Consider the following 72,089-nt stretch of genomic DNA (forward strand, 5'->3'; position numbering starts at 1 on the left):
ACCGCACCCCTCCAGAAGGCCAACCAAGTGGTCAGCCCTCCGATGGAGGTGCGTATAAAGTCCTCTGAGAAGAAAATCTTTATCCGAGTCCTCTGCTCCTTAAGGAGTATGAGGATGTAGACACCTTCATCAGTGAAGATTTCCGAGGTATCAGCGACGCGGAGGCGCCGTCGATACTTTTTCAGTGTTGCCACCCCTTTGGGAGTGATAACAAGTCCTCCCCCGAGGGAGGACCGAAGTTCTTGGATTTTCATCCAGGTCGACAGCATCTTTTCCAAGACACCCTCCTCCAGAGCAGCCTTCCTAGCTGCAATGATGGACCGCATGTGCTCCTCGGCTAGACCAGGCTCGTTTGAACTGCTTCTCTTATCCATCCTTTCTTGTTTTATCTGCTTTGTGTTTCAAGTGATTTTGTGACTAACACTTCTGTTTGTATTTGTAGATAAGAATCATACAAAGAGTCACCATCATAATCACTGACAGGAGGATATGAAGAGTTTTCTGTCAAATTACCGCCGATTCATATCCGAGTATAAGAGAACTTAATGAATTCACTTAGGGGGGTATCGATTCAGTCAATAAATTAATGGGAGTTCAACCGCATAGACTGACCAATGCTTAACCCATGGTTATTGCGTGACTCAACCGCTTCCTCTCTAATCATATTATACAAACAGGTTCATTTCTCTAAAGGGCATGAATTCTCCACGTCATTTCGTAAAAATTACTCAACTCAGAATCCGCCCTCTTTGACGTGACGATTATCTTCTTAAAATTTGAAATCAATCATTTTACCACCGTTTAAAATTTTTTCAAAATTTAAAATCTCTCCACTAACAGTCCTCCACATGGACTGATGTGTAATTCTTCGAACCGGACATACATAATCGTTCTCTGCATTATTATTATCTTTACCTTGCTACAAACATACGAAATTCTTCTAAGAAATTGTGTTTGAGATTTTCTTACAAGTGTTTATTTCAATCTTTCTTCTTCAAACACACAAATGGCCGCATCAATTGATCAAAACACAATTGTCATCAATTTCGCATCAGTACTTGCCATGACTAACAAACCAATGCAAGCCATGTTTCGTCTGCTTGAATCTTCGGGGCTTCGTTCATTTCTGGGGTGCAGTGAGAAATACTATGAGAATCTATTGAAGGAATTTTTTGACTCAGCATACATGAAAAACGGTGAAATCATATGTGCTGTTCAAGGGAGAAATCTTCATTTCACCCAGAAGATGTTTGCTGATTTGTTTAAACTACCGGCATCATGAATCACTGACTTTTGTACACTTTCAGAGGACAATATTTAGATTTGGAGAAGCAATTTTTCCATCATTGAATCTCAGATTTCTTCTCCAACCTGTCAAAAATGCGATCTGAAGATCGAATTCAGACTGCTGGCTAATATTGTGGCAAAGGGGGTTCTCGCTAAAGCTGGTGCGTATGACTAGATAACCTTGGAAAAATTTCTTGTCATGGCCACCATTTCATCAAATCTGCAGGTCAACTGGTCTGATATTCTGTTCAAAACACTATTGGCAATGATAAAGAAAGAAAACCAGTCTCAAAGCTTTGCGGTTCAAATCTGCCATATGTTAATTGATGCAGAAGTTGAACAGGTAGGAATGGCTGAAGTTGGAAAGACCAAGCTATTCAACTGGCCAACGGTTGAAAATTTTATCAAGAAGAATCGACCAACTGATGAGTAAATAGTCTCTAACAAAACAGAAACTGAGGTTGAATTTGTGAAGCAAAAGAAGACTGATTCAACTCCCAAAGGAACAAAGAAAAATATGGTCCTAAAATCCAGCTCTGATGATGAATCAAGGGACGATGTACCTGTCTCTCAAGTTTTCACGAAGAAAAGGTCCGAAAAGCCCAAAACAACGAAGATCAAGTTGATTAAGCATCTTTCTGTGCCATTGATTCCTCCCAGATGCAACAAAACTCAAAGGAATTCAGATTGCTGAACAGGAAATTGAGTCTTCTTTCTCAGGAGTTCCTATTATTCACTCGACAGACAAGGGAAAGAAAATCCTGATCGAAGAACCACCAAAACCCAACTCAATTCAAACTGCCATTATTCTAACCAGTGAACGAGTCAATGAGATCGTTCAGAAAAAAATGGAGATGTTTGATCAATAAGTTCAATTTCGAATTGTCATAACATTTGACTCATTGATTCAAACCAGTAAGATCAAGGCTGCTGCCAAGCTTTAACGGTCCATCTTTGAATGGACAAAAACATATGATATTCCAACTGCTCTGCGTCGTCGAGACTTCTTGGAAATACAGATGAAAGAGAGTGCTCTCCGAGCACTGATTCAATTGTGACTAAAAATTTTTGTTCCTACTTGCCCCACTGCAAAAGATGACTCAGCTGTTATCTCAAAACATGAAATGGATTTTCTCTCGCTTTCTATGTTTATTGCTCAGATCAGGCAGGATCTTAACCTTCTAACGGTTAAAGAACAGAGTAAGCTTGACTCAAAACTGAAATTACATGAAGAACTGAGCTCTGAGACGTTCAAATCCATATCCACAGCTTAGAATCAACCATCTTCATCATCTGTTGAGCTTACTAAATATACATCGAATGAAACTGCCTTAATAAGTCACGAGGACAACACCCTCCCACAAACTGAAATACTCATGCCAGAGGATGCTCCCATTATTGAACAACTCTGCCACCAGGATGTTCCAGACCTTCTACCTGCTTCTCACACGATCTCTAAATTGATACACCTGCTCAACCGACTCATATCGGCCTTTCCGAAGTTCAACCTCTTTCGGTTGATGAGGTCGTGCAATTTTTATCTGACTTTTATAAAACTACAACCTATAAAGAGAAATATTCTTCTCCAAAATCTCTTTCTGTTGCTGATCCTTATGAAGGCGCTCTCCAAGATCCGTTGACATCATCTCCCAAGATCTACAGACAGACGAGGTAACATTGCACATTCTCTAACATCTGATGCTCCGGACGCAAAGGAACAATGTACCCTCTGCCTCCACTACTGATATTGACAAAATTATTGAGGATATAATTGCTAAACTACATAAGACTCAGTCATCAAAATCTGCTGGTAAAGCATCGTCTTCTCAAATGGTATCTTTCAAGGCCATATTACTTTCTGATCAAGTTGTATCTGAAGAAGAAGAAGAAAAACTCGTGGAAGAAAATTGCTAGGAAGAGATTCTGAATAGACTTGTCACCATGGATCACTCGATTCTTGCTCTTAACCGCAATCATTTTGATCTAAAAGAGGCTTTTTAATCAATGAAGTCCGATCTCTGCAAGGACTTTTCTGCCGTGAATACAAGTATCTACCTCCGGCAAGACAAGCATAATTCTTCACATCTCAACATGTGCTTTGAGATTTCAGGACAAATCACTCATCTTCAAGCGCATGTTGACCAACAGATGGATGCCTAAAGAGCCCAGCTTGCAAAAATTATATAATTTCTTGTTCATGGTGATGTCAAAAAAGGGGAAAGAGAGCGACAAAGTGTAATCAACAAGTAGAAATATCAGTTATGAAAGAGATGGATAAATGTCCAAAGCTGAATAGGTCCCAAGTCAAAAGAAACGTTAACATAATAAAAGGTGTTTAGTTGTTTGTTTTACCATAAAGATTGTAATTTCATTTACTCAATCAAATACACTATTTTCTTACCACTTATCTTAAACATGTTGTAATTATATGTAAATTACTGTATAACCTTGCAGCTGTGTTTTGTCATCACCAAAAAGGGAAAATTGCTAAGAAATTATTATTACCCAAGAGTTTTGGTGATCGACAAAATCAAGACAGCATTTCACTGTTTCAGGAAATAGCTGCATATTTTCTGTGTAACAGGTATCAACTCAACCGCACAGTTTAGCAACCGTACTGCTTCTCAACCAGCTAAAGCAAAAAAAGTTTAACTGCTTAAACAAAGGATCAACCGGGTAATACTAAAGAAGCATGACCGCTTGAATTACAGACCGCTGATAATTCAACCGTTCGAAGTAAAAGAAGCTCGAAATTTGATGAACTTCCCAAACCGGCTGATTCGAAGATGTCATTTAAAAGGGCTATTTATTGCTTACTTAATGAAAGACATTCTCTATCCGATTCAAAACATTCAATGGTTTGCACTGCTTCAAAGTTTACTAGTTCCTACATCAGTCCCGAGAATGATCTGCATTTATATCACTATCCCAGAAAGAAAAGATCATTTATATCTTACAAGGGTCTGAGGATAAAAGCAGTTACCACAAATGGTAACTCTGAAGCAACTCTTCAAAGAACGGGACTCAAGGCCATGACAGCAAAGAAAACATTGAATGCATATATGAATGACATTTAATGTGGTTGCAGCTGATGTTGACACATCATCCCTCTGTTACAAGTTAAAGTTACTCATTCTTTCCGACCGTTGGAATGATCGCCTATATTAACAGATAAGGTAGTATGCAAGCAAGAAAAAAAACGCGATACATTATTAAATTCACAGCAGTGAAATCATCACAAGCGTGCATACCCTAAAGATTCAGAGCGCACTAAAAAGATTACATTCTTCATCGCTCATCAGCACGCACTGAACAGTAATATACCTGATAATCTAAGGATCATCCTCGTGCTACCAAAGTCAAATTGTTCATTTACATTAGTAACCTTTCGGATATTTTATTGAGTTGTGGTGTCTCGTGAATTGAGTGTTATTAAAATCCAGAATTATAAAATGATCACTAAGAATTCCAAAAACAGGCAGTGTGATAAGTCCTGATTGGAGAGGGCTGTTGCAAAGAATTTTTGTAAAGCCAAAGTCTTTTAGTAGAATCCTTCCTGAAGAGAAAGAAGGGGTGACGTAGGAATTTTCATCTCCGAACATCCATAAAAAACATGTGTCTTTACTTCTTGCAAACACTTACTTTTCTCATTACATTATATTGACAAGTTCGCCAACGGTATTAAGCTATCATTAGAAATCTTGAACTATTTTCCGCACTTTACAGTGGTTCACATTTCTAACAAGTTTGAGAAGAATTTTCAATCACCTCAAAACGGTAGAAAACCAATTTTAAAACAAAAATTTGAAAGAGTTCATGTGAATCTCCTAAAAGTCTATTAATCTTTGCAATTGTGTTGACACGTAGACATTAGTAGACATTTCTAATATTTCTATCACTAATTATCATTTTGTCCTTAAATTTAAATTAATTATTTACAAAGTTGCCATAAAAAGAAATAGGATATTTTTCAATTTATTTACACATTTGCCATCAAAAGTTTAATTGACTATTTTAAAATTTATTGGACTATTTTTTTTTTCTCGGGGTCTCACAGATATACCCTTTCTGTAATGGTTAACAAATTTAATATTACTTCAGACCTATATATGTCAATAATAATAAATAAAATTTAAAAATAAATTAAAGATGTATTAAATAATCAAAATATATTATATATACATGTAGTATATATAAAGGCCCAACTATATTAGACTTTTCTATATGGGTTTCATTGCATAACTTGTGATATCGAAAAGCTAAAATTGCACTACCTCAAATGTAGGAGTTTACTCTATTTATATCCTGGAGTAGTTTAAAAACAAAAGTTCGATTGACACTTTTTTATAATCTGGAAACATTACTCATCTGATTGTCATCAACGCCACACATCGACTATATTTAATAACATTAATATGAGCTTTCATGACCAATAATGATGGATTCACAAATATGTAATAGACAAGTGAGCGTCTTTAAAATGCGATAGTAGAGGTTCATATTTAATCAACTCGAAACATATATGTTGTCATTAGGTCACTTTATGCGAATAATCTACTCCAGTATCTGGCTCCTTATCAATTTTTTAACCTTAAATAATAAAAAAATCTTGTAAAGTGATTGTATCCCACCACATTTAAAGTGAAATATATGCGTCTCACGTCGTCAGTAATAAGATAACTATCATATACACAGAAGCCACATTGTAGAACACCATATAATCCCATATGATTTAAATATGTCAACACATGATTGTGTATATTATTTCTGAGAAATAACACCTAGATAAGATTTTCCGAACGCTTAACTCGTACATTATTTTCAACATTTTCAAGAGAAACTACATATTAAATATGCATCGATTGCAAATATAGAACATTGTGATCTTCTGGATCTTGATTAGCAGTCATCCTGTTAAAAATCATAAATCAATATTAAAAATATATAAATAATTAAGTAATGTTATATCTTTATTTTAAGCCAAGAAATTATGTATTTTAAAGGATTTATAAATTTTAGCATTTAATGGTCAAATTTAATTTATCGAGTGAAATAAAAGAATGTTAAGCATTTTAATTAGAAAATTTTGAAGAGTAGGGATTTAAATCCTTTCAGTCGAGATATAATATATTTAATAATTATTTTACATCTTAATTAATTTGTAAGGTCTTATAATTAATTATCTGATAATTTGGCATAATTAGAATAATTATTGAGTTGTAAATTAAAATTATTATTTATGCCAAATAAATTCAAGAAGTGTGTTAAAAATATGTATTTTAGAATATCGAAGAATTTTTTAACGATATAAAATACATATAGAGTTTAAATAACACACGAGAGCAAAATAAATACAGATCTGGATAAATGGGCTTGGGTTACTATTTTCGTGATCAATTATTAATATTAAATGCATACAATACACACATACTTCATTCAAACGAGAAAATATATGAGAGAAGAAGGAAGAGAAAAGAAAGAAGGAAACCCCAATTCCCGTCACTTGAGGAGCAGCTGCGGTAAAGTCGCGATATCTCTTCCATCCCTACTCGAAACTCAGAAATTCTTGAAGGGTTGTCTTGCTAAAATCTCAAGCTTTGATTCAAGCCATAAATCGTGAATTTTGAGCAAGGATACGAATAGATCGAAGCTGCTGTTCCGGTGCTCTGTTTCTGAGCGAATTCTTCCTGTTTTTGGGTGAGAGTTTTTGTGTTGCTGCGATTTTTGTAGTTTGAATTTGTAGAAATGACCTAAACAAACTTTGTAGTGCTTTATGTTTTCTGTTTATATCCACTAGAGTAATGGGTTTCTGATTAGAAACGGATTTGTTATGATTTTTTTACCAAAATGTGCCAAAATCAAATTCTGAAATTGTGCTGTGTAAAACACCTACGGTATTTCAGTATTATGACATATATTCATTCGGATTCCGAACTTATGATTCAAATGAAATTTTAGAGCTATGTTTTTTCTTCGAAATGATATAAAAATCGTTAAATTCCAGTAAGAAATGTAAAAGCTATGATGGTTTTTTTCAGAAACTGCTCAGTAGGATATTTCTGTCCGAAAATTTGTTTAGTGGCAGGGTGTTCTTGATAATTCTGGGATTAATATACTGAGATTTGAAGATGGTGTCTTCTAGAAAAAGTTAGATATTCAAGTTATCTTTTATTTTCAATTAGCGGATATTGATTTGAGTTAATATTGAACGACATACGAATTTTATGCTCTTTTGTGCCAAATCGGACATTGGTATGAAATGTATGTTACATGATCGACTTATTGTTGTTTTGTTTAGGCCGAGAGTCTTGAAGTGAAGTTGTTATTGGATTGTCAAGTTGGTATAGGTATGTTACAGCTCGATTACATAAGACGGTAAAACATGAATTATGTTTAATTGCATTATGTGTTGCACTGATCGTATCTATGACTGCTGTAATTTGTTAAATGCCTTCTTTGTGATATATGTTTATTATTGACATATTATTGGCATTTAGCATAGGGCATACTGTTATGACATTCATGTTGAGCCCTATCGTTCTTGTTAGCCTGTTGTTGATATCCATTGTTATTTGGTACTGTTGTTTATCTCGAGATCGTAGTGTGGCTGATAGGCCTATACACATGAGACCGTAGATGTGATTGAACAATCCCGTGGTTAGTGTAGCCTTTTGAGGTGAGCGCTAGGATTGTGTCATCTAGTTCGTTCTGTTGTGACATCCTGTTATACCGTATCAGTTGTATGGAGGCCGAGTCAGGGGTGTTATTTAGCACATCTTGGCATACCTCGCATTCTTGGCAGGGCGGTTTAGCTGCATAACGATGTATCTCCCCTGTGTTGTTGCTCGAGCATTATTCCAGTTGTTATCGTACCGTTTGTTGGCTCCTGTTAACCTATTATTGTTGAGCCTTTCATGCCTTGCATATTACATTTTATTATATGACTATGCATGATTTATGATTATTGTTGTTATTGTTGAACAATTTCATACCAGAATCCTAACCTCAGTTGTTTTCTGAGGGGGCTGCTGTGGTTGCTATTGGGCACCATGGTAGATCTCCCGAGTCGTTTTGCAGCATCAGGCCGAGGTTCCGCCAGTGGAGCTCGGGATTGAGATTGGATTGCTTGATTCTGTTCAGTAGAGTCTCCCAGTTAGTTTATATATATGTCTTGAGTTTGTTTTAGTCTTGTATTGTAGTTTATTTGCCGGGGAGATGCCCCGTGTATCTGTAGTGGTATTTGGTTGTTTTTTTGTGATGTTCTAAGTCGACTCTGAGATTCTTTTGATCTGGTGAGTATTTAATAATTTTTAATTTATGTTTAGTCCTGGCCAGTGCGGCTATAGGTTGTTGACTTCGGTTTTTGTTTTTATGACTCTAGTTGAAGTATATTTTGATATAAACTACTGCTTGAGTTTTCGGGATCTCCTACTTACGGGGAGGTCATGCCGAAATTTTTCTAGGCCCTGAGGCCCGTTTTAAAGTATTTTAAACCTTTTTCAGTTGTAGTTTTAAATCAAACCATTATTGTTTGACCATTAATTGTCATTAGAGTAAATGGGCCTCACATCTTGGTATCAGAGCGTAAACTGAGATATGCTCGAACTAGAGTCTAGGACACTTGAGTCTTGGCACTAAATGGTTGTTGCGCCTGTGTATGCTACTTGACAACATGCTCATGTGATTATATGATTTGTTTACTTTCATTCTAATTGTTTTGTTGTTTTATCGTATAGAATGGATGGAGGTTGAGAAATTCCTGTTGATGAAATTCCTTTAGCTCGAGGTCGAGGTCGTGGACGTGGTAGACCTTGTTTTCATGTTGTTGATGATACTTTTTTTGAGCAAGCTGCTAATCATCTAGACCAGCTTAGGATGGATGAGTTAGTTGCGCGTTTCCATTCTATGCATCCACCTCGATTCAGTGGTCTGAGGGAGCTGAGAAAGCAGAACTGTGGATTTTTGAGATTGAGGAATTGTTTGATTTGATTGAGTATTCTTCAGAGCGTCGATTGAGATTAGCTGTTCATCAGTTGAATGATCGTGCCAAAATGTGGTGGTCTACTACCTTGATGACCTTATATGCTCAAAGGATTGTTCCATTGTGGGATATATTCAAGCTGAAGTTTAAGGAGAGTTACTGTCCTCCATCATTTTACAGTTCTAAGGCTTCGGAGTTTCATAACTTGAAGCAGGGTGATATGTCAGTTGCGGCGGATACTTTTTATGCTATGTTGAGATATGCTCCTCATGTGGCTGCAATCCAGGTTGCTGTTGTCAAAAGTTTCATTGAAGGATTGAACGATCATCTGCATCCTTTTGTTTCTACGGTAAGCCACTGAATTATCTTGAAGCGGTGGAAATAGAAAAAATTTCTGAAGCTAGTCTTAAGAGGAGTGGCAATCGAGTGCCTACCCAACATCATCATTCGGGAAGGCAATAGTTCAATCAATCTGGTTCTGCATCTCTTGGTCCACGTGGGAAGCAGTTTAAGAAGTTTGGTTCTAGTTCTTCGAGTTCATGGAGTTCAGGGAACCGTGGTGGATATCGTTATAGTGGACCTTACTATGATCATAGTGGAGGCAATCATTCCAGTAGTCAGTGTGTTGGAGTTCAAGGGGTTTGTAATAATTGTGGTTGGCCGGGTCATTTTGCTAGAGTTTGTTCTTAGTAAGACGTGGAAAACAGCCCAGGCAGGTAGTGGAGTTCAAAGTAATAGATTCCCAGCAGCATCTTAGTATTCCCACCAGCCTAGTCGCCCTTCACATCAGTCCAGAGGGCAAGGTGGTTAGCAGAATCAATCACCTATTCGTGTATTTGCCTTGACTTAGGATGAGGCTCAGACAGCTCCAGGTACTGTCATTACCGGTAACTGTACTTTATGTGGTTTTATAGCATGAGTGTTATTTGATACCGGAGCATCTCATTCCTTTGTTTCTCATGCATTCGTCGTTTCGCATGATCTTCGCACCACTAGTATGAATTCCAATCTATCCGTTGCTACTCCGATGGGCAAAATGATTATCACTGATAATATGCTGTTCAATGCGGTTTTGTTTCAAGATGAAAATGTTCTATATCTGAATCTCATAGTCCTACCTATGCATGACTTTGATTGTATCGTTGGTATGGATGTTTTGACTGGAAATCGTGCCACTGTTGACTGTTATCGAGGAATAGTTCGTTTCAGGCCTAGCTTTGCTCCTAAATGGAATTTCTATTGCTGTGGTTCTCAAGCCAAGATTCCTCTAGTTTCTTCCATTGAGATGTATCGATTGTTAGATTCTGGTCATGAAGGTTTTCTGGTTTATGCTGTTGATCTATCGCAAGATGAGCAACGGATTTCTGATATTTCTGTAGTCCGTGAGTTTCCTGATGTATTTCTAGAAGAGATTCTTGGTTTTCCACCAGAACGAAAAGTTGAGTTCAGTATCGAATTAATGCCAGGAACTGAACCTATATCTCGAGCACCATATCGTTTAGCTCATGTTGAGCTAAAAGAGCTGAAAGAACAATTACACGATTTGTTGAGTAAAGGTTAGATTCGTCCGAGTTCTTCACCGTGGGGTGTACCGATTCTATTTGTCAAGAAGAAAGATGATACGATGCGGATGTGTATTGATTATCGGCAACTGAATAAGTCTACTCTCAAGAATAAATATCCTCTCCTAGGATTTATGACTTATTTGATCAGTTGCAAGGTACTTCGGTGTATTCTAAGATTGATCTCCGTTCTGGGTACCATCAAGTGCGAGTTAGAAGAGAAGATGTGCCGAAAACAGCTTTTCGCACGAGATACGGACACTTCGAATTTTTGGTTATGCCTTTTGGTTTGACCAATGCTCCTGCTGTGTTTATGGACTTGATGAATTGAGTATTTTGTAAATATCTCGATCGTTTTGTGATTGTATTCATCGATGATATTCTTGTTTATTCCAAGTCTGAAGAAGAGCATGTTAAACACTTAAGATTAGTTCTTCGAATTCTTCAAAAGAAGCAGTTGTACACCAAGCTATCCAAGTGTGAGTTTTGGTTAGATAAAGTGGTGTTTCTGGGTCATGTCATATCTCAACATGGTATTTCTGTCAATCCAAATAAAGTGGAAGTAGTTCTGAACTGGGCACGACTGACCAATGTGCCAGAGATTCGTAGTTTCATGGGTTTAGCTCGTTATTACCAGAGATTTATCGAAAGTTTCTCAAAGATTGCTAGACCTATCACTCAACTGACTCAGAAAAATCAGAGATTCATTTGGTCTGATGAGTGTGAGTCAAGTTTTGTCGAGTTGAAGAAGAGATTGATTTCTGCACCAGTTCTTACCATCCCAAGTGGTTCTGGAGGATTCGTTGTTTGTACCGACGCATCAAATCGAGGATTAGGTTGTGTACTGATGCAGTATGGCTGAGTTGTGGCTTATGGTTCTCGTCAGTTGAAACCGCATGAGTCTAAGTATCATGTTCATGACTTGAAATTGGCTGCTATCGTTTTTGCTCTCAAGATTTGGAGACGTTATTTGTTTGGTGAGCAATTTGTAATCTATTCAGATCTCAAAAGCTTGAAGTATCTGTTCTCTCAGTCATATTTGAATATGAGGCAGAGACGTTAGATGGATCTTTTGAAAGATTATGATTGTGAGATCCAGTATCATCCGGGAAAAGTGAATGTCATTGCCGATGCTTTGAGTCGTAAGGTTGTTGATGTTAACTTATCCTCGATTCATGCTTCTAAGTTACGAGAGGATATTTTCACTTCTGGGTTGGATTTTCAAATCCAATGTAATGTTGTTTGTGTATCTCAGATTTCTGTTGAGCCAGAGTTGATTCGGATTTTAAAGTCAGCTCAGAAAACTGATGATCGAGTTCTGAAATCGTATGAGTTAGTATCTCAAGGACACTAATCTGGTTTCTCAATCCACTCAAATGATTCTCTTCGATTGAATGGTAGATTGGTTGTCCTAGATATTCCTTAATTGCATACAACCATCCTTAAAGAAACTCATTGTACTCGATATAGTATCCACCCAGGAGGCAGGAAAATGTATCATATTCTACGACCTCAGTTTTGGTGGAAGAATATGAAAAAAGATGTGGCTTAGTTTGTGTCTCGTTTTATGATCTGTCAGCAAGTCAAAGCAGAACGAATGAGACCTGGAGGATTACTGCATAGTCTTGAGGTTCCTCAGTGGAACTGGGAACACGTGACTATGGATTCTGTCACACATTTTCCACGTACTTCTTGCCATTTCGATGCCATTTGGGTGATTGTCGACCGATTATCTAAATCGACACACTTTATTCCGTATGAAAGGACATATTCGTACAAGAAAATGGCTAGTCTGTATTTTGAAAATGTTGTGAGACTTAGTGGAATTCCAATTGCAATAGTCTCAGATCGTGTCCCTTGTTTCACATCAAAATTTTGGACTAGTTTCCAAAAAGAAATGAGTACAGGACTTGTGATGAGCATTGCTTACCATCCTCAGACAGATGGTCAGACAGAACGTACGATCCAGACACTCGAGATTGGTGAGAAGTAGTTGACTGGACCTTAGATTGTTCAAGAAATGCATGATAAAGACCAGTTGATTCGTCAGAGAATGAAAGCTGCCCAAGATCGACAAGCTAGTTATGCTAACAGACGTCGTCGACCTCTAGAATTTCAAGTTGGAGATTTTGTGTTTCTAAAAATATCTCCGTTTAGAGGTGTTATTCGTTTTGGCATGATAGGTAAGTTGTCACCTTGTTTCGTTGGTCTCTAAGAGATTGTTGAGTGTATTGGGACTTGTACTTATCGTTTGGATTTGCCCCATTTCTTGTCTGGCATCCACGATGTTTTCCATGTTTCTATGTTGCGTAAGTATGAGCCCGATCGATCTCTTGTGATTCAGCCTGATGAGGTTGAACTCGACCATTCTCTATCGTATACTGAGTATCCTGTTTGTATCTTGGATCGTAAAGATAAAATTTTATGCAATAAAGTTATACCACTTGTACGTGTTCAGTGGTCGAGGCATGGTGTAGAAGAATCAATGTGGGAAACAGAAGAGAAGATGAGAGCATCTTATCCATATATATTTGATTCTTAGTAATGTATTGTTGGTTCCGTATCGTGTGTAAGATGTATGTGTATAAACAGAAATTTCGAGGAAGAAATTAGTTTTAAAGGGTGGAGAAGTGTAAGGTCCTGTAATTAATTATCTGGTAATTTTGCATAATTAGAATAATTATTGAGTTGTAAATTAAAATTATTATTTATGCCAAATAAATTCAAGAAGTGTGTTAAAAATATGTATTTTAGAATATCGGAGAATTTAACGATATAAAATACATATAGAGTTTAAATAACATACGAGAGCAAAATAAATACACACCGGGATAAATGGGCTTGAATTACTATTTTTGTGATCAATTATTATTATTAAATGCACACAATACACACATACGTCATTCAAAAGAGAAAAGAAACGAGAGAAGAAGGAAGAGAAAAGAAAGAAGGAAACCCCAATTCCCGTCACTTGAGGAGCAGCTGCGGTAAAGTCGCGATCTCTCCTTCGTCCCAACTCGAAACTCAGAAATTCTTGAAAGGTTGTCTTCCTAACATCCTAAGCTTCGATTCAAGCAATAGATTGCGAATTTTGAGCAAGGATACGAGTAGATCTAAGCTGCTGTTCCGGTGCTCTGTTTCTGCGCGAATTCTTCCGATTTTTTGATGAGAGTTTTTGTACTGCTGCGATTTTTTTATTTTGAATTTGTAGAAATGACCTAAAACAACTTTGTAGTGCTTTATGTTTGTTGTTTATAGCCACTGGAGTAATGGGTTTTTGATAAGAAACGGATTTTTTATGATTTTTCTACCAAAATGTGCCAAAATCGAATTCTGAAATTGTGCTGTGTAAAACACCTACTGTATTTCGGGATTATGGCATATATGTGTTCGGATTCTGAACTTATAATTCAAATGAAAATTGTAGAGCTATGTCTTGTCTTCGAAATGATATAAAAATCGTTAAATTCCAGTAAGAATTGTGCAAGTTATGATGGTTTTTCAAAAACTGCTCAGTAGGAGATTTCTCTCCGAAAATTTGTTGAGTGACAGGGTGTTCTTGATAATTCTGGGACTAATATACTGAGATTTGGAAGATGGTTTCTTATAGAAAAAGTTAAATATTCAAGTTATCTTTCATTTCCAATTGGCAGATATTGAACGAGATACGAATTTTATGCTATTTTGTGCCAAATCGGACATTGGTATGAAATGTAGTTTACATGATCGGCTTATTGTTGCTTTGTTTAGGCCGAGAGTCTTGAAGTGATGTTGTTATTGGATTGTCAAGTTGGTATAGGTATGTTACAGCTCCGTTACATACGCCGGTAAAACATAAATTATGTTTAATTGTCATTCAGTGTTGCACTGATCGTATCTATGACTGTTGTGATTTGTTAAATGTCTTCTTTGTGATATATGTTTATTATTGTGACATATTATTGGCATTTAGCATAGGACATACTGTTATGACATTCATGTTGAGCCCTATCGTTCTTGTTACCCTGTTGTTGATATCCATTGTTATCTGGCACTGTTGTTTATCTCGGGATCGTAGTGTAGCTGATAGGCCTATACACATGAGACCATAGATGTGATTGAACAATCCCGTGGTTAGTGTAGCCTTTTGAGGTGAGCGCTGGGATTGTGTCATCTAGTTCGTTCTGTTGTGCCATCATGTTATACCGTATCAGCTGTATGGAGGTTGACTCGGGGGTGTTATTCAGCACAGCTTGGCATACCTCGCATGCTTGGCAGGGCGGTTTAGCTGCATGACGATGTAGCTCCCTTGTGTTGTTGCTCGAGAATTATTCCAGTTGTTATCGTACCGTTTGTTGGCTCCTGTTATCCTATTATTGTTCAGCCTTTTATGCATTGCATATTACATTTTATTATATGATTATGCATTATTTATTATTATTGTTGTTATTGTTGAAGTGTTTCATACCAGAATCCTAACCTCAGTTGTTTTCTTGGGGGGCTGCTGTGTTTGCTATTGGGCACCGTGGTAGATCTCCCGAGTCGTTTTGCAGCATCAGGCCGAGGTTCCGCCAGTGGAGCTCGGGATTGAGGTTGGATTGCTTGGTTCTAGTCAGTGGAGTCTCCCAGTTAGTTTATATGTATGTCTTGAGTTTGTTTTAGTCTTGTATTGTAGTTTATTTGCCGGGGAGATGCCCTGTGTATCTGTAGAGGGTATTTGGTTGTTTTTTTGTGATGTTCTAAGTCGGCTATGAGATTCTTTTGATCTGGTGAGTATTTGATAAGTTTTAATTTCTGTTTAGTCCTGGCCAGAGCGGCTATAGGTTGTTGACTTCGGTTTTTGTTTTTATGACCCTAGTTGGAGTATATTTTGATATAAACTACTGCCTGAGTTTTCGGGATGTCCTACTTACGGGGAGGTCTTGCCGGAATTTTTCTAGGCCCTGAAGTCTGTTTTAAAGTATTTTAAAATTTTTTCCGCTGCAGCTTTAAATAAAACCATTATTATTTGATCATTAATTGTCATTAGAGTAAATGGGTCTCGCATAATTAGTTTGGTTATTATTTAATTTATTAGATAAATTTAGGATTTTAAGCATATGTAATTGCCATTTTTCAAAATTGTCCGATTTAATTATTTATCATGACATTTAAATGTTTAATAAAAGTTTTGATTTAATTTAAATTAACTAGTTAATCTTTTTTAAGTATTAAATAGAAGGATTAGTCCTAACTCTTACAAGGCTAGACCTTTTATGAGGCAAAGAGGTCACCGCCTCAGGGCCCGGTCTTTGAAGGGGTCTAACATATATATTTTGAGTTGGTGACCTGTTAAAATAATTTTTTTGGCCCTATGTTAAATAAAAAAGAAGAGTAACTTGAATTATTTTTTATAATTGATCAAACTCGATCTTTTTTTCAAATTTGGTTTGAGCAATTTTAATAATATCAAGAGATTTTAGGATATTTGTTGAGTTTGGAGAAGTTAATGAGTTAGTCTTCAACTAGCTTGATGAAGTATTGTATAGAACTTCAACAATTTTTTAAGATTTTACAGTGTTTGACAAAACTGAATGATTTATTCTCAAATACTTATATTACCTAAAGATTTTGTTAACTATTCTAGTAACAATTGCATAAGTAGAAAGAAGCTTATTGAAGTTGAAGTTAATAAACACTTATCTTCGATCAATAATATCAAAAAATAGATTAAATGAGCTAGCTATGTTATTAATTGACAAAGAAATTATCCGGAAACTGGATTATACAAATTTGATATATATTTTCTCCTCTAAAATTATTATTTATGTAATTATTTCAAATATTTATTGACTTGTTTTTTATGTAATATATTGTTTCTTGTGTATTTATTGTATTTATTATTTAGTAACTGAATTTTAGCATTATTTATAGCAACAAGAGAACTCATTTTTAAATTTTCGTTGTAGGCCCCATCGAACACAGGTACGACTTTGGCTCTCACTCACAACTCACGCTTCACACACACTCAAATACACACTAGCCGCACACACACAATAACGTGAGATTCAAACCTAGGATTTGGGTTTTTGGCTTCCTCTCCTAACAGCCACCATCAACCGACCTTCATCCTATTTTTCCTTGAATATTTTGTCACTTTTGAAGCAAGGAATCGCAGCAAATCGTTCTCCGATCAGCCTCCGTCTCCCTCACATCGGTATTCGATAATTCGTACGTTTAAAACACAAAGGCATTTCTAAACCCTTCTTTGACGCATCATTCACGTCATATACTGTATTTTGATATAAAATACGCATGAAAATTCATTCGTTTAATTATATGAATGGTAAAACGTTGGCGATATCATTTTCGATTCAAAATACATATAAACTTCCACGTTTTCTTGAGTTTTTTTATCCCAGGCTTCGCTGGACCAATCCAAAGGCATGCTGCTATGTATGGTTGTGTTATGGGGTGTATTTAGATGTTATTAGATGGTTTGTGATGGGTCGTTAGGATGATGGTACAATTGGAAGTCGTAGGACACAATTGCTACGCCTACGAGTGGTCGCGGCTTCGGCCATGTGGTTCAATGCATGGCTGGACCAGGGCTCATGGCTAGGGTCTAGGCAGGGTCTTAGGGTCCCGCAGTACGCCTGGTCTTGATCGCTTAGGGTCTGGTTGGACAGCAAGAGGGCTCGAGTTGAATTAGGGCCGCGCACGCAGGTTGGAGTCTCGTAGGAGGCTACGCATGGATAGGGTTGTTCAGGGCTGGTGAGTGTGTCATGGGCTGGAAAGGGTCAAAGCAGGGTCTTAAATGATGTCTAAGGGTCGAGTATAGGGCTTGATTAGAGTTGGAATCGCTAAGGAGTCGTACGGAGCGCATATGTGCCAAAGTATCATTCCTTAGGCAGCTTGTATTCGATAGATTGATGTGCATGGTTTAAGGTGTTCGGTCATGGTTCGGGGATGGTTTAGGGTCTTGGACAGTAGGTTGGGATTTAGTACGTGTGGGTCAAGTCCCGAGTCGATTGGTAAGTCCTAAGTGGTTATATTTAATTCGAGAGTTGTACGCGTCCGAACGCGTCTTTAGGGGATGTTTCGGATATTATTTGAGGATATTGTTGCAACATGTCCGAAGATGTTCCAACGAGGTCAACGATGTTCGTAAGTATGTATGACATGTAAAATAATTATTTTTGAGGTATGCGATTTGTCTTGTGGCCAATCATGTTTTTAGGTTTGGAAGCCGAAGAACGTGGTTAGTTTGATCAGACGATTATTGTTATGGGTCACTTGCATTGAACAGATCAATACGCAAAATATTTTACGATTACGATTATGTATGACGATCATGAAAATATGATTTTGGGAAAATGTTTATACAGGAAAGTCGCGTTATACATATTTATGCTCATATTATGCTAATATTATGCTATGTACGAGTTATGTTTAAATTGCATGAATTTTATTATGTATTACTTGTTATTCACGGTTTATGCATGTTGAGTATTTAGACTCACTAGACTTTATCGATGTAGATGAGTTAAGTGATGATACATGAGGTGGTGACAGTGAGCAGGTTCAAACCAATGGCAGTACACACCCGAGTACCTTGCATATCTCAATATTTCATTTCTGCACGTTTTAAAACTATTTACTCTTATTTTTATGCATTAGTGTTGGTGACTAGCATGTTGAAAATCATTATGTTATGTTAGACTTTTTCCAAATTAAATAAGCCATTATTAACTTGGGATTTTTTGTATGATTGTGGTATTAAAATGTTATAGTTTTAGAATTAAACTTATTTTGTAAAATGCATGGTGATCATTATTTTATCTTAGAAACTATGTTTATAATTAATTATATAATAATTTTTTTTATTCTTGTGCAATTATTAAAGCAACATTATTTTAAGTAACGGGTCGTTACAAGAAAGATTTTTTTATACATAATATCGTTAAGTTATATAATTTACTAAAATATATTGATATCAGTGTAAGTATAAAATGTTCAATACAAACCGATGGCGAATCCATAATATAAAAAACTATAAATCAATACATTTAGATAAATAAATTTGAGCTAAATATTAAACAATTAATGTCCTCTGCGCTATGTAATTTCTCAATAGATATTGGTTTAAACAATTTTCAATCCAGAAACTAAAAAAATATTAATATTAATAAATCTAAAACTTTTAACTTCGAGAGCCAATCGATATTTTGTAAAATTGAAAGTACAACTTTGAAATTAATGGAGAAATAAAGTACTAAACGGCCATATGATCCTCAACATAATATTCATTCCTTTTTTTATACCAAATATACCCCCGTACGGACAGAAGAACGGTTATTGGTATATCCGTAATTTTATACCAAACCAAGTCTGCTTGCGTAACCTTTTGGCACCCCCGACTTCTATATAATGCTCCCCACGCCCTCGTCTTGATCCGCTGTTCGATGAAGGAAGTGGAGAGAGAGAAAAAATCCTCAGCAGTTTAGAGAGAGTGAGAGCCGAGGATCATGCAAAGTTGTAGGGGAGTGATTTTCTAGTCGTAAATTTCTTGAGACTTTCATTTTTTTGGCATATTTTTGCGTCGAATTGGTTTGGTTTCTGGGGAATTATGAGTCGATTAGGGTTTAAATCATCCGTTTACCATGGGGACATGTTTCTTGGGGAACTGGACAATGTCCCGGTGAAGGGTATGAATTTCCAATTTCCTAAGAATGAGATAAGGATTCACCACATCTCACACAGTGAGAGATGCCATCCACTCGCCGTTCTGCAGACAATCTCGGCGGCTTCCAAACTGTGCAAGCTCGAGCCTGGAGCTAATTCCACTTTGAGTTCCAATCCTGACGAGTCATCATTGATCAACCTCCACGCCTCTATGTTTTACGAGCTCAAGGTTTCACAATTCAGCCCGGTTTCTCATTTCAACTAATGTGCATTTCTGTTTCCTCAATTTATTGTATAATCTGTCTTATTTAGTGGCTGCGAGAATGCATGGGTTGGATTTCTCATGTTTTATGTGTTCTTAACTTGTAGTAATGATATCGAGATTTGTCGTTTATTAGGCTTGGTCTGCTGCTTTGATTTAAACAATCGAAGTTGGTTTCGTGTAACCAGTAATGTGTTCTGTGCATGTGTTGATCATGGTTTACCTTATCTTTCGCGGAACGGTTTCCGGAACGGGAATGAGGGCTGCCTATATAATGCAAGTATAAATGTAACAGTATCTCGGATAGTTGCGGCTTCTGTAATGGGAAAGAGGGCTGCCTATATAATGCTAGTATAAATCTAACGGTATCTCGGAAAGTTGCGGAACGGTTTTTAATTTTTTCTCCAAATTTTCCAATTCTTTTGATTGTTATTAATTAATTTTCTAAAAAAATATTCGAAGTTGCAATTTTTTAATTTTAAAAAAATCTGTGATGGTCATCTCGACCGATTGTCAAATATTCATGGATTTGTAACAGTAGGCTTCACAACGGTTTACTGCACCGTCACGTTGAACCATGGTGTTGATGTTATAAGATCGGTGTGGTTTTACAGGTTCATATGCACAATAGATTGGATTTTGTCGCGTTCGTAATTACAAATTCAAAATCTCTTTTGGATTTAAGAAGTCAAAATTTCAGTTGAAGGTGGTCTTGTTACTCGCTCTAGTGGTAAGGCCTAAAAAAATAAGAAGCTTGCATTTCTTCCAAGCTCACCTGTAATGTTCTTATTAAGTGGAAGGTGTAAGAATGATCATATTGAGCGTGTGAGTTTGAAGATGATCAAGTACATTTATTTCCATCTGGGTTGACAAAAACATGTGATGCATCCGCTCATTCAATATTTTTACATTGTTTGGAACAGAGTTTTTTTTTCATAGGTGGAATGCTTAAACTTGTGCATGCCTTGATTTGGTTTTAAGAAAGAGTGGAATTTGGTTACCTTTGTGTTGATAATTAATATGCTTGGGTGAGTTCATTATTGTAACTTTGACTAATTTGTGCAGACTGCTGTTGTGTTGCTTGGGAATGAGGAAGTTCATTTGTTGGCAATGCCTAGTAAGCAGAAGAAGTTCCCTTGTTTTTGGTGCTACTCTTTGCCATGTGGTTTGTACAATTCGTGTTTATGGATGTTGAATATGCGCTGTTTAGCAATTGTCTTTGATCTTGATGAAACTCTCATTGTGGCCAACACGATGAAGTCATTTGAGGATAGAATTGAAGTTTTGATGGACTGGATTGCACGTGAGAGTGACCCTATTCGGGAGTCTGGGATGACGGCAGAGATGAAGAGATATGTTGAGGATCGTGCATTGTTGAAGCAGTATGCAGAGACTGACAATGTTATGGATGGTGGGAAACTCATTAAATATCAGCTGGAGGAGGTGCCTCTGCTATCTGACGGACATTTACGCGTTGTTCGTCCTGTAGTAAGGTTACCTGAAAGAAGTGTAGTTCTTACTCGTATTAATCCTGAGGTTAGGAGGCACTGTTGGTGCTCTTTAACTTGCTCTTCTATCCATATAATCCATCTCTTGTAGCTTTGATTTTTAATTTTTTACGATTATATTTTGTAGATGTTGGCATTTTTCTTTTCAATGAATTTGGTTAAATGCTACATTAATGTTAAAACATTGGCTGGTTTAAGCAGTTTTCACTTTCGCTTGCCTTGTTATGATGGATGCTTTTGTATACAGAATAGAGATACTAGTGTGCTAGTGAGGTTACGACCTGCTTGGATAGATTTGAAAAATTATTTGACTGCGAAAGGCCGGAAGAGATTTGAAGTTTATGTTTGCACCATGGCTGAAAGAGATTATGCATTGGAAATGTGGAGGCTGCTTGATCCAGAAGCACACTTAATTAGCTCAAAGCAACTGCTCGAGCGTGTTGTATGCGTTAAATCAGGTGGTAAGAGGGAAACTATTAAGTTTTATCTTCTTAAACGGTTGATTCCTATGAATAGGTTAAATAGTCGTCAGACATGAGGGGTTGGGAACTATTGTTCTATTTTGTCTTTGATAGTTGAAAGCTAATTTGTCTGCAGATACAAATTTGTCCTATTTTAACTCTGGGATTGAGCAGTTTTGATCATTTAGTACTGTGTTCCAACCCCTTCAAATGTTTTTATTCCTCGCAAATGTTACAGTTGATCTTGATTGGTTACTCTTGATTATTCAATCTCATGTATGTATTCTTTCTATAACCCTTTTGATTAAAGGGGCTAGGAAATCTTTGCTTAATGTCTTCCAGGATGGCAAGTGTCATCCAAAGATGGCAATGGTAATTGATGATCGTTTAAAGGTTTGGGAAGAAAAGGATCAGCCTCGTGTTCACGTAGTGCCTCCATTTACTCCATACTATGCCCCACAGGCTGAGGTATCGTTATTACTAATTTATTTTGGTTGCCTAGCACTTGACCCACATTATATAATTGAAACTAATGTATCTGCAGACTGCAAATGCTGTACCTGTCCTTTGTGTAGCGAGAAATGTTGCGTGCAATGTTAGAGGTGGTTTTTTCAAGTAAGTTCGATCTCATTATATGATATAGCACGTGGACACACACTCAAATAGTTATTTTGTTGCCTGGACTTTTGGTATTCTTCTAGATGTGCGTGGAGTTTTGAAATATGTCATTTCGAAACATCAGGGAGTTTGATGAACATCTATCACGAAGAATATCAGACATTTTCTATGAGGATGAGGTGGTAAATTTACCTTGTGCGCCTGATGTGAGCAACTACTTGATGTCAGAGGTATGCAAATATAACTATCGCTCAATCTACTGCTGAAATTAACTATTTATGCACTTGAGTAATTTTGTAGGATGCTGGTCCTACAGCAAATGGAAATTCAAATGTTCCGATTTCTGAAGGAATAAATGGACTGGAAATTGTGCAAAACTTACAGTATTTGGTAGTTTATCATACCTGATTAATAATTTTTATTAAATATTGTTCGTCTCTACTCGACACGCCATAAGATATTTTTGGTACTCAGTTTGTCTTATCCCCCCTCTCACAAATTTCTGATCTTTGTCACTTCTATTTAACTTTGACCAGGATGACAAAATTGCTACACGTGTTGTTTCTCATTCAATGGATAATAATGTTGAGTTGAAACCTGAAATCTCCAAGCTCCCACCTATATCTATTGCAAATGCTATTGCTCCAGTTTCCGAGAGAGCTATACCAACTTCTGAAAGTAAGGTTTTGTCATATAGATCTTCAAATATAGAAAAACGGACTCATGTTGATGCGCAACTTGCATGACTATTTATGATAATTTAATTTGGTCTAAACCAATTATATTGCAGAACCTAGTTTGCATGGTGATCCACCTCGAAGAGACGGCATGTATTCAGGTTCCACAGAACCACCTCCGTTGCCTAGATTGCCTCGGCAGGAACCCCTCCTACCACCCCAAAGAGGTTTGACCGGAGAAAATGCTAACAGAGGGCCTGTCAGTGGCCAAGTGCCAGGAATAATTCCTTTTGATACACCGGATAGACAACAAGGCCGTCAAAACTCAGAGAGTCACAGCACATCGTCTTCTGTTCAGGCAGAATTATCACATGTATCTCAATCAAAGAATGAAGAGGTTCTTAACGGTCTTTATGTTTGTATTTTGGATAACTTTATGATTTTCAGAAGTATTCACGTTTGTGAAATTTCATCATTTGCAGGCTAAGATGAGGTGTGATATTCTGAAACAGAATCTTCTACCGCCAAGGCAGCATTCAGGTGTGTAAATTCAAACCTTGACTTAACTTATGGTTTCAAACCTTGACTTAACTTATGGTTTGGTACAATGTGGAGAATTGATTCATATCCTTTTACTCCTAGATTATATTAATAAATATAAAATGAGCGCTGCCTTTCTGCACTTGAAATTCATTTTTAGCCTCTCATCTTCTCTAGAGAAGTAAAACTCAAACGGATTGAACAGATAGTCCAACTACATAACTTTTTCTTTTTAATTACTTCCATGGTCGTGCCTTGTGGTACTGCAATTGATGCGCTTTGCCAGCGTGCGAAATCCCATTCCTTCTTTTAGCAGCAAAGATAGAAGCAGGAACTTTTTTTATTCCCCCTGATGGAGCCCGGTCTATACTGATCGTCCTTCGAGCCTTGCCCACTGTCATTGAATAATGCTTCATCGCAGGGCCTAAAAGACTGAACTTCTTTTGATCCAACACCTGGTTCTGAACACAATTTGATCATTTTGACTAGACAGATCTTTTTTACAACAGTTCATGCCAAAAGATTAATTAATGGGTGCATAACCTGATCTTTATATATATTAATGCAAGCACCAGATAAAATGGAAATTAAAGTTTATAATATTGATTGCGATTGAAATGTAAATAAGAACAAATTCTCAAGAGTTTCCTCTGTGTTAGTGTGTAATACACTCCCCTAGCGACGCTTGTTCAAAACGGTCAAGAATAACATAATGATCCCCTCACTCTCCTCTCACATGCCTTTTAACTCACCTGCCTCTCACTTGCAACTCCCTTTTTTCTTCTAGAATAAACAAATTGTATATATGGCTTTTCATATTTATTTTGGCCCACATTTCCTAACCATGTATCATAATTGATTTATCTTTTAGACGAAAAAGAACGTTTAACCATTTTTTCAATCAGTATGATGGAATACATCAAATGTGTTGTGAGGAAGATTGCTGTTATTTATCTACTCATAAATTTCATCTACAAGTTTTCATGAGTGCATGTTTTGCGAAACTGTATTATCATTTGCACGGAAACAACAATCAAATAGGAAGAATAAAGTCCCATAAATTTGCCATTTTTGTTGATTGAATATTTATTACTGAAATTGTTAGAAGCTTTAATTTGAAAATCTTTCCTTGATTTTACATCTAAAACTTTCATGCGCAATATATAACTTGTTGTAACTCTCCTTTTCTTTCCCTAACCGTGATATTGTTTTATTTACTTGGTAGATTTTGGTGCATCTCAAAACCAGTCATCCTATAGTAAAGGACTTAAAACAGATGAAAATATTATAAATGTGTTACCAACATTGTCAATTAGCGTGCTTCAAGAGATTGGAAGGAAATGCAGGTCGAAGGTATGTCCTTCTCTAACAAAGTTATGATTTCAATTTTCTTCTTACGTTCATTGAGCCTCACCGTGTACACCTTGCCACTTAGGTCGAATTCAGGCCTGTTGTCAGTACCAGAGACGATCTGCAGTTCTCAGTTGAGGTTAGTGCTGTGGTTTTCATTATTTTATGTATTGGTTTTCTTTATTTAGGGTCTTCTGGGATTCTCTGTTTAAAATGCATAAATCTGTAATATATAACTTGACGGACGAAACTTTTTTCTTGACTTCTTTCTCTATGAGTTTGTGCTTTCTCATTTAGGATGTCTGTGTGTGTGCCTTACAGAAGTTGTGTTGTGTAATTTATTTGAATATCCCTGCGGTTTGGGGGGTTATGAACGGTGACAAGTCAACCGGTTCAATTTGTTGCATATAGTCTCTGGCCACTTTATGACCATTGCCCTGTTTAAAGACTTTCTAAATAACTGTTGACTCAAGCAATGCTTATGCAATTTAGCAATGAATACATAATCAAGTGAACATAGCTAAGTTATATCTTCTTGTATTTTGCATTTGTTGATTGTTGAAAAGATGATACAATTGAGGGAAATAGTGATATATTTCATATCTGAAGAAATGAATTAATTGATACAGTGATTAGCTTTCCTGTTTATAGAGCATTCTAGCTAATAAAAAATGGGCATATATCCACTGATTCTTTTTCTAGTAGTTATAACAAAATATCAGTGAAATATTCCCCTAACAAACTCAAAGTTTAACCAATCTCTTCTATTGGCCTTTGGTACTGGGTTGAGTTTGTTCACTTGTTGTAGTTGGACTTTGGAATGGGCTTTGACATTTGTTTACACAGCCTGTTAGCTTCGCTTGAACCTAGTCTTAGTCAAATTTGAAAACGGTGAATGATTTTAATGGTTATAGTATTTATAAATGAGTTAAAGTGTACCAAACCTTCAGCTCATTTAGAAAACTTCTGAAATTGATAGATTCACACGGGATTACACATTTATAATATTTATAGGAGTAATACAAACTTTAGTACTTCGGCCGAGTTCTATTATGGCGCGTCTATATGAATGACAACTTGAAGTGATTAGAGTCTCTGTTTGTTAATTCCAATCAACTCATCTGGTGCTTAAGCTGTTATTTTTCTGTTTTTTCTGCCTGTAGAATCACCTGATCTCTTGTTGTTGATTCTAAAATCACTCTTCTATCTTTGGGATATGTGACGAACTATCACCTTTAATTCTTTTATGATCTCCGTGATACTTTGAGATTTGGAGGCTCAGTTGTCTCAGTCTGTAGGTTTTCTTTACTGGTGAAAAAATTGGCGTTGGAATGGGCAAGACAAGGAAAGATGCCCAGCAACATGCGGCAGAGAATGCCCTTCGAAGCTTGGCTGGTAAGATCTCTTCCAAGTGATTTACTCCATATCATAATCATAATTTAAAAATGACTCAATCGTCCATTCCATCCACAAGTTCAGAGCCTATGTACATTTTTATTTTGATCTTTTCCATTAATCAATGGTTGCTTTAAGTTCTGTACTCTTCATTAACCTCCAATGGAGAACACATCAGCATTTCCAGTCTGGTTTTTACAAAAAATGCTAGAAGAGGATTAGTATTAATCTGTACTTGACTTCTTGCTTTCCTGTTCAATCCAGGTTTATCTAGTTAAAACTAGATCTACCTGATCAAGTTTTGAGTTTAGCGCGCAACCTGGGGTGAAATTCTGTAACTAGTTGTCATCATAATGATTTGTTATGGCCCTGTGTATGATTCTTGGTAAAATTTACACTTGTTAAAATAACACAAACTCGGGGAGTTGATTACAATTCCAGTGTATATTTTGAACTGTCATATATTTAGCATGAGGAAGATTTGTCATTTTGAGATGGATCTGTTGGTTTTTTTAGCAGGATCTGTTATTTTTTTGTGTTTACATGTGTTGGTCCTTTTCAGCCCTGTCTTGCCACATAATATTGTGCTCTTGATTGTAGATATAGATTTTCTCAAATAGTCGCATTAACCGATCATATTGTCCATTCATTCTGGGGTAACACTGATTTTCTACACATTTTATACGCAGATCATTACGTAGCTTATATTGCACCTCATTCTAGATCTCTAGATAATGATTGCGAGAGAAATGTTCTGGAAAGGGAAAATGGGTTTCTCTGGGAAGCTGTGAAGCCTGTGTCAGAAGAACAACCCTTGAAGAATGGTTTCCCCAAGTAAAGTTTTTCAGAGGTGGAAAATTCGACTATACTTCCCACCATTGATTGAATGATGATTACTTGAATGCATTTGGGATTCTTTGATAAGGTTTTGTGGGCATCAAGATGCTGCCAGTGAGTATCTCAATGTGAATAATACCTTTCTTGTAATCGACTTTCACCAGATTAGAGAGCTGAACAGAGCAAGGTGAAATCTGCTTCATTTTTGGAGGTGAGATATTTGATAGATCCCAACTAGTTTCTGACTCTTGTGGGGTTTTAACTCCCAAGAATTATAGCAGTCATATGTCTTGCCTCAGCTACAACCTTCTCTTACCTGTGATCTTTTTGTACATCAAATTTGATCAATGTGTTCTATTGAGGGTCGAGGGCTACAATAATCTCCTCTTTTCTTTCCCCATTCATGCGAACTCTTCTTTCTGGAAGGCAGCAATATCTATTCATCTGTAGACCCCAATTGTTTGCAAAAATGGCCTTTGGCAGTTTTACTGTGTTGGCTGGCCTTATTTTTCTTGACATAATAAGTAGTCTTTTGATTTCTGCATATCGTCGTTTGATTTCAAAGAACAAAAATATTTAAAATAGATCTACTTCATTTGATCCTCACATTATGGATTTACCATCAACTTTGTCGTTTCTTGTGAGACTGTTCCATGACTCCATCACATCCAGTAATGGGATAACATCACTTTCACTACGAACGATTTATCTGGCTGAACATGAATGTTCTTATCGGACATATTTTTTGATGAACATTAGGAACACCAATCTAATTGTTATCCACCAAGGGCTTTTACAAATGTTGTCCTCTCAGATGCGCTGAATTGTCGTTGGTTTGTCTAAAATATGACAGGTTACTGATCTGGTAAATCATCAAGCGCAAAAGCGTACCCGCTCTGCCAGGTAAAACTTTATTCCTACTCTTCACTTGTTTGTCTTTTGGATTGTAATTGGGTGAGAAATAATTGGGGGCAGGTCATTTTAACTTTGAACATTGCAAGTGCGTCTTGTAAGGAAGTATATGCTTCCGTTTATCGGTGGAACACAGGGAAGTCGTGAGTCGTAGATGCCGAAAATTTATTTAATGTGTTGTACTTTGATGACTGATTACTAGGCACAAGTCTTATGCATTATAAGAGATTTTATGTGGGCAACAAGCTAAGTTTTTTTAATATTTTCTTTTGTGTTGTATTTTAGGCTCTCAAATCCCATCAAAACAAGTTGTCAAAGGACGATATTTTTGTGGCTTGAACTGGCCACACTCTTGGCGGAATCCCGAGAATGGGCTTAGCTAATGAAATATAACTACATTCTCAATATGCCGAACAAGCATTTTGTGCAATCAGACATCTGTACTTTGATTTCGAGTTTTGACAAGATTGTTCTAACTTCTGTATGTATGTATCTATCTATATATATATATATATATATATAGTCATAGCCTTTACCCGGATGCGTCCTTATTTTCTCGTCTTATTAGCATAATCAAGAAATTTGATTAACAATATGATTTTATAACTTCTGGAAAACAAAATGTACATTTCTAAAAAATATTTTTTTTTAAAGGTGAAAACTATTCTTGTTAACCTGTTGCTGGTCCCATACCAATTGCTGATTCTGTCTACATCAAGAAAAAAGCTTCCGTTGCATTTTTCCAACAAGTTGATCGGATCTCGCTTTAAAACAAACACACGTGGAGACCAGACTTGTAGCCCAAATGGCTCGTTTGTCCACCAATTTGGTGGAGACTCATGTTCGAGTCCTCCCCCTCCACATGTGATAATACAAATAAATCAAAAATGTGAATTCTATTAATTTGTCTTTCTTGTTTTTCCGCCCAGTAATCCACTTGCAAGGTAACTTCGTGTTACTGTCAATAACCTGTCTCTTTTGTCCACAAGAACGTTGTGAAATTGGGCTCTTATTGTACTCGTTCGTTGTCTGTATTTTTTAAATTGACTGATTGGTATGGATCGAATATTACTTCGAAAGACGAGCCCAATTTACATGCATTAGTAACACTTTTTCGCTGATGATTTTCATCCCGACCTCACGATCATATGAAAAAATGGCGCCATCTTTTTGTAGTAATTGGATCAATTCTTGTGTTATTACTCCATTGGTGGGTTAGTTTACCGCATAGGAAGGGTTGGACCTACCCACCTTGTCGTGGCTAAGCATTTCGTTCCAATTTTGAAGACTCAAATCTATCGAACCTCCTTTCGAAATAATTGAAATCGTGATAACTAATCTTCCAGAAATTATTATTTTAAACCAAAATAGCATAATTATCTTATCAAAACCAATAATATCAGTGTTGTAAATGGTGGCGGGGCCCGCATAAGCGATTGAATTTTTGTACTATTTTTAATATATACTAACGTATAAGCATACAATATATGCATAAATTAAATGATTTTTATACATTAATAAACTCGATACACTATAATATAATTTATATAAATTACAATAAATATAAATATATATATATATATAACTGTAAAAAAAAAATAGAACAAGATTATATTATAAATATGGTATACAAAAACTGGCCTAGTGCGTTGGAAGTAAACCTGTCCATCAAACGGGCCAACAAAAAAATTCAAACAATATGGTAAATATTAAAAAAAATCATATGTAAACAACTATAAATAATTGTTATTAAGGGATGATCCTGACACATGAAACCTTTATGGCATCGAAATCATTCAACATATTGATGAAAAAATTTCTTATATCAGAAAATTTTTTATAAACAACAAGAAAAAGAACAAGATTCGATGAGTCCGTTCAAGATTATTACTCAAAAATATTCTGACATCTATTCTAAAGAGAAGATGATCGAAGTCTATATTGACGAAATGAAAAAAAGATCTTTATAAGAATATTGGATGTTCAGAATCCAAATTGGATAAATCTATGGCTTCTGAATCAAGCGAAAATCAATTCATCCATTTAATGTAAATGCAGGATGCTCAACATCTAGGGAAATATATTATCAATTTATTTCATATCGGTAATATATTTGAAAATTTAAAAAATTCAATAAAAGACAATATTAAAGATGATTAAAATATTCATCTTTAATAATGACAAAGTTGGTGGAATATAACTGTATTTACTTTTGACTTTTGTAACCATGTTACTATTTGCTTTTATAAATTATTGTACTGTTTATATTTTTATTTGAAATCCGGGGTTTCATATGCGGCTCTTCCTTCTATATATAAGTTATTATGTGAGCAATATTAAAAATATGTTTATCAGTAAAACTGTTTATATTCCATTCATAAATACTTTTTTCATTATAACTATTAGAAATAATATATTCTTGTTCTTCAAAGAGAACATCCATTAGAGTAGGTCTATTATGATAATATTTATTTTGGGTAAGTTTATCTGTCCATTTTAATTTATTAATTTCTTCATCAAAAGAGTTTTTAATGTTTTCAAATTCTTCGTTAAGAATATTTAAATTAAGATTTTTGAATTTATCTTCTAATAATTTTTCTAATTCAGAGAGAGAAGAATTAAATTTGAAATATTTTATTTTTGGAGGGGATTGAATAGAAGATGAAGCAATAGAAACAAAATTAGTTTCTTCTTTTTCATGTATATGAACATCAAATTTTATCTGATTTATAGCAACAATAATTTTTTCTATTAGCTCTTTTAAAGAAATAATTTCCTCACATATAATTGTAAGATAAAGATTTATATAATTTTTTTTCAATAATTTGATTAATATATTTAACAGTTAACTGTAACGTATCATTTTTAAATAATTTTGAAAAAACATTAAAATTTAAAACTTTATTATTTTTTTCTATTATAAAATATTGTTGAGAAAGATAAACAGATTTTTGAATCTGTTCAGAAGAAAGTTTATAATTTCTTTCTAAAACAGAAATATAATCTATAATAAATGTTTTAAAGAACCAAGAGGTACAAAATGTATTAATTTATTTTGGTTTTCACAAAAATTATAAAATTCTATAACAATATATTCATATTCTAGTTCAGAGAAACTTTTAAAATACCATTTTCTGAAAGTTTCCCATCTGGGTTGGTAAAATTCTGCATTGATTCTCGCTCTAGCACGAGATCCTTTAGTAAAATCAGTTTTTTATTTTTTATTTATTAAATAGTAAAATTCATTTCTGAAACTGTATTAGTTTCTCTAATCTTTTGAAAGTTTTGATGAACTATATTATTTTGATTTATAATTAAATCTTCTACTGTGTCTTTAACATAAGATTCTATTTCTTCTCTGATTTGAGGAGTAGAAGCTCTAGAAGTTTGTGGAATATCCACCATATAATCTAGATGTGAAATAAAAGAATGACTAGATCATGATGCAGTATATACAGAAGATGGTAACAATTTTCTTTGTTCATTATTAAACTGTATTTGAATATATCCTTCATTAGTTTGTATAACTTGTTGTAAATCCTTATTTATTATAGGATTTCGAGGAACAACTTGTGCAATTATCCAGTTTTCTGGAAATTTAATTTCTTCTCATTTTATAGATCTACGAGTTATAATATAAGATCTATTGAAATTAGTTTTTATAAGAATAGTTTCATTTAATTTTTTATCTATTCTTTTACACGTAGGATTTAATGTAAATAATGGTTTATAATAAATACGATAACAGATACATATAACTTCTGTTCCCGAAGTATAATTATAACCATTTGTTTTAACATATAATGTTAAAAAATCTAATATATTTATATCAGACAAATATAAAGATAAATTATGATAAATATCAAAATATACTGGACCATGTGCCAGACTAGATTGAATTATTCCCATAAGGGATTGTTTTTAATTTAATTTTCTACCATCTTTTAAAGCTGCTATAAAATTTTCTGGTAAACTTTCTAAATTTAAAGGTCTAAAAGCAATTTGAATTAGACCTACATGAATAAATCTATAATTTTTCCTATAAGTTAATATATCTTTATTGTTTTTCTATTTGTTTGAAATCAATTTTTTCAAAAGTTCCTAATTTATAAATCATTTTAGATTTTATTTTAGGAATATTCCATTTATCCAATAAATCTAAATTTTCTGGTGAATCATATTCTTCATTTAAACTGTTTTGAACAATTTCTTTCATACTGAATATATTCGTTAAATAAAAGTGCAAAATCATAAACCAAAGTATTTCCATTGCTTTGATACCATCTGGAACTTGGAATACATTTGATTATGATAAGTGGCATTGTTAGATCTATCGGGCATGTTCTTAAAAGCATATTGCCTAAAGACAAATTGCTACGCATGGTTTTCAACCTATATACCATATTCAGGAAAATTGATTTAATAAAATAAGGCTTTTCAATTTTAGAATAATAATGAATCTAAGGTTCATTTGCATCTTTTACGAAACATAAAAAGATTTATCAAAGAGATACCAGAGAGATTAAAAAACATGATATTTTACCGAGGTCCACCTCAGAAACATAAATTCATAAAAAATCACCCATAAAAGCCTTAAACACCATTTGTCGGCTAAACAGACTGAAGGGCTACAATATTAATTTATTATTTCCTAGTTAAACTCGAACCTTGTGTTTACCATTTCATAGTTCATCTTTTTACCTTATGTTTTAACCAATAACTCTTTTATTACTTCAAATTCTAAAACTCAAATAAATATTTTATTATCTCAATTTTATTCTAAGATACCAATAAATATAGATCATGTCATAGTAAGGTAATGATTTACCACGAATAGTTTAGCATGTCGTTCAAACTAATCTATGAAATATAAAAATTATAAAAACTAAATAAAATAAACAATTAAAGTAAACTTACAAAGTTGTATTCAGAACTTGAAACTTTTATTTAAATTCGTAAGAAGTGTTGTTTACATAGAGGGAATAGAGGGGAGTAAACTCGACCTTGTCTTTCTAAGAACATAGAATAAGATATATATAGAAGGAAGAGCCGGACATGAAACCCCAGATCCTAACAAAAAATATGAACAATACAATTATTTATAAAAGGAAATAGTAAATTTATCACAAAAGTCAAAAGTAAATAATGATATTCCACCAACTTTGTCATTATTAAAGATGAATACTTTAATCATCTTTAATATTATCTTTTATTGAATTTTTTAAATTTTCAAATAAATCACTAATATGAGATAAATTGATAATATCTTCCTCTGGATCTTGAGCATCCTGCATTTGCATTAAATGGATGAATTCATTTTCACTTGATTCAGAAGCCATAGATTTATCTGATTTGGATTCTGAACATCAAATATTCTTATAAAGATCTGTCTTCATTTCGTCAATATAGACTTCGATCATCTTCTCTTTAGAATAGATGTCATAATATTTATGAGTAATAATCTTGAAAGGACTCATCGAATCTTGTTCTTTTCTTGTTGTTTATAAAAATATTTCTGATATAAAGAAATTTTTTCTTCCATATGTTGAAGGATTTCAAATCCATAGAGCTTTCCTGTGTCAGGATCATCATTTAATAATTTGTCCCAAAATTTTGTGGAACTAATCCTCCATAAGCAGGGAATGCCTTCATCAGTATAACCAAATTCTGGTTGCCATCTCCAAATCAGTGGAATTCCAAATTCAATAAACAACAGAAACAAAGTCTTTCCATCGATCCAATACTCTGAAAATGATTTTTTAATACTTGGGAAACATTTAACCAAGTAATCATTGGTTTTATGAAAACCTATGGCAAAATTTTTCCTGATGGACCAAATATTTTCTACCATGTTAAAAATCAATTAGGAACTGGTTAATGAAAAACATTTTCATAGATTTTTAAAAACCATATATGTTTTCGTTTTTCATTTTAATATAATAGAGTTTTATAAAAACTCTCAATATAATTCCAAACATTAAATTTAAAATTCATTTGATGGTTTTGGGAATAAAGCTCTTTTTCTACTAATGGAGATATACCTCATTCTTCAATAGATATAATCTTTTTTATAATTTTTTTAGAAGTTATACTTGTTGCGTGTTTTCTAAATTTGCTTGCAAGTGCACAACATCAAGTTGTAATAAAATGTATTTTCGAGTACAAGTGTCGATCCCTCGAGGAGTATGTATATAAATGTATATTAATGCTTGTAATTAAATAGTCTCGATGTTATTTAGAAAAATCGATTAAAAGATTTGTTTGCAATAATAACTAAATTGAAAATGGATTTAAATAAATATTATACCAAACTATAACAATAACAATGGAATAAAAGATCTAGAGGTCCGATTTCACTCAACTATCCACCATGTGTAATTTCTTGTAGCTATGTTATAAAAATCATTCTTATTCATTAGCCAAGAATCCTATAGCTATCTACTCCCTCTCCCGAGTGTTAAATAGATATTGGTTATCTAAAATTTGATTGCAATGTTCCCATCAACAATCTACAAATAAATAACACATCAAGCACTAGATTCTCTATAGGCTTCAATAGCAATATAGGCTCTCCCAAACTGTATAAATACCATTGATGTATTTTTTCCTTTTCTTGTTTATAATTTCATCTTCCAAGTGATAAATTATAAACATATAAATCATTCAACTTATGGCCAATAAATTGAAAGCATTAAGATTGGAATAATACAAATGAACAAGATGAAGAACTTAAATAACTTAGTTCATAGGTTCCAACACATGGTTTCTAGTTTTGTTCCATCATTCCTCTAGAAATAAAAATTAGTTCATAATAACACAAGCAAAACAATAAAACATAGTTCTAAAACAAGACATATCAAATGAAAAATAAAAGAAAGAAGATCTTAGAGCAAGATTTTGAAGTGCTGTTTCCGTCCCCGGATTTGTGCAAAAGATTTCTCAAGAACTAGAAGAACTTGAGTCTTCAATAATTTCCAGCAGCCTCCACTCCTTATTTTGATCCCCAATACCTTAGATGGTAAGTAAATGATGTCTTTTTATATTCCAGACAAGTCTCAAATCGTAGCACACCATTTTCATAGACTTTCATGCGCAGCCCACAAAGTTACAGATTTTTCGGACTCTGTTTTTCGAAGACCGCGGGTGCGATACTATATAGACCGCGGGTGCGCTGCTGTTTCGGGGAAATCTTTCATTTTCGAACTTCATGACCGCGGGTGCGGTAGAACAAGGACCGCAGGTGCGGTACAGCTTCGGCAGATTTTCTGAAATTCGATTTTCATTGACCGCGGGTGCGCTCTCTTTGTTAGCGCGGGTGGCTGGAGCTTCAGCAATTTTTATCTTTTGCACTTTTCAATTCAACACTTTACTACTCCAAACTCTCATTCTAAGCTTCCAAACTAAAACGACAAAAACAACAACAAATCACGTAAAACCTGCTCAAGAATCACAAAATTCTAAGTTAAAAACAAGTAATAAAAGTACAATAAATTGCACTTATCAAACTCCCCCAAACTTAATATTTTGCTAGTCCCGAGCAAAACAAAACAACACAAACAAACAAGTCATGAAATATTTTAAAGAACTTGGCCTAAGATAAATTAACAACTCTTCATGCATTCACAAGTCAAATCAATCCAACCACTTTTTCATCCGGATAAAATCATTCAATCGATTAATTTTCTTAACTTCTAATTTCTTCAACTCATGTTTCAAAACATTCTCAATCGATTTCAATTTTTACAAACACAAATCAAGAGGTCCTTTATGGTAAAGATTGGGTTCAAAGTCATATTCATTCAAGAAAGGAATACCCAATAAATATTTGATGCAATGAGGTGTGTGTAAAATTGTTCAGATTCATACTCAATGGAAGTGTTTATCGATTGTCCATAGGCTAAATCCTCCCAAACACTCTCCACTAGTATATTGTACAACTATGACTTGGTCAATAGGATTTGCAATGCTTGTAATGTTAGGCCTTGGCTCATGGCTACAAATGAAGATTAGGAATTCAAATAAGGGAGTAAATTGAATTTTATCTCCTTTTCAAACTCCATTTCTTTCTTTCATCTCCATTTTTTTTATTCATTTAATCTCTTTTTCTCCCATTTTTCTCCAACTTCTTCAATGTAACATCATTCATTTTTCTTTTCTTTTGTAGGAGAATTTTCATTTCTTTGATCCTTTGAATTCTTACTCCCTTGAGAAGGTAAGAAATTAATGTTTAAGATATTCAACGGGGTAGTAAATGTGGGATATTTGAAAGGATATAGAATGGAGGTCTTTTACACATATTAACGTGTGCCATTCGAATTCATATAAGCTCAAAGAGTGACAAATGATAAATTATTTTTATTTGGTAGCTTGAAAGGTTCAATCGATCAAAAAAATCACCTAAATCATAGTTTGTCCGTATTTCGCCTCGAGTGTTGTTTGGATAGTTCTAGACAAAATCTCAATTCACTAACACAAAGTAGAATCTAATCATCGTGAAAAGTGATGTCTCAATGCATCACCCAAATACATATATATTCACAAGAAAAGTGCTTGACTTCCAAGAAATTTCAAGAACACAATTCTTTTCTCATATAGGCTCAAGAGGGCATTAATTGAATATTTATGAACAATATAAATAGGCCCAAATAAAATCAAAGATCGCCTCAATCATATATGTGTTTGCAAAAATATATTTCAATATCAAATGAAAATCGCAGAGTTGTTTAGAATTTATAAGTCTCAAATTTACCAAATCTCATGATTGTTCTCTAAATTTTTCAAATTGATTGATGAACATTAATGAAATGCATGACCTTTCTTCTCAATACAAAATTTTTTTTCATCATTGGCCATTTCAAACAAAAAATTTCATGACTATGACACTACAAACACACAAGCAACAAACTCACAAGAAAAAATAAAATACTCAAATAAAACTAAATAAAATGAACAACACACAAAATAAAATAATATCTCTCCCTCAAACTTAAATATGTGCATCGTCCTCGATGTAAATGATCATGAAAGTTAGACGAATACACATACCTCGGGCAACGACCATCAGTGGTCATCGCCATCCTCATCATCTGCGTCATCTTGTGGTGGTTGGAACTCCGGCGGGTGGTATATGGGTGGCCACTGTGGAGGAGGTGGAAATGGATTACCAGAGGTTGAAGCTGATGGAAATTGCTGAGCCAAGACAGACGTAAAATCCATCATATATCCCATAAATGTATCGGTCCTAAACCGAAACTCATCCATGTCTTGGCGTTGATTTCGAATTTCTTCTTCCAAATGGGTCAACCTAGCTCTCATATTTCCTTGTTGCGGTTGTGGTTGTGGTTCTTGAGCTTGAGCCTGGGCACGTCTTTCTGCAGCTCTTCTATTGAATTCCCTTTCAGCTCGACGTGCCGCAGCTTGTTCACCTCTCACTGCCCTATGTGGTTGAACTACCACAATGACATTTTTCGGCCTTAACAATTCTTCATTCACTGCCCAAGTCACTCCTGCATTCTGGCATAATGCAGTGATAAGAGAAGGGTGGAGGAGTCCACTAGGAGAGTTACCTTTTGCATAATCAAGCATCGAACTCTGAAGCAATTGACCTAAATCAATTGTCTTACCCATCATGATGCAAAAAGTCAGGATTGCCCTCTCCTTGATGACGGTGGTGGTATGCTCGGTAGGCTTAATCCTAGCAGAAATAAAGACATACCAATCTTTGGAAACTCTTTTCAGATCAGATTTGGCTAGGCTGACATGCACATCTTCTCTCATTCTCCACTCCGCTCCCTCTATGCATATTGTTTGAAGAATATTATTATAATCAACTTGCTCAGTCCGGTATTCTTCATATTCATCATGCATACATGGAGGTATACCATACAACGTATTGATAGTATGTGCATCAAAAGCTACCATTTTATCTCGCACCAAAACCTTCAATTGTTCATGCTTAACCTTAAGGTTAGCATAAAATTCTCTTACCAACGAAATGACAACATCTTGTGGCTGCTTGCCAAACTCTTCCCAATGCCGAGCAGTAAGCATTAATCCAATTTCAGTTCGGGGGAAACTCAGATCAAATCCCCTTTCTTTTATAATGCTTTTGTTCAAAATTTTTCCATAGTTTTTCCTCCGCTTTCTCGTCCCAAAACCTGTTTGCATCATAATTTGCAGATGATGATGCACCCTTGGATTATTTCTTTCTTGGAGGCATTTTATCAAACACCTTCAAATCACCAACTTCCCCTTCAATCCAATTCACAAAACTAGATGATTCTTCACACCCCCAAACTTGTTAACCACAATAACAACACCTCAACAATATACACACCAATACAATCAACAATATCAACAATGTATTCCACTAAAATTCAATTTTTTCTCCATAGCCAATAACACCACTAATTTCGAATTTCGACAAATGTATTATGGATTTGCTCACCTTGAGTGTAGAAATGTTTCTTGAAGAACAAAATCAAAGCTCCATTCAATCCTTGGTTGAAAATTTTCGAGCCCCCTTTTCACACCCTAGGTTTTGTGTTGAATTTGTGGAATAAGATGGGTATTGGATGGAATAATTGAAGTTATGTAGGTTTGGAGTGGTAAATTTATGCTTGAAAGAACAAACTTTGAGTGTTGAGTGTGTTTTCAGTGGAGGAATTTCGAAGTGGAGGAGAAATTTTTGAAGAAGTGTTCTTCGTTTATGCGTAAATGTTGCCCCATTCTGATTTTAAAATCAACCACTGCGGGTGCGGTAAAACAAAGACCGCGGGTGCGGTATGCTTTCGGGAATTTCTTGAAAATTTTTCTTCATTGACCGCGGGTGCGGTCTCATTGTTAGCGCGGGTGCGCTTAGCTCTCGGGAAATTTTCAATATTTGTTTTCTCAGACACCGCGGGTGCGATCCAATATATACCGCGGGTGCGATGTGCTTTCGGGAATTTCTTGAAAATTTTTCTTCATTGACCGCGGGTGCGGTCTCATTGTTAGCGCGGGTGCGCTTAGCTCTCGAGAAATTTTCAATATTTGTTTGTCTTAAATGCTGCAGGTGCGTTCCAAAGTATACCGCAGGTGCGGAATTCCTTCGGGAAATTTTTTTCTTCTCCAATTTTTATTCCTGAAAAGAAAACAATTGGGATTCATTAGATTTGGGAAGATACAAGCACACACTATACTAAAAGTACACAACCAAAAATAATCATAATAAAAAAATAAAAGCAAAACCGAAAACAAAATGGAAAAGAGAAACAAAAATTTGGGTTGCCTCCCAATAAGCGCTTGGTTTAACGTCTTCAGCCCGACTGTCACTAGTCTGATCAGTTTGGTTCGCTCAGCTTGACACTGTCGATATTCCTTACTTCAGTCCCATAGTACGGCTTATCCCGCTGTCCATTGACCTTGAAGGTTCTCCCATCACTGCACTTTAACTCGATAGCCCCATAAGGAGACACCGTTTCCACAACAAACGGCCCTGACCAACGCGACTTTAGCTTACCAGGGAACAACTTCAGACGAGAGTTGAACAGTAGTACTTGTTGTCCTGGTTTGAGCTCCCTTCGGACAATGATTTTGTCATGCCACTTCTTAGTTTGCTCTTTGTAGATCTTGGCATTCTCATATGCGTCGTTTCGGAATTCATCCATCTCGCTCAACTGTAGATTTCTAACGTCGCCAGAAGCTTTCAAATCAAAATTTAATTTCTTCACAGCCCAAAATGCTCTATGCTCCAACTCCAACGGCAGATGACATGCTTTCCCAAACACTAGCCTATAGGGAGACATCCCAATAGGCGTCTTGAATGCAGTCCGATAAGCCCATAACGCATCATCCAACTTCATAGCCCAATCTCTCCGGTTGGTGTTGACAGTCTTTTCCAGTATTTGCTTAATTTTCCGGTTGGATACTTCAGCTTGTCCATTCGACTGAGCATGATATGCTAGTGCCACTTTGTGCTTCACATTGTATTTAGCCAAAAGTGAGTTGAAAATTCTATTGCAAAAATGCGCACCTTCGTCACTTATGATGGCTCTCGGTGTTCCAAACCTAGTGAAGATATTCTTATGCACAAATTTCGCTACAACATGAGAGTCATTAGTATTGGTGGCGATTGCTTCCACCCATTTCGACACATAATCAACAACTAATAAAATATAAGAATTACCAAAAGAAGGAGGAAAGGGTCCCATGAAATCTATGCCCCAAACATCAAAAAGTTCCACTTCCAAAACATTTGTCAGTGGTAATTCATGACGCCTAGATATGTTTCCTAACCTCTGGCATCTATCACATGACTTTACTAAGGTATAACTATCCTTAAACAAACTAGGACAATAAAAACCAGATTGCAATACCTTAGCTGCTGTTCGTGATGCTCCAAAATGTCCACCATATGGTGAAGAATGACACTTCTCCAAAATTTGTTGAGCTTCGATACCCTCCACGCATCTCCTAATCACTTGGCCAGCACACCTCTTATATACAAATGGATCATCCCAATAATAGAACTTGATGTCATGGACGAACTTCTTCTTCTGATGATAGCTCAAATCTGGAGGAAGGGTGCCACAAGACAAAAAATTAGCAATATCAGCAAACCAAGGAAGTATAGAATTTACCTTGAAGAGTTGCTCATCAGGGAATGTTTCTTGTATAGCTCCCTCTTCTTTCTACTCCTACAGCTCAAGCCTTGACAAATGATCAGCTACCTGATTTTCACTACCTTTTTTATCCTTGACCTCAAAGTCAAATTCTTGTAATAGCAAAATCCACCTTATCAAGCGTGGTTTTGCATCCTTCTTGGCGAATAGGTAGCGAATAGCTGCATGGTCAGTGAAAACGATTACCTTTGTGCCAATCAAATAAGGTCTGAATTTTTCGAAAGCAAATACTACTGCAAGCATCTCCTTCTCGGTTGTAGTGTAATTTTGCTGTGCAGCATCCATCGTGCGGCTTGCGTAGTAAACCGCCCTAAACATCTTCTCCCTTCTTTGGCCTAATACAGCACCCACTGCATAATCACTTGCATCACACATTAGCTCAAAGGGTTCCTTCCAGTCCGACACTATCATAATCGGTGCAGTTACCAATGCCATTTTGATCTTCTCGAATGCCTGCAAACAATCATCATCAAATATAAAAGTCGACTCTTTTTCAAGAAAGTTACACAGAGGTTTAGAAATCTTAGAAAAATCTTTGATAAATCTACGATAAAACCCGGCGTGTCCTAAGAAACTCCTTATCCCTTTGATGTTCTTCGGTGGTGGAAGCTTTTCAATTGCAGCCACTTTGGCTCTGTCTACCTCTAATCCCTTTGAAGACACTTTATGTCCAAGAACAATACCCTCTTGGACCATAAAATGACACTTTTCCCAATTAAGAACTAAGTTCTTTTCTTGACATCTCTGCAAAACAAGGGAAAGGATTATGTAAACAGTGATCAAACGGCGAACAAAATACCGAAAAGTCGTCCATGAAGACTTCCATTATTTCCTCCACCATATCTGCAAAAATGGCCATCATGCACCTCTGGAAAGTGGCAGGTGCATTGCATAACCCAAACGGCATTCTCCTAAAAGCAAACGTGCCATAAGGACACGTGAAAGTTGTCTTCTCTCGATCCTCCGGTGCTATAGCAATCTGGTTATAACCTGAATAACCATCTAAAAAACAGTAGTGACAATAACCAGCAAGTCTATCAAGCATTTGATCAATAAAAGATAATGGAAAATGATCTTTACGTGTGGCATTGTTCAACTTCCTATAATCAATACATACTCGCCATCCAGTCACAGTACGAGTAGATATTAGTTCATCATTTTCATTCTTTACCACAGTCATTCCACCCTTTTTAGGCACTACTTGCACAGGAGATACCCAACTGCTGTCAGAAATAGCATATATAGCTCCAGCATTTAACAATTTCAACACTTCATTTTTCACTACCTCTTTCATGGCTGGATTTAGCCTCCTCTGTTGATCCACATAAGGAGTATACGACTCCTCCATCAAAATTTTATGCATGCATATAGTGGGACTAATCCCCTTGATATCAGAAATAGACCAACCAAATGCAGTTTTAAATTTCCTCAACACTCTCAACAATTTCTCTTTTTCAGTACAAGTAAGAAAGGAAGAGATGATTACCGGATATGTCGAATTTTCACCTAAAAATGCATAACAAAGGTGGCTTGGCAGTTCCTTTAATTCAGGAGAAGGTGCTTTTACCTCAATTTTCTCATTTACATTAAACTCTTCAGGCGGTGCATCTTTTCTCCTTTCTTTCTGCAGTGCTTCAAGAGCCACCCGTTGCTCTTTCACTTCCCAATTTTCTTCATCAACAGTTCCAGCAGCACCTATCAACAAGCTCTCCAAGGGATCCCTAGTTCCTGCACAATCAAAGGACATACATGAGTCTAAAACATCAATGCTTTTACAAGTTCTTACCTCATCTGACTCCTTCATGGCGTGATATATATTAAAAATGACAGCTTCTCCACCAACTCTCAAGGTGAGTTCTCCTTTGTGTACAACTATTAATGCTTTTCCAGTGGCTAAGAAGGGTCGCCCAAAAATCAATGGAGCATCTTGATCTTCTTCCATATCAAGTATTACAAAATCAGCAGGGAAGATAAACTTGTCAACTTTTACCAAAACATCTTCAACAATTCCACGAGGATAGGTGAGTGACCTATCTGCAAGTTGCAAAGTTATAGTGGTTGGTTTTACCTCCCCTAGCTTCAAGTCCCTATAAGTAGAAAATGGCATAAGATTAATACTTGCTCCAAGATCACATAAAGCTTTATTAACTTGAGTACCACCAATAATGCAAGGTATAGTAAAACTCCCTGGATCTTTTAGTTTTTGTGGTAGCTTCTTTTGGAGAATGGCGCTACACTCTTCGGTCAACTTCATTGTCTCGAAATCTTGCAACTTCCTCTTCTTTGACATCACATCTTTGATGAACTTTGCATAGTTTGGCATTTGCTCTAAAGCATCAGCAAATGGAATGTTGATGTGAATCTTCTTGAAAATCTCCAAAAATTTTGCAAATTGATCATCCAATTTCTTCTTTTTGAACCTCTGCGTATATGGAAGAGTTGGCTTAAATACCGGAGGTTGTTCAACTTCAACTTCAGCTTTAGATCCCTCAGTTTCCTCTTTTTCAACTTGTCTTCTCCTTGTCCATTCTCTCCTTGGAACTTTGCACCTCTAGTTCTCTTCCACTTCTCAAAGTTACAGCTTTGCATTGCTCCTTTGGATTCACTTCAGTATTACTTGGGAATTGACCTCTATTTTGATCTCTCAATGCATTAGCCAATTGTCCAATCTGTGTCTCCAATGATTTCATTGTGGCACCCATATTTCCCATGTGAGTTTTCATGCCATCAAGACGAGATTCAGTCCTAGCCATCCTTTCACTAGATTCAGCAACAAATGTCCCAACTAGATCCTCAAGTAAAGGTTTTCCTTCCCCCTTTGATGTATTGAACCCCGGTGGAGGATTCAACACATTCTTATTATTAGCATATGAAAAATTCTCATTATTTCTCAGACCGGGATGATAAGTGTTAGGGGGAGGGTTACCTCGATATCCTCCGTAGCCACCAAAATTTCTATTGTTGATATAATGAGCCTCATCAGGAACGTGTGGTTCTTCAGTAACAACCGATGCATTTTCAACCTCTGTTGTACTAGCTTTATTCATAGCTGCAATTTGAGTTGTTAAAGCTGAAACTTGTGCGGTGAGTGATGTAATAGGATCTATGGCATACATCCCAGCTGGCTTCTTTACTCCTGACCTCTCAGACGGCCACTGATAACTGTTAATGGTCATCTGTTCAAGCAAATCATATGCTTGATCAAGTGATTTTGCAAATATCGTGCCACCAGCTGCTGCATCCACAGTGCCTCTTGTTTGTCCATTCAAACCATTGTAAAACAATTCAATCTGTACCCAATCTTCAAAACCATGGTTTGGAAACCTCCTCAACAACTCCTTGTACCGTTCCCATGCCTCATATAATTGCTCAAAGTCAGTCTGCCTAAAAGTACTTATCTCAATTTTCAACTGTGCAGACTTCGCAGGTGAAAAATATTTAGCAAGAAACTTGGTTGCTAATTCCTGCCATGTAGTGATACTCTCCAAAGGAAGCGATTGGAGCCATCCTCTTGCTTGGTCCCTAAGAGAAAAAGGAAACATGCGCAATCGAATTATATCATCAGAAACACCATTTATCTTTACTGTGTCAGTGATTTCAAGGAATGTTCTGAGATGTAGATGAGGATCTGCTGTAGCGGCTCCCCCAAACTGATTCTGTTGAACCATGTTTATCAATGCGTGTTTGAGCTCAAAGTTGTTTGCATTAATAGTCCCTCGTGCTATGCCCGAGTAATGAGCATTTAGTACCGACCTAAAATGATCTCTGATAGGTATTGCAGGGGGTGGATTTTCATTATCTCTGTTGTCAGCCATTGCTTGAATCTCTTCTCTTCTTGCCTTTCTTAATCTTCTTGCGGTTCTTTCGATCTCGGGATCAAAGATAAGCAAGTCAAGATTTTGCGATCTTCGCATGCACTGTCAAACAAAGAAAGGAAACAAATCAATGTTTAATGTAATCCAATAGAAACAGCTCTAAATTAAAATCAAGACTAATTGGTAACAATACTAATGTAAATTTATAATAAACACTCCCCGGAAACGGCGCAAAAAACTTGTTGCGGGTTTTCTTAATTTGCTTGCAAGTGCACAACGTCAAGTTGTAATAAAATGTATTTTCGAGTACAAGTGTCGATCCCTCGAGGAGTATGTATATAAATGTATATTAATGCTTGTAATTAAATAGTCTCGATTTTATTTAGAAAAATCGATTAAAAGATTTGTTTGCAATAATAACTAAATTGAAAATGGATTTAAATAAATATAATACCAAACTATAAAAATAACAATGGAATAAAAGATCTAGAGGTCCGATTTCACTCAACTATCCACCATGTGTAATTTCTTGTAGCTATGTTATAAAAATCCTTCTTATTCATTAGCCAAGAATCCTATGGTTATCTACTCTCTCTCTCGAGTGTTAAATAGATATTGGTTATCTAAAATTTGATTGCAATGTTCCCATCAACAATCTACAAATAAATAACACATCAAGCACTAGATTCTCTATAGGCTTCAATAGCAATATAGGCTCTCCCAAACTGTATAAATACCATTGATGTATTTTTTCCTTTTCTTGTTTATAATTTCATCTTCCAAGTGATAAATTATAAACATATAAATCATTCAACTTATGGCCAATAAATTGAAAGCATTAAGATTGGAATAATACAAATGAACAAGATGAAGAACTTAAATAACTTAGTTCATAGGTTCCAACACATGGTTTCTAGTTTTGTTCCATCATTCCTCTAGAAATAAAAATTAGTTCATAATAACACAAGCAAAACAATAAAACATAGTTCTAAAACAAGACATATCAAATGAAAAATAAAAGAAAGAAGATCTTAGAGCAAGATTTTGAAGTGCTGTTTCCGTCCCCGGATTTGTGCAAAAGATTTCTCAAGAACTAGAAGAACTTGAGTCTTCAATAATTTCCAGCAGCCTCCACTCCTTATTTTGATCCCCAATACCCTACATGGTAAGTAAATGATGCCTTTTTATAGTCCAGACAAGTCTCAAATCGTAGCACACCATTATCATAGACTTTCATGCGCAACCCACAAAGTTACAGATTTTTCGGACTCTGTTTTTCGAAGAACGAGGGTGCGCTGCTATATAGACCGCGGGTGCGCTGCTCTTTCGGGGAAATCTTTCATTTTCGAACTTCATGACCGCGGGTGCGGTAGAACAAGGACCGCAGGTGCGATACAGCTTCGGCAGATTTTCTGAAATTCGATTTTCATTGACCGCGGGTGCGCTCTCTTTGTTAGCGCGGGTGCGCTGGAGCTTCGGCAATTTTTATCTTTTGCACTTTCCAATTCAACACTTTACTACTCCAAACTATCATTCTAAGCTTCCAAACTAAAACAAAAAAAACAACAACAAATCACATAAAACCTGCTCAAGAATCACAAAATTCTAAGTTAAAAACAAGTAATAAAAGTACAATAAATTGCACTTATCAATAATCCTTTCTGTTGAATATTACCGTAAAAGTGAGTTATTTCAACACTTTTAGTTGATAAGAGAAGATTTTTATAAAATCCTTTTTGTTTATAAGAACCATATTTATAGGATGTATTGGTTAAATATCTTTTCATGAGAGTCCATGGAGTTTTTTTCCATTGATATATTTTTCTTCTATAAGAAGAATTTTATATAAGAAGAATTAAATCTCGATATTTTGTCTCTATATATAGAGCATGATCACTTGCATCATCTTTAATGATATTAGCATATGATGCTTGAGAATGAAAATCTGTATTATTTCTCTATTTTTGTTTCAAGAATTCTTGAAATTCATTTTATAACGAATCATTTTGCTTAGTATTACCGGCTGATGAACTAGAAATATTTTGGGCTATAAGCCTCTGTTTTACATGCCGAGTAATAATATTAGGGGGTTTTCCCCTACCACATCTTCCTCTATAAAAAGAATCTCCTCTTCCTTAAGAACTCATATATGTAAATAAAAATATTAAGATAAATATTCTCGAGTTAAGAAATTTGGTAAGTGATTTTCTTCACATTTCTTATAAATGATTTCAAAATCAAAAAGAGCTAAATGAGCTTACCATCTTGCAAACATTTTTTTAGAAACATCATGTTTAAAATCTTTCACGAACATAAATTTTGCAGATTTGCAATCGGTTTTTATAATAAATTTTTGATTATAAAAATCATCTTGAAATTTTAAAATACATCTAAAAGCAGCTAAAATTTATTTTGCAACTGTCGAGTAATTTTTCTGGGCATTATTCAATTTACCAAAATAAAATCGAATAAAATATTTTTGCTTTGTTTTGGGATCTATTTGTTTTAAAATTCATCCAAAACCTTTATTAGAAGCATTAGTTTCTAAAATTTTATCCCATTTGGGATTTGCAAGTATAAGACAAGGAAGATTTTTAACTTTTTCTTTAATATTTTTAACAGCTTCAGTATGTTCATTACATCATGGTAACTGATTTTTCTTTAATCAATCATTTAAGATAGCAGAATCCTCAATAAGATTTTTAATATAAGGAGAAATATAATTTAAATTGTCTAAAAATCTTTGTAACTGAGTTTTATTTGTTATAATATCAGAAAATTTTGAACCAAATTCAATAATTCTTTGGATATGAACTATTTTTCTTTTCTCAAGTATATGACGAAGAAATCTACTGTTTGTTTGAAATAAAATCATTTTGGATTTTGATAAGGCCATTTTGGATAATAATATTTTTTAAACATATCTAAAATGTTTAAAACTATGTTTCAATATCATTAGAAAATACTAGAATATCATCAATATAAACCATTATAAAATTACTATAAGAATAAAAAATATCATTCATAATTTGTTGAAATTCTGAAGGGGTATTTTTTTAAGTCAAATGACATTACTGTCCATTCATAATGTTCTATTGGAACATTAAAAGCAGTTTTATATCTATCAAATTCTTTTATTTGAATATGTCAAAAATCCTGATTTTAAATCAAATTTTGAAAATATTAATGCATTAACAAGTCTATCTAATAAATATTTTGATTAGGAATATGATTCTTAATCGATTTTAAAATCTTATTTAAAATTTTATATTTTATGACTAATTTAGGAACTCCTCTTTCCTGTTCAGAATGTTTATTAATATAAAAAGCAGTACAAGACCAAGGAGATTAATAAGATTTTATCAAATCTTTATCTAATAAAGAATAGAATTCATTCTTATATAATTCTAAATATTCAGAATTCATTTGACAATGCCTGACTTTTGTAGGAATGTCCTTTTCATTAAAATTATCTTCATAAGATAATAAAATAATATTTTTTTCGATTCCAAAAAACATTAGGAAAATCATCACAAATTTCTAAAGAGAATTTATTATGAATAATTTTAATTTTATCCTGTAATTTAGGATTTTTAATCATATCATTTATAGTTAGTATTTTTATTTCTTCTTTAAAATAATTTATTTGAAATATTTTTAATCAATCTTTTCGTGAATTCATTTAGTATTCTATTAACAGGTTTAGTTTCAAAAGTTCCTGTAATTCCATGTTCATTAACAACTGTTATAGGATAAATTGGGTATATAAAAGGAAGTCCTAAAATTAGTTGACTTGAAATATCTTTTGCTAATAAAAATTTGTATTTCCATGAAACAGTATTACAGTCAGGTAAGTCATATATACGATGTTAGACTTAATTTAATTGTGGTGATGAGAGTTAAAACCAGTAGACCGTTATAGCTAATCAGAAGTCAAGTATAAAAGCAGAAGCCCTCGTATCGCTTTAACCAAAGCAGAACTCGACTTAGAAAACCAGAAGCAGAACATAAATTTAAAAGCAGAAGTTAATTTAAGAAGAAGTAACTTATCGTCTTTTACTTGATCGTTACAGTCTTAAATGTTATCGTTACTTTACCTAGTACTAGCATTAATTTCACCATTAGTGCTCTACTAAGACATTTAACGCTCTTTACTAGTTTTGGTATGAAACAAGACTGATTACTCGGAAAACTTTCTGCAGGACCCTTTTTAGGTATTAAAGCTGATTGTACTCAGGAGCCTCAGAAGCTGTTTTTGATTATAGACGTTGGACTCAAGTTTTCTATATATATAGAGGTCAATCTTTTATAGAAAACAACGTTATTATCATTATCAACACAATGATTATTCCAACGCTAGTTTGAGCTATCATCAACTACTACTTATCTTCAAGCTCAACATATAGAAAAGCAGCACACACTTTATTTTAAACATCCGATCTTTTGAGATCATATTGTGCTGCTACTGTTTCATAATCTCTTCAAGCTAAATACTTTACTACTTATTATTGAGAAGAGTTTGTAATCTGGAAAAGAGTCTTTTCCAGAACTTTGTTGTAATATTTTACATCGTGTTGAGAAACTAAGAGTTTCAGTAGGCAAAAGATAAGCCCTACTGAAGTGGGTGTGTACAAGTGTTGTACTGTAATAACCAAAGTCTTTTAGTGATACATTCTGAAAACAGAAGAAGGGGAGACGTAGAAGATTTTATCTTCGAACTTCCAGAAACAACCACTGTTCTATTGCCTACTATTTTATTGTTTTCACCCCATACCATCAGATCGTTTCCGCACTTATTATTGTGATCTGCTGGTTATACATTCGAACAAGATAAGCTGTAATCTCTAACAGGATTCTAGCACCATTTGCAAAATCGTATAACAAAGGAACAAGTTTATTCACCTCCTCTAAACTCCATATCAATCCCCAACAAGTGGTATCAGAGCAGATTTTCTCTTTGTTCCAAAAATTTACAACAGATATGGCACACTTCAGCAAAGTACCCATATTTTCAAAAGAAGATTTCGATGATAGGAAGATCCGGATGCAAGCCCATCTTGCAGCTAAGATGATGACATGTGGTTTGTCATCACAGATGGTCCTCTGAAAATTTTAAAGCCAAATACAGCTATTGCTATTACTGAGGGGGCACCACAGATGGTTGAGAAGCACAGAAGTGAATGGACTGGCGAGGACAAAAATATATTTAATCTAGACAATGTTGCGAAGGACATTCTCTACAAAACGCTTGATAAGAACACTTTCAGCAAGATCAAGATGTGTTCTACTGCGAAAAAGATTTGGGAAAAATTCATCCACATATGTTAAGGAAATGAATAGATAAAGGAGAACAATTTATCTGTAGCCATGAAAAATTTTGAAAATCTCAAAATGAAAGCTGGAGAAACTCTGAGCGAGTTTGATGAACGTTTCAGCAGCTTGATAAATGAGCTAACAGCTCTGGGAAAAGAATATGGCAACAGAGAAATAACACTCAAAGTAATGAGAGCTTTACCCAGAGAATGAGATGTAAAAACTATGGCTATGAGAGTATCTAAAGATCTGAACAAGTTAGAACTACACGACATGTTTGCAGATTTAATGAAAGGGGATCGGTTACAGTGACCGGAAGCGCAACGGAAGTTTAAAAAATCAAATTTTGCATGGAATTTTCGGCCACCTCATGAAATTGTGTAGCAAATACAATAAAACACTAAAAATGACATTCATAGTGTGTTTAGAATTTTACGTATCAATCACAAGGATTGATGTATGGCTCCAACTAAGGTGTAAACACCTTAGCTCTTCAATGGTAGAAACTATCTTCAAGCTTCCTTTGAGCACTCCTTGCTCAACTATTAAGCCCACCACCAACTAGGTAAATCCCCTCTTAATTTGCACTAGAAAATTAAGAGGATTTTTCAAGGAGAAGAATATTTCTTCCTCAACACTTGAAGAAGAAAAGAAGAGAAAAACTTGGAGAGAATTATCCTCAAGATTTCGGCCAACACATGAAAAATGAGAGGGGGAAGACTTGTCTTGGGTGTGGGAAAAGTTGATCCAAAAAGTTGCATGCCATGCAATATTTTAATCAAAGGTATTCACACCCCTTCACCTCCCAAGCATGCAAAACCTAGTGGGCTTGTAACATTTACAAAGGGCCCATGGACTTTTTAATTGTCTCAAACATATTTGAGCCCAATTAAACTTTACTTGATTTTACTCAAGCCCACTAGTTAAATAATTATTTCCAATTGGGCTCTACAAGGCCCAATGTTATTTAATTAATTCAACACTTGAATTAATTTAATTTAGTCCATAATAATGTTTATTAAAATCACAATTTTCAAATACATTATTTACTTGGCCTATTTTTAATTTAGGAACACATTCATAAATTAAAAATTACATTTCTCTCATAGAAGTCATACTTCTATTTTTCTCAACGCTTATAAACTCATTTATAAGCCGTTCAACACATTGAACTATTTTTACTTCTCAACGGGATCTAGAAAGCTAGTACTTGTGTGGCCCTCAATGGTTCATTGATACAACTAGCCGTGGGTTCACATCTCCATGTGATTCGGACTAAACATGTCCTTATATGAGCATACCCCAATTGCTCCATTCTTACTTATCAACTCCTTGATAACAAGAACGTCAGAACTCAAGTCTGATAGTACCCAACCAATCATGTTAAACGCCTAGCAGCATCGCTTACATGATTCCCTAGGTATCAAATGATAGTGCCTGCAAGAACCATTCAATTATGGTTAGCGTACAGTACGGTCCCTTCAAACTCATATATCCCGACCGATTCAACAACCATTGGTTTATCGAGAGTTGTCAATGAATCGATACTATGTGTCATGTCGTAGTTGCATCGATGGTGTAATCTATGAAACCCCTTTCATAATTACCACCATACTCTGATCAGAGATTTCAACCTACATACACATGATAACACATAGGATATCCATACCCGAAGGTAAGCGGTGAATCCTTGACTACAATGCATCGACTCCTATATGTTTCGACAGAACACCCAACCTTGCTACCTGGTGACCCCATGAGAGTCGGTAAACAAGTCAAAGTGTAATTCTAGCACATAGAGTCTCAATGTTGTCCCGGGTCGTAAGGACTAATGGTGTACAATCATAAACTAGGACTTTTCCACTCGATAAGTGAGAACCACTTGGAAAGTCCTTTATGGAGGGTTGTTCAGTGCACTCTACCAGGAGCACCTATCTGCATGCTTGGACATCACAATGTCACCTACCAATGAAACATGGTACTCACATTGCAGATAATAGTCTCGAACTCTAGCGGCCTATATCCTTCTTAGCGGCGGCTGAATCGACTAGGAACTGTTTAGAATATACAGTATTCCAAATATGAGTTTCATGATACTCATCATATGAGCATCTCATATTCTTTCTACTATATGTATATTCAAGGGCTTTATCTATGCAATTAGCATGGGTATACAGATAAAGATTTGCCAAAACAATAATTTCAAATATTATTAAAATAAAGATTGCTTATACATAGAGTTTCATTGTGAACACTCGGCCAACACTTGGCTCGACGGGCACCTACTCGAACAATCTTCCACTTGCACTAGAGCCAACTACCCATATTCTTCAAACGCATTGATTCGCGATGCATCTCGAATAATGGTCCAGGTAAAGGCTTAGCTAGTGGATCAACAACATTATCTGCGGAGCCGACTATGTCAAAAGACACTTTTTCCTCTTTCCACAATCTCTCCGAGGATGTGCTACTTTCTCAATACATGTTTGGACTTCTGATGAGACCTTGGCTCCTTTGCTTGAGCTAAAGCTCCCGTGTTGTCACACAACACCGGGTGAGGAGCAACTCCATTAGAAATTACGTCCAACTCTTAGACGAAATTCCTTATCCAAACAGCCTCCCTTGCTGCATCTGATGCAGCAATGTATTCGGCCTCTGTGCAGGAATCCGCAGTATTGTCTTGCTTGGAACTCTTCCAAGAGACAGCAGCACCATTGAGCATGAATACAAACCCAGAGGTTGACTTCGAGTCATCGATATCGCTTTGGAAGCTAGAGTCGGTATAGCCTTTCAATTTCAGTTCTCCACCCCATAGACCAAGAACAATTTATTGGTCCTTCTCAACTACTTGAGGATGTCTTTCACAGCTTTCCAGTGTGGAAGACCAGGGTTCGATTGATATCTACTCACTACACTTAGTGCGAAAGCCACGTCAGGACGTGTAGATATCATCCCATATATGATGCTACCAATCGTAGATGCATAAGGAATGCTTGTCATCGCCGCTATCTCTGCATTAGTCTTGGGAGACAGACTTGGATAGGGACACGCCATGACACATTGGTAGATGTCCTCTCTTGGACTCATCCATCGAAAACCGCTTCACGATGGTATCAATGTATGTGGACTATAGATCTGTATTCCCAATACAAAAGATGCTTCACCCAAGTCCTGTATCGAGAACTTACTTGCTAACCATATTTTAGTTGATTGCAACATTCCTACATCATTCCCAATGATTAGAATGTCATCAACATAAAACACCAGGAATGTCACAACACTCCCACTGACCTTCTTATACACACAGGGTTCCTCAGGATTCTTAGCAAAACCAAACTCTTTGATTGTACTGTCGAATCTGAGGTTCCAACTCCTAGATGCCTGCTTTAGACCATAAATAGATCTTTGAAGTTTGCATACCATATGCTCACTTCCGATAGATGTAAACCCTTCGGGTTGAGACATGTAAATCTCTTCCTTAATATCCCCATTAAGAAAGGCTGTCTTGACATCCATCTGCCATATCTCATAGTCATATCATGCAGCTATGGCTAGCAATATCCTTATGTACTTGAACATTGCAACTGGAGAAAAAGTTTCCTCAAAGTCAACTCCTTGTCTTTGAGTACATCCTTTTGCCACCAATCACGCCTTGAAGGTCAATACCTTCCCATCCGCCCCAAGTTTCCTCTTGTAAATCCATTTACACCCTATGAGAACAATTCCCTCAGGTGGATCCACGAGATTCCACACTTGGTTCGAATGCATGGAATTCATCTCAGATTCCATAGCTTCAAGCCATTTGGATGAATCGGCATCATATAATGCTTCCTTGAAGGTCCTTGGATCACATCCATGGATAGGCTCATCATGGCCCTCTTCAAGAAGCAGACCATACCTCATAGGTGGGTCTCGAGACTCTCTCGGATCTTCTAGGAGCTTGTATCTCCTCTCTTTGCTCCTCGGGTGTGGGTTCTACAACTGTGGGTGTCTCTCGAACCTCTTCGAGTTCTATCATCTCGCCTTTTTTATCTAATAGAAATTCCCTTTCCAAAAAGGTTGCATTCCTAGAAACAAACACCTTTGTTTCTTGGGGATGATAGAAATAAAATCCAACAGAATTCCTTGGATATCCCACAAAGTAAAATAAAATGGATCGACTATCCAATTTATCTCCCACTACCTGCTTCACATAAGCAGGGCTCCCCATATTCTAAGATAAGAATATTTGGGAGGCTTACCCATCCATATCTCATATGGTGTCTGCCTTTGAATGGACATTTAATGGAATATCTTTCAATTTTAAGTTATAGAGATCGTTTTCAAGTTCACCAGTACCAATCAAACATTCATTCATGTAAATGTTGCAAACACCTTTGCAAAATAAACAAGAATATCCATTTTTATCAGCATAGAAATGGAAACAATGTTTTTCACAAAATTGGGTACAAACAAAACATCTCATAAAATTAACTTAAAACTATTTTTCAACAATAAGTAAACATCTTCAATTGCCTTGGCAGCAACTCTTGCTCCATTGCCCATCCTCAAGAAGGTCACACCTTACTTAAGCTTCCTACTTCTTCCCATCACCTGTAAATCATTACAGAGATGTGAACCATAACCGGTATCTAATACCCAAGAAGTAGAGTTAATTGAAATGTTTACTTCAATTTAGAACATACTGTTTCCAGAACTCTTCTGGGCAAGATATTCCCTGCAGTTACGCCTCCAATGTCCAGGCTTCTTGCAGTGATGACATACATCAGCAGTCTTGTCAGCCTTAACTGGTGTGGCTGCCTCAACGGGATTCGGAGATTGCCTCATCAAGGGCACGTTCTTCTTGGGACGTTGGAAAGAACGCTTCTTTCCCTTCCCATGTGGATCAATCTTCGTACCAGATGAAGAACCCACATAAAGATCCAACTTCTCTTTCTTTATGGTTGATTCAAACGTAACAAGAATATTCACCGACTCCCCAAGGGTCGGCTCCATCTTGTTCATGTTGAAGTTTCACCACAAAAGGATCAAATGAGCTAGGCAGCGATAACAGCAACACGTCGGTGGTCAACTCCGAAGGCAAGATCAGATCCATACCAACGAGTTTGTCCACGAGCCCAATCAACTTCAGGCCATGCTCATGGACCGAGGCCCCATCTCGCATGAGCAAAGTGATCAGCTCCTTGACGGTAGCATGCCTAAGAGGCCGTGTTTGCTCACCAAAGAGCTCCTTGAGATGCAAATGAATGTCAGCAGCACTCTTTGCATCCTCAAAACGCCTCTGCAGCTCATCATTCATAGAAGTCAGCATATAACACCTGGCTATCAAGTCATGGTCACACCATTCCTTGTAAGCCTGCAATTCCTCAGGAGTGCAGTCAGTCGGAGCCTCAACAAGGGGCGACTCAGTCAGTGTATATGCTACCCTTTCCGAATTCAAGACGATTTTTAGGTTTCTTAGCCAAGTGAGGTAATTAGGTCCAGTTAATATGTGTTTGTCGAGTATTACGGATATCGGATTGCGAATCGAAGACATTGTCAATTTGTACTGAAAAGTAAAAACAGATAAATGTTGATGACTATTTTAAAATATTTAGTAAGATATGAAGTTTGGACTTTTACTTCATAAATATTTGCTCCCACTGTTTTGACATTTTCACTACCCTCTAGTGAAAACGAGAAACTCCTTTCCTCAGTAGGTACGTAAGGTCCAATTAGCGAATTATGATCCCGAATAATATCAGCCAATCACAATTCCTAAAAGGTAGTTTCCAATTGCATCACAATGCAACCCTCTACGTAAACTTTTGTCTCACGTTTGATTAGGACCCAATAATATGACGTCGTTCATCTTCACGTGTCAAGCCTTACCCATCGATGTTGAACCTTGATGGACGGTCGCCATGAGTTCCCCCAATAATATGAGCCGAAATCATGGGAGTTCCACGTAGTTCACATCACCATGTCAATGGATGTCACAGCTTTCCGGCACCCAGGGCCCCCCCAATAATATGAGCCGAGCCCCGAGTACGGGTAGCGCTCATCATGCACCCATTGTCGATGAAAGACATGGAAATTATAAACAAATTTATAATTCCCCTTTTCGGGCTTGATATTAATTTTGAATCTTATTCAAAATGAGGGTTTTTAAATTTGAAAGGTCTCATCATTAATTTTATTTAAAAGCTCGCCATGTTTGATCGTATGTTTGCCGGATTCATGCAACTTTGTTATTATCATAGTAATAACGCACATACTCATTATTTATAACATATCATGCATATATTATAAACAGTAAACAAAACAAGGATGATCAATCGCCCCAATACTAATGGCCCGTGTGAGCTAAACACGGGCCTAGGTCCAATCCTAGGGAAATGCAAGGGATGCAAATGCAACTATTACATTAGCTTCCAATATTTACATGTCTTCGATCTTCATAATCATCATGGCCACCATCTTTCATTCTTGATCTTCCACTATACTAATATTTACAAATAAATATCCATGGCAAATAGGGATACATCTCATGGGGGTGGGAACGAGCCATAAACCAAGCCCACTTTATAAATTGATAATTATTACAATCATTCAACACAAAATATCCTAGCATACACCTAGCAAATTGGGCTTGGGCTTTTGATCATTCTTCATGCATAATATCACATATCATACATCATCAATTAATTATCACAATAATTAATTGATCCAATATTATATATCTTGATCCAATCACTAACCGCCACGATTATAAACTAAATTAACAAAGTATACAAACACCTTTGTCTACTTTCAAATTAATTTATTTATAACCGAATTTCTTGTAAATCACCATTTACAATAAATATTTAAAGTCCAACTTAAAATATTTATTTCATGAGAAAATATTTGCAACTTTTGTAATTTTAAACTCAAGGGCCCAAAAACTAATATTTCACCAAAAACATTTTGGCCCATTTAAAATTCACAAATATGTTAACCATCTAATGGCCCAACAACATCAAGGCCCATGACACTTTGATTATCCAAAACACTTTTGGAAACCCTAGTCGTCATCGCCGTCGCCGGATTCCGGCCAACTTACCAAAAATTTTTTTTTTTTTATTAAAAACATGGGGCTGCCCTAGCTGCCAGTTTCGGGCAGCCCCTCGGGCAGCCCAAGCTGCCCGAAATGGGCAGCAACTTGCTGCCCAAAATTCCCCCGAAACCGGCCTTGATTCAATGCAAAATATTAGTCTCAAGCGGTTAGAAATCAATCTCAATATAATATCTTGTAATTGCTACACAAAATCGTAACCATAGCTCGGATACCACTTGAAAGGGGTTCGGTTACGGTGACCGGAAGCGCAACGGAAGTTTAAAAAATCAAATTTTGCATGGAATTTTTGGCCACCTCATGAAATTGTGTAGCAAATACAATAAAACACAAAAATGACATTCATAGTGTGTTTAGAATTTTACGTATCAATCACAAGGATTGATGTATGGCTCCAACTAAGGTGTAAACACCTTAGCTTTTCAATGGTAGAAACTATCTTCAAGCTTCCTTTGAGGACTCCTTGCTCAACTATTAAGCCCACCACCAACTAGGTAAATCCCCTCTTAATTTGCACTAGAAAATTAAGAGGATTTTTCAAGGAGAAGAATATTTCTTCCTCAACACTTGAAGAAGAAAAGAAGAGAAAAACTTGGAGAGAATTATCCTCAAGATTTCGGCCAACACATGAAAAATGAGAGGGGGAAAACTTGTCTTGGGTGTGGGAAAAGTTGATCCAAAAAGTTGCATGCCATGCAATATTTTAATCAAAAGTATTCACACACCCCTTCACCTCCCAAGCATGCAAAACCTAGTGGGCTTGTAACATTTACAAAGGGCCTATGGACTTTTTAATTGTCTCAAACATATTTGAGCCCAATTAAACTTTACTTGATTTTACTCAAGCCCACTAGTTAAATAATTATTTCCAATTGGGCTCTACAAGGCCTAATGTTATTTAATTAATTCAACACTTGAATTAATTTAATTATTTGGACTCTACTAGGCCCACTAGTATTTTATTAATTCAACACTTGAATTAATTTAATTTAGTCCATAATAATGTTTATGAAAATCACAATTTTCAAATACATTATTTACTTGGCCTATTTTTAATTTAGGAACACATTCATCAATTAAAAATTACATTTCTCTCATAGAAGTCATACTTCTATTTTTCTCAACGCTTATAAACTCATTTATAAGCCGTTCAACACATTGAACTATTTTTACTTCTCAACGGGATCTAGAAAGCTAGTACTTGTGTGGCCCTCAATGGTTCATTGATACAACTAGCCGTGGGTTCACATCTCCATGTGATTCGGACTAAACATGTCCTTATATGAGCATACCCCAATTGCTCCATTCTTACTTATCAACTCCTTGATAACAAGAACGTCAGAACTCAAGTCTGATAGTACCCAACCAATCATGTTAAACGCCTAGCAGCATCGCTTACATGATTCCCTAGGTATCAAATGATAGTGCCTGCAAGAACCATTCAATTATGGTTAGCGTACAGTACGGTCCCTTCAAACTCATATATCCCGACCGATTCAACAACCATTGGTTTATCGAGAGTTGTCAATGAATCGATACTATGTGTCATGTCGTAGTTGCATCGATGGTGTAATCTATGAAACCCCTTTCATAATTACCACCATACTCTGATCAGAGATTTCAACCTACATACACATGATAACACATAGGATATCCATACCCGAAGGTAAGCGGTGAATCCCCGACTACAATGCATCGACTCCTATATGTTTCGACAGAACACCCAACCTTGCCACCTGATGACCCCATGAGAGTCTGTAAACAAGTCAAAGTGTAATTCTAGCACATAGAGTGTAACGCCCCAGATTCGACGACTGTCCTCACTGTATCAAGACGAGTCTTTCCAGCGTGCTTATGTCCTCACTCACACGCACCCTGGGAAACTTCCCAGGGTGCGTGAGAGTGAGGACATAAGCACGCTGGAAAGACTCGTCTTGATACAGTGAGGACCGTCGTCGAATCTGGGGCGTTACAGTTGGTATCAGAGCCGACCTCTCTTAGTACGGTGTGGTTTGGGGACGAACCAAGCGGAAGCTGGTGGGCATGTGAGGCCCGGGGCCGAAGAGGGCGGGGGGTGATCTCCGGTGCCATCAGTTGCACGGACAATGAGCGGCTCCTGGCAGGCTTCTAGGTGGAGGGAACATGAATGAACCGACCCACACGGGAATGAGAGGGATTCCGAGACTATTCAATGTAATGGACTGTACAGTTGAAGAGGGCTTAAAAGATTTGATTGATACTACTCATATCACGAAGGTATATCTTCTTTTCGGTAGCTCATCACATAAGAACTCCAAAGTTAAGCGTGCTTGACTTGGGGTAATTTTGGGATGGGTGACCTCCTGGGAAGTTTCCCAGGGTGCGTGTGAGTGAGGACATAAGCACGCTGGAAAAAGATTGTAGAACCCGTAACTTAGACTACGTATAAACCATGCATAATTCTAGTATTTTAAATTAAAATGATTTTATTGCATGAGTATTTAAATTTAATTATTTTATGCAGTTGTTTAATTTTTATCATTTCAGTTATTTTCAGTGAGGCCGGACTGGAGTTGGAGTTTTGAGATATAATTTAAGATTCAGAAATCAGTTCCGGAATTTATTTTAGCTAGCAAGTAAGTTCATTTAAGTTAAAAAGGAGGTTTGAGGATTTAATTTATTTACTTGAGGTGAGTAGGAAATAAGTTCACTTAAGTTCCAATAATTAAAGGATTAATTCACTAAATTAATTAAAGGATTAGTGAGGCTTTTAAGGGTTATAAATTTACTAGTTAGAAAAGAATTCCCCTTCATTTATTTGTGAGAATTTCGGCCCTAGTGGATTGTGTATTGCGTTGCCAACTCATCATCTTGGACCCATTCTTTGTCATTTTTTTTATGATAATCTTTTTAATTACTAATCAACCTTAATTAAATTATTAGTAAGCAATATCCTAGTCTAATTATTCATGGACAATCGGCCATGCAACTCCCAGAAGACTTGTTCAAACAAATTTAAAATTTGAATGAGAGGTAGACTTGGTCTTGCATTTTAAATCCCTTTATTAGTGGATCTTCCCCCTCACGTTTCCAACCATCATTCTCCTCTCCCTAATCTCGAAATTCAGAGTGAAATTGAGAAGAAAAACCGTGGGTTCCATAGCTAGGAAGATAGGAGAAAAATCAAGTAAGAAGCAAGGTAGAATAGAAAGCGCTCCACCTCCTCCGCGCCGGATCGTCTCGTTCTTTCGTTTTCTTTCAAAACGAAACCAGGCATGCGTATATTCTTCTTTGACTCTTCAATCAAGTCCTAATATCAATTATTTTCATTACATGATCATGTTTTATTAAGCAAAAACCGAAATACATCAAGAATTTTTCAGAAAATAAGAATGCAGAATTTTCGATTTTCATGATGCTCTTCACGGGTTCTCTTGTTTTGATGTTTCAGGTGGATGGATCGACTCCAGGCTCACTAGGCTACATCTAGACACATACTAGGGTGTGTCAAGACCATGTTGGTCCTTTCAAACAAGCCCCATGCATGATAGAATTCGAATTTGACAGCAACTCTTCAATCTTGGCCCTTTTAGTTTTCGAAAAATTTGTTGCGTGCTGTCAAGGGGATGGATCTGATCTGGGCTGCCACAAGGCATATAGCCATGGTTAGATCACTTCCCTATCATGTCTAAGACGTGACTAAGTCGCCCTTTTGGTGGCTCGGTCCATGGTGCATCGGTTTTTAAATCAAACGCAAGAACAGCCCCTTTCCCCATTTCGGCCCTTCCTTGGTTCAGCATATGAGTTTCGGTTTTGGGTGGTTTGGTGTGGATCTTGGTTGGCCTATGGCCCTTAGCCACGCTTCATACCATACCCCTAGATGTCTAGGTCGTGCCATGGTCAATCAAATGGCCACTGGAACGACACGAGACAGCAAGCAAAGCTAAACACCACACGCGCATGCAAAGGTGCTCTCGGGTGAATCTTTTCGATTGTTGCTGGAATATTCCGAATTGTGGCTAGTTTAAAGCCCTTAGCCATGGTTCGAATCATTCCTTGGGACGTTGGTAAGAGGTTCTAGTCGGTGGTTCAAGCCCCAATGGCCATTAGCCTCGCAAACGATGCAAGCAAACCAAGCACAGCTGCTGTATTTTTGGACAGCAACTTGCTGGGACGGTTCAGTGGCTCGTTCCAGTTCTCGGTCGGCTTTTATCCTATGGCCTTGGACTAGGATAGTGCCTCATTGAGTTAGGAAGGTCATGTTGTCAACCGTTTGTCATTCGGTTCATTTTTGAGGTCGTACGAGAATTTACGGTGCGATGTGCCAAATTGACTCTCGAAAGAACGTTTCTTGTTTTGGCCTCCATTTACCTAGATTTCGGCCCTCACCATTTTAGCAGCATTATTTTATCATTTTTAGGCGTATATTAATCATGACTACATGACGGTTCAGTGTTGGTTCGGGTTGGTTCGGAGTCATGATTAAATACGAAGTCGGTAGGCGTAATTGTCACATTTTAGAATGTTATTGCATAGTTTGGTCCCATAAATCTATTGCATATTTTTCATGACATATTTAGGTTGCAGGGAGCCTGGGAGCGATCCAATCAAAGCAGTAAATTATTACATGATATTTAATTGTGCCATTTAATTATATTACATGCATAAATATTTAAAATGTTCATTTTTGAGATTATGCGATATTGCTTGTGGCCATTACACTATCATGGGATTATTGCTAAATCCGGTCGCCAGTTACCGGTCCGGTCTCCAGTTACCGGTCAGTTGAGTTTGTTTCACCCAGTATACTGTGGCTACAGTCTGATCAGACGTTTACTATTTTATCCGGTCGCCAGTTACCGGTCATGAGAGCATTTTATTATCCGGTCGCCAGTTACCGGTCAGTTTCAGTGCAGGGGCCACTTGCGTATACCATAATCTCACTAGAAAAATTATTACAGGCTATTTCAGTACAGGGCTCCAAGGAGCAAACATTTTTACCATGATATTTTCAGTTCAGTTATGCACGTATTATAATTAATCATGACACGACACTTTTACGATATGCCTCATGACACGACATTTTTATTCCATGAAATTTTACTATAGTATTTACTCGTTATTTACGATATATGAATGTTGAGTCTTTAGACTCACTAGACTTGATTGTTGTAGGTTCTGATGATGCTGGGGCCGAGGGCGGGGACCAGTGAGCAGGCTCGAGTCGGCAGTAGTAGGACCCGAGGACCTAAGTTCAGCATTTATTTTTAATTGATGGCTCAAACGTTTTAATTATTGTTGGAAAAACTTTTTACTGTTATTTCAAAAATGTTAATTCTTCCGCTGCCACATTGAACATCAAACTTTATTTATAAGTTCAGTTATGAATGAGGCAATTTTAATTATTTAAAAGAAAAATTTTAAATTTTCCGCAAATTTTCCAAGTACGGATTTTTAGGCCTTTTATAGATGGTATCAGAGCGGTGGTTCTGTATAGGGTTGTACTACTACTGACCAAGAGAAGCTCACGAAGTCACGTCTTCGGTCTGTAAGTTTATATTTACGCATTTTCTTTAAAGCATGAATTATTTTCTTAACGGCATGATTTCATGAAGCATTGTATGTCCAGATTCATTTTATTTGTTCAGTATTTAAATTTAAATAAATTATGGGATTATGCATGTTAGTTACGTATGAGTTATGTATGGAACAGTATGCCCCCTAGACGCACCCTTGAGTGCCCTGCCGAGGATGAGCCTCGCCGAGAGGGCAGAGAGGAGCCGAGGCAGGAGAGAGACTTACCACCTCCACCTCCACTGGACTTGAATGCCCAGATGTTAGCTGGGATGACTCAGTTCTTCGCACAATTTGTGGGGAACAATGCCGTGGCGACCAGGTCGACAGGGCCCGAGGCTGTCTACGAAAGATTCATGAAGATGCGTCCGAAAGAGTTTTCTGGGACGTCTGACCCCATGATTGCCGAGGGCTGGATCAAGTCCCTCGAGGTTATTTTTGATTTCATGGAGCTTGGCGATGCGGATCGAGTTCGTTGTGCCTCTTATCTTTTCGGAGGAGACGCCCGCTTATGGTGGGAAGGAGCTTCAGTAGCCCTTGATTTGGCTACCCTGACTTGGGCACGTTTCACGGAGGTGTTCTACTCCAAATACTTTGCTGAGGAAGTGCGCACCAGGTTGACCACTGAGTTTATGAGCTTGAGGCAAGGAGATATGACTGTTACGGAGTTCATCCGTAAGTTTGAGAGGGGTTGTCATTTTGTACCCCTGATCGCAAACGATGCTAGAGCCAAGATGATGCATTTTCTGGTGGGTCTACGGCCGATCTTGCGCCGTGATGTTAGGGTGTCTGACCCTACTTCTTATGAGGTCGCTGTCTCCAAAGCCCTAGCCGCAGAGCAGGATCAGCGTGATATCGAGAGAGATCGCTTGGGAAAGCGACCAGCCCAGGTACCGCACCGCCCTTCTCCTCAGCAGCATCAGCAGCAGAACAAGAGGCCTTTTCACGTACCGCCTAGAAACAGAGGCCAGCAGCAGCAGCGGGGACGCCCAGCCTCGAGGGCTCCTGAGCGCCCAGTCTGTCCTAAGTGTTCACGTCGCCATCCTGGAGCATGTTTGTACGGCTCAGGAAAGTGTTATAGGTGTGGTAGTCCAGACCACTTATTTTTGCAGTGCCCTCAAAGGAACCTGCCTACCCAGGGCAGAGTGTTTGCTCTCCATGCGACGGAGACGAACCCCGATACTATGCTGATGACAGGTACCTTAAGCTTTGAGTCTGCATTTGGAACTTAATGTTTTGGGTTAATATTTTGAACATAGAATTGCGTTAGGATTGCATGCTCTACTTTGTAATATTTTGGAAATTTAAGTTAGAAGAACTTCAACCTTTGCATGTCTATAAGTTTAGTCTTTGTAACTATTGGGTTCAACTTAGAGTTCCGATCTTTCAGGGAGAATTTTTATATCTGGTTTCGCTACGAAGGCCTTGATAGATTCAGGGGCCACTCGCTCAGTCATTTCAGAGGTCTTTGCTAATTTCCTCAAAGTTAAGACCCCATATAGCCTATTCCGTAGTACTGCCGTCTGGCGAGGAGATGGCATCCACCAATGTGATCCGAGACATAGATCTTGAGCTCCATGGCAACCTTGTTTATGCGGATCTGATCGTACTGCCGATGCCAGAGTTTGACATTATACTAGGGATGGATTGGCTACTGCGGAACAGAGTTTTGATTGACTTCCAGCGGAGATCTGTTCTAGTCCGACCGCCTGGAATGACACAGTTCTTATTTGAGCCAGGACAGGTACTTTCCTCTACCACGTATTATTCCATATGTTCAGGCTAGAAAGCTCATGCATAGAGGGTGTCGGGCGTTTCTAGCAACCTTTGTATCTGTCCCCGAGGCACCCAGTCAGTCAGCCTCAGATGTTCCGATTGTTAGAGACTTCTTAGACGTTTTTCTTGAGGACGTCTCTGGTATGCCACCTGAGAGAGAGGTGGAGTTTTCCATAGAGCTTATGCCAGGTACGGCTCCAATTTCAAAAGCACCGTACCGACTTGCACCGACAGAGATGGCAGAGCTTAAGAAGCAGATTCAGGAACTTCTTGACAAGGAGTTCATTCGCCCTAGTTTCTCACCTTGGGGCGCGCCAGTCTTGTTTGTTAAGAAGAAAGATGGCACGATGAGGCTTTGTATTGACTATCGGGAGTTGAACAGGGTTACAGTGAAGAATAAATACTCACTTCCGAGGATTGAGGATCTTTTTGACCAGTTGCAGGGAGCTTCGATTTTCTCTAAGATAGATCTGCGTTCCGGTTACCACCAGTTGAAGGTGAGAGATGCTGATGTTTCAAAGACAGCTTTCAGGACTCGTTATGGTCACTACGAGTTTCTTGTGATGCCGTTCGGTTTGACGAATGCGCCAACGATCTTCATGGATCTCATGAATCGCGTATTTCAGCCATACCTCGACCAGTTTGTGATAGTGTTCATAGATGACATTCTTGTCTACTCCAAGAATCGGGAGGATCACAGCAGGCATCTAGGCCACAGTGTTGCAGACATTGCAAAAGCACAAATTATTCGCAAAGTTCAGTAAATGCGAATTCTGGTTAGAGAGGGTGGCGTTCTTAGGCCACATTGTATCCAGCAGTGGTATTGAGGTAGACCCAGCGAAAGTTGCAGCAGTCAGAGATTGGGTTGTGCCGCAAAATGCATCAAAGATCCGCAGTTTTCTTGGCTTAGCAGGATATTATCGGAAGTTCATTAAGGGATTCTCTTCGATTGCAGTTCCACTCACAGCGCTGACCAAGAAGAATGTGAAATTTGTTTGGAGCGAGGAGTGTCAGAAGAGCTTCGATACTTTGAAGCAAGCTCTTATCTCAGCACCAGTTTTGGCCGTGCCGTCAGGGTCCGGTGAATTTGTTCTGTATACTGATGCTTCGAAGCTCGGTCTGGGCGCAGTATTGATGCAGCATTGGAAGGTAATAGCTTATGCTTCTAGACAGTTGAAGACTCATGAGAAGAACTATCCTACCCATGATCTAGAGTTGGCCGCAGTAGTTTTTGCCTTGAAGATTTGGAGGCATTATCTGTATGGAGAGAAGTGCCAGATCTTTACCGACCACAAGAGCCTCAAGTATTTCTTTACGCAGAAGGAGCTGAACATGCGTCAGAGGCGTTGGTTGGAGCTTGTGAAGGATTAAGACTGTGACATTAGCTACCACCCGGGTAAAGCTAATGTAGTTGTCGATGCATTGAGCAGAAAAGTCGCAGTGATGGCTCATTTGACAGTGTCGAGACCTCTTCAGATTGAGATGCAGAGGTTTGATCTTGAGACTTATCCTCAAGGTAGAGTTTCCCGTCTATCTACCTTGACCATTCAGTCTTCCCTTTTGGACCGTATTCGCAGTGGTCAGTCATCAGATGAGCAGTTAGCAAAGTGGAAGCAGAGGGATGAGGCCAAGGGCAGTGTCTTGTATTCAGTCAGTGATGGTATTGTGAGATACCGAGAAAGGATATGGGTTCCTAGCAGTGATTCTATCCGAGCAGATATCTTATCAGAAGCCCATACGTCGCCGTACTCTATTCATCCAGGGAGTACGAAGATGTACAAGGATCTGCAGCTATTGTATTGGTGGCCAGGGATGAAGAAGGATATCAGGCGATTTGTGTCCGAGTGTCTGACTTGCCAATTAGTGAAAGCGGAGCATCAGAGACCAGCAGGTTTGCTCAAGCCTCTCCCTATTCCCGAGTGGAAGGGGGAGAATGTTACCATGGACTTTGTGACCGGATTGCCGAGGTCAGCCAGAGGATCGAATGCTATCTGGGTGATTGTAAATCGTCTTACCAAGTCAGCGCACTTCTTGCCTATTAAGACGACTTTCACCATGGTTCAGTATGCAGAGCTGTATATCCGAGAGATAGTCCGACTTCATGGTATTCCAGTTTCTATCGTATCTGACAGAGATCCTAGATTCACTTCCTCATTTTGGAAGAGTTTGCATTCGACTATGGGTATGAAGTTGCTGTTTAGCACAGCTTTCCATCCGCAGACAGATGGGCAGTCAGAGCGAGTCATTCAGATTTTAGAGGATCTTCTCCGTGCTTGAGACATTGATTTCTCAGGGAGTTGGGAGTCGAACTTGCCATTGGTTGAGTTCACCTACAACAACAGCTTCCAGTCTTCCATTGGTATGGCTCCGTATGAAGCACTATATGGCCGCAAGTGTAGATCTCCTGTTCATTGGGATGAAGTAGGAGAGAGAGCAGAGTTGGGTCCAGATATTATTCAGCAGACTGTCGATGTAGTAGCCCGGATCCGTGATAGAATGAGGACTGCTCTGAGTCGACAGAAGAGTTATGCCGATCAGCGGAGGAGAGATTTAGAGTTTGCTGTCGGCGACCATGTCTTTGTGAAGGTGGCACCTATGAAGGGTGTCATGAGATTTGGCAAGAAAGGGAAGCTCAGTCCGAGATTCATTGGACCATTTGAGATCCTCGACAGAGTTGGGACGCTAGCTTATCGTGTGGCTCTTCCGTCGAATCTGGCCGGAGTACACAATGTGTTCCACGTCTCCATGCTGAGGAAGTACATGGGGAACCCTTCACATGTCCTGAACTTTGAGCCGTTGCAGCTTACTCCGAACCTATCTTATGAGGAGAGGCCAGTGCAGATCATAGACAGGTAGGAGAAGAAGCTTCGGAACAAGCTGGTTAAGCGAGTCAAAGTCAGATGGCTCAACCATTCAGAGGAGGAAGCTACATGGGAGTCTGAGTCGGAGATGAGAGATCGTTACCCCGAGTTATTCGGTGAGTTTTAATTTCGAGGACGAAATTTCTTTTAAGGGAGGAAGGATTGTAGAACCCGTAACTTAGACTACGTATAAACCATGCATAATTCTAGTATTTTAAATTAAAATGATTTTATTGCATGAGTATTTAAATTTAATTATTTTATGCAGCTGTTTAATTTTTATCATTTCAGTTATTTTCAGTGAGGCCGGACTGGAGTTGGAGTTTTGAGATATAATTTAAGATTCAGAAATCAGTTCCGGAATTTATTTTAGCTAGCAAGTAAGTTCATTTAAGTTAAAAAGGAGGTTTGAGGATTTAATTTATTTACTTGAGGTGAGTAGGAAATAAGTTCACTTAAGTTCCAATAATTAAAGGATTAATTCACTAAATTAATTAAAGGATTAGTGAGGCTTTTAATGGTTATAAATTTACTAGTTAGAAAAGAATTCCCCTCCATTTATTTGTGAGAATTTCGGCCCTAGTGGATTGTGTATTGCGTTGCCAACTCATCATCTTGGACCCATTCTTTGTCATTTTTTTTATGATAATCTTTTTAATTACTAATCAACCTTAATTAAATTATTAGTAAGCAATATCCTAGTCTAAATATTCATGGACAATCGGCCATGCAACTCCAAGAAGACTTGTTCAAACAAATTTAAAATTTGAATGAGAGGTAGACTTGGTCTTGCATTTTAAATCTCTTTATTAGTGGATCTTCCCCCTCACCTTTCCAACCATCATTCTCCTCTCCCTAATCTCGAAATTCAGAGTGAAATTGAGAAGAAAAACCAGTGGGTTCCATAGCTAGGAAGATAGGAGAAAAATCAAGTAAGAAGCAAGGTAGAATAGAAAGCGCTCCACCTCCTCCGCGCCGGATCGTCTCGTTCTTTCGTTTTCTTTCAAAACAAACCAGGCATGCATATATTCTTCCTTGACTCTTCAATCAAGTCCTAATATCAATTATTTTCATTACATGATCATGTTTTATTAAGCAAAAACCGAAATACATCAAGAATTTTTCAGAAAATAAGAATGCAGAATTTTCGATTTTCATGATGCTCTTCACGGGTTCTCTTGTTTTGATGTTTCAGGTGGATGGCTCGACTCCAGGCTCACTAGGCTACATCTAGACACATACTAGGGTGTGTCAAGACCATGTTGGTCCTTTCAAACAAGCCCCATGCATGATAGAATTCGAATTTGACAGCAACTCTTCAATCTTGGCCCTTTTAGTTTTCGAAAAATCTGTTGCGTGCTGTCAAGGGGATGGATCTGATCTGGGCTTCCACAAGGCATATAGCCATGGTTAGATCACTTCCCTAGCATGTCTAAGACGTGACTAAGTTGCCCTTTTGGTGGCTCGGTCCATGGTGCATCGGTTTTTAAATCAAACGCAAGAACAGCCCCTTTCCCCATTTCGGCCCTTCCTTGGTTCAGCATATGAGTTTCGGTTTTGGGTGGTTTGGTAGGGATCTTGGTTGGCCTATGGCCCTTAGCCACGCTTCATACCATACCCCTAGATGTCTAGGTCGTGCCATGGTCAATCAAATGGCCACTGGAACGACACGAGACAGCAAGCAAAGCTAAACACCACACGCGCATGCAAAGGTGCTCTCGGGTGAATCTTTTCGATTGTTGCTGGAATATTCCGAATTGTGGCTGGTTTAAAGCCCTTAGCCATGGTTCGAATCATTCCTTGGGACGTTGGTAAGAGGTTTTGGTCGGTGGTTCAAGTCCCAATGGCCATTAGCCTCGCAAACGACGCAAGCAAACCAAGCACAGCTGCTGTATTTTTGGACAGCAACTTGCTGTGACGGTTTAGTGGCTCGTTCGAGTCCTCGGTCGGCTTTTAGCCTATGGCCTTGGACTGGATAGTGCCGCATTGAGTTAGGAAGGTCATGTTGTCGACCGTTTGTCATTCGGTTCATTTTTAAGGTCGTACGAGAATTTACAGGTGCGATGTGCCAAATTGACTCTCGAAAGAGCGTTTCTTGTTTTGGCCTCCATTTACCTAGATTTCGGCCCTCACCATTTTAGGAGCATTATTTTATCATTTTTAGGCGTATTTTAATCATGACCACATGACGGTTCACTGTTGGTTCGGGTTGGTTCGGAGTCATGATTAAAAACGAAGTCGGTAGGCGTAATTGTCTCATTTTAGAATGTTATTGCATAGTTTGGTCTCATAAATCTATTGCATATTTTTCATGACATATTTAGGTTGCAGCGAACCTGGAAGCGATCCAATCCAAGCAGTAAATTATTACATGATATTTAATTGTGCCATTTAATTATATTACGTGCATAAATATTTAAAATGTTCATTTTTGAGATTATGCGATATTGCTTGTGGCCATTACACTATCATGGGATTATTGCTAAATCCGGTCGCCAGTTACCGATCCGGTCGCCAGTTACCGGTCAGTTGAGTTTGTTTCACCCAGTATACTGTGGCTACAGTCTGATCAGACGTTTACTATTTTATCCGGTCGCCAATTACCGGTCATGGGAGCATTTTATTATCCGGTCGCCAGTTACCGGTCAGTTTCAATGCAGGGGCCACTTGCGTATACCATAATCTCACCAGGAAAATTATTACAGGCTATTTCAGTACAGGGCTCCAAGGAGCAAACATTTTTACCATGATATTTTCAGTTCAATTATGCACGTATTATAATTAATCATGACACGACACTTTTACGATATGCCTCATGACACGACATTTTTATTCCATAAAATTTTACTTATAGTATTACTCGTTATTTACGATATATGCATGTTGAGTCTTTAGACTCACTAGACTTGATTGTTGTAGGTTCTGATGATGCCAGGGGCCGAGGGGGGGACCAGTGAGCAGGCTCGAGTCGGCAGTAGTAGGACCCGAGGACCTCAGTTCAGCATTTATTTTTAATTGATGGCTCAAACGTTTTAATTATTGTTGGAAAAACTTTTTACTGTTATTTCAAAAATGTTAATTCTTCCGCTGTCACATTGAACATCAAACTTTATTTATCAGTTCAGTTTTGAATGAGGCAATTTTAATTATTTAAAAGAAAAATTTTAAATTTTCCGCAAATTTTCCAAGTATGGATTTTTAGGCCTTTTACATAGAGTCTCAATGTTGTCCCGGGTCCTAAGGACTAATGGTGTACAACCATAAACCAGGACTTTTCCACTCGATAAGTGAGAACCACTTGGAAAGTCCTTTATGGAGGGTTGTTCAGTGCACTCTACCACGAGCACCTATCTGCATGCTCAGACATCACAATGTCCCCTACCAATGAAACATGGTACTCACATCGCAGATACTAGTCTCGAACTCTAGCGGCCTATATCCTTCTTAGCGGCGGCTGAATCGACTAGGAACTGTTTAGAATATACAGTATTCCAAATATGAGTTTCATGATACTCATCATATGAGCATCTCATATTCTTTCTACTATATGTATATTCAAGGGCTTTATCTATGCAACTAGCATGAGTATACAGATAAAGATTTGCCAAAACAATAATTTCAAATATTATTAAAATAAAGATTGCTTATACATAGAGTTTCATTGTGAACACTCGGCCAACACTTGGCTCGACGGGCACCTACTCTAACATTTAAAAGCCTATGAGTTCAAACTGGAAGTGAGAAGTGGAGAAGAGCCCTCATTGAATCCACCTACCAAGGCTCTTACTGCTACGGCTACTGCTACTGCTGTAGTTGCTCCAAGTGCATCACTTGCTGATGCCATTGATAGCACATCTGAAAAGACTGCTGAACAGATTAGCAATGATGCTATGTCCTTATTTGTGAAGAAATTTTTTCAGATTCATGAAGAAGAATCATCGAGCTTACCAGAGTCCTAACCGAAACTTTAAGAGAGAGTCACCACCTGGTGACATTGCGTGTTTCAACTGTGGAAAAGTCAGGCATTTAATTGCTGATTGCCCGAAGACAAAGAAGGATGATCAGAAGAAAAAAGAATACAGGAGGAATGACAAGAAATCCAGAAGAGACCACAAAGCGATGATTGCTGAAGAAAGCAAATCAAAATGGGCGGATTCTAGTTCTGAGTCTTCTGACTCAGAAAGTCATTCCAGTGATAGCGATGCAGAAGAGATCAACTATCTCATGGCAGACACTGAATCAACCTCGACATCTGGAGAGGAACAGGAGAGGAAAACAAAGATCAGCAGCTCTACATGGTATCTGGACAGTGAATGTTTCAGGCATATGACTGGACAAAAGAGTCTACTTTCAGAGATGAGGAGTTGTACTGGACCAAAGATAACTTTTGGGGACAACTCAAAAGGTAAAACCGTGGGTAAGGATAAGATTATCCATGTTAATATTACTATAAATGACGTGCTCTTAGTTGAAAATCTTTGTTACAATTTAATCAGTATTAGTCAATTGTGTGATAATGGTTACTCAGTAACTTTTAGAAGCACACCTGCACAGCTAAAGATGCATATGAATCTATAGTCTTAACCGGAAAAAGAGAAGGCAACACCTACAAAGTATCATGGAACATTGATCATATTAATGTTCCTGCATGTTTGGTTGTCTCCCTTAGAGATAAACATTGGCTCTGGCACAAGGGATTGAATCATCTGAGCTTCAAGTCAATCAATTATCTCAAGAAGCAGAACATTGTTTATGGTTGACCTGATATTAATTTCTTTAAAAATCATGTATGTTCTGTATGTCAACTTGGCAAGCAAGTAAGATCTAGCTTCAAGAATAAAGGTAGTAAATCAACATAAAGGTGTTTGGAATTATTGCATATGGACTTGTTTGGTCCAATCCATATCATGAGCTTAGGGGGAATGAAATATACTCTTGTTGTTGTTGATGACTTTCTAGATTTACTTGGGTAATATTTTT

At 37.0% G+C, this 72,089-nt stretch overlaps 1 protein-coding gene across 6 annotated transcripts; it reads left to right on the forward strand.

Annotated features, from left to right (window-relative positions):
- Positions 1-19,253: 19,253 nt before the first annotated feature.
- LOC142505199 (RNA polymerase II C-terminal domain phosphatase-like 2) lies at positions 19,254-28,555 on the forward strand. Of its 6 annotated transcripts, none has more exons than XM_075618074.1 (17): positions 19,254-19,702; positions 20,801-21,271; positions 21,491-21,704; positions 22,015-22,172; positions 22,249-22,319; positions 22,447-22,552; positions 22,623-22,712; positions 22,859-23,000; positions 23,113-23,396; positions 23,482-23,539; positions 24,765-24,892; positions 24,975-25,028; positions 26,188-26,284; positions 26,974-27,134; positions 27,210-27,332; positions 27,975-28,024; positions 28,319-28,555. In XM_075618074.1, the coding sequence occupies exons 1-14, from the start codon at positions 19,418-19,420 to the stop codon at positions 27,120-27,122; spliced, it is 2,307 nt and encodes a 768-aa protein (XP_075474189.1). In that variant the 5' UTR covers positions 19,254-19,417; the 3' UTR covers positions 27,123-27,134; positions 27,210-27,332; positions 27,975-28,024; positions 28,319-28,555. The 6 variants fall into 6 exon arrangements, with proteins under 6 accessions (XP_075474189.1, XP_075474192.1, XP_075474191.1 ...); XM_075618077.1 differs by having other exon boundaries at positions 27,286-27,332; positions 27,881-28,024; XM_075618076.1 differs by having other exon boundaries at positions 27,286-27,332.
- The last annotated feature ends 43,534 nt before the right edge of the window (positions 28,556-72,089 follow it).

The sequence above is a fragment of the Primulina tabacum genome, chromosome 10 (assembly GCF_025594145.1).
Source record: "Primulina tabacum isolate GXHZ01 chromosome 10, ASM2559414v2, whole genome shotgun sequence".
In the NCBI taxonomy this organism is placed as follows: domain Eukaryota; kingdom Viridiplantae; phylum Streptophyta; class Magnoliopsida; order Lamiales; family Gesneriaceae; genus Primulina; species Primulina tabacum.

Bases quoted from the DNA above. Each gene is read 5' to 3' on its own strand.
- LOC142505199 (XM_075618075.1), top strand. From the start codon at position 19,418: ATGAGTCGATTAGGGTTTAAATCATCCGTTTACCATGGGGACATGTTT. The intron at 19,703-20,800 runs GTTTCACAATTC...TAATTTGTGCAG, and splicing joins CTATGTTTTACGAGCTCAAG to ACTGCTGTTGTGTTGCTTGG. The intron at 26,285-26,973 runs GTAAGATCTCTT...TTTTATACGCAG, and splicing joins TGCCCTTCGAAGCTTGGCTG to ATCATTACGTAGCTTATATT.